Source organism: Mustela nivalis, assembly GCF_964662115.1.
Source record: "Mustela nivalis genome assembly, chromosome: 2".
In the NCBI taxonomy this organism is placed as follows: Eukaryota; Metazoa; Chordata; class Mammalia; order Carnivora; family Mustelidae; genus Mustela; species Mustela nivalis.
Window position 1 is genome coordinate 104,676,711 of NC_139021.1, and position 72,089 is coordinate 104,748,799.

A 72,089-nucleotide genomic window follows, 5' to 3' on the forward strand; every position below is an offset into this window, starting at 1 on the left:
GCATCGGTAGGCTGTGGTCACCTCAAATGCATGAACAGGAGCTGCAGAAAGGGTAGGGTTTTCGGAATCATCCAGGAAAATGCAATGGTGCTCAGTTGGCTTGGCTGGAGGAAATGTAGCCACACAGAGATTTTTCAAGACTCAGGGCAGTTTTGCAGGACAATCTCCCTCGTTAATGGCCCCTCATTAGCTAAAACAACAGCAGATAATCTCTGGAAGCCAAACGGCTCCGAGTGGCAACGCTGGTACCTACCGCAACATAATTGCCCAAACCTCTTGGCCTAATGCAACCACCATTCTCCTACAGTATCTCACAGTCACGTGGCTCGGGAATTCAGGAAGGGCTGGCCAGGCAATTCTCCTGGTCCACGTGGTCTCTCAGTGGAACTCACAGAGGGCCTGATCTGGAGAGGCCAGGATAGTTTCCACCTTTTGGTGCGGACAGCTGGAAAACTGGGCTCCTCTGGGATCATGGACCAAACTCTCAGTATGTAGGCTCTCCTGGAAGACACATTCAGGGTTGTGGGTCTTTTTATGTGACATCTCAGGACTCCCGAGAACATGCCACTCAAATCCGAGATAAAACAGGCTGAGTCCTTTAGGCAGGCTGAGGTTCGGGACTGGAGATTTATCCGGAAATGGGACCTCAAACCAAGGATAAGGTGAGAGTGGTGAACTGAACTGCTGAGCCAAGTAGACAGAAACGAGTGTGAGTTCTTTCCTACTGCAGTAAAATACACTTAGCCGAGAAATTGCCATTTTAACCATTTGCAAGGGTACAGTTAGTTCTGGGGCACGAAGGATATCCACATCACTGTGCAACGGTTCCCAATATCCGCCTCCAGAACTGCTTTATTTTTCTAAACATTTCAGGGTCAGAATGTATCCATTGAGCATTAACTCCCCATTCCCTCTTCCCCAGCCCCTGGCAACTACCATGCTACTTTGTTCTGTATCAATTTGATGACTCTGGATATCTCATAATAGTAGATTCGTACAATATTTACGCTTTTGTGACTGGCTTATTTCACTCAGCATTGTTTTCAGGGTTCATCCTATTATGGCATTGTCAGAATTCCCTTCCTTTGTGTGGGTTTTTTTTTTTTAAGATTTTATTTATTTGATAGAGAGAGAGAATGAGCAGGGGCAGGCAGGGGCAGAGGGACAAGCAGCCCCCCCACTGAGCAGGAACCACCCCACCACCACCGAGGTGGGGCTCGATCCCAAGACCCTGAGACCATGACCTGAGCTGAAGGCAGATGCTTAACCCAGGTGCCCCTTCCTTCCTTCTTAAGGCTGAATAGTAGTCACTGTACGGATGTGCACCACACTGGACACCGTCATTTATCCATTCATCCATCGATGGACGCCTGGGTTGCTCCCAACTTTTGGCTACTGTGAATAATGCTGTTATGAACATGGGTGTATAAGTATCCAGTGGAGTGCCTGCAGTCACCAGAAGTGATTGTTTTAAGGACTCAGAAAGTGAAAAATCACAGCTGAGAAACTGTAAAGCAAAGAGTTCCTAAAAATAAACAAACCCACACTGAGGTCTGCAGCTGCCTTCCAGGCATTCTGAGCCAGGGCTCCTGTGGGCAGATGACATTTGTGCAACAGGACCAGGAACAGCTCTGATCAGGAACCTGCTCTGATCCTTTAACACATCGGAAATATTTCTCCCAATTCCCTTTATGACCAAAGATAAACATTTAAGAGCCATCTGGCTGAGATGAGAGAGTGTAGCCTGTGGCTATAGCCTCAGACACACTAACTTGTTCAAGAAACATTTACTGAGTACCTTCTGTGTCCCAGACACAGTCCTTGGTGCTTGGAATATACCTGTGAACAAATCAAATCGAAGTCTGGCCTCATCCTGGTGAGGGCAGATGGACAGATATTTAAAGATATGCTTCATAATTAAGTGACTTATCTAATATTATATATTAGTGTCACTGAATTGATTCACTCATTCATTTATTTAATTACCTAACAAATATTCAGTGAATACCTTTTAATTCTTAAATAAAAAGGCATTAAAAAAAATACAGCTAGCGGGGGAGCCAAGGTGGCTCAGTCAGTAGAATGACCCAATCTTGATTTCGGCTCAGTCCTGATCTTGGCTCAGGTCATGATCTCAGAGTCCTGTGATCAAGCCCAAGTGGGGTTCCACACTCAGTGTGGAGTTGGCTTGAGATTTTCTCTCTCCCTTTGCCCTTCCTCCACTCATGCATGTGCTTGCGAGCACGCCCTCTCCCTCTCTCAAATAAGTCTTTCAAAAAAAAATAAAAATAAAGATAGAGCTGGGACAGAACTGTGCATTGGACGACATACTAATGGCTCTTCAGAGCGCAACTTACCAGCATGCTGTGTGTGAAATACTGTGCATTGTGTCCTCTTTTCTAGGACTGTATTTATATTAAGGAAGACATGAAACAAAGATTTGAACTAAAAAGAAGACCAGAGATTATGTTCAGTTGCTGGAGACTCAATTGTAAAATAAATTAGAATCTCTATGATAAGTTGTATTAATGGCATGAAAAATGAGGACGAAATAAACACGGCCTTACTTGAGGCAAGCTTCCATAATTTCAGACCTATTCTTCACTTCTGTTGTAATTAGAAAGCAACAAGCCAGACTTCCCACAAGCCTGGAAAAAATCTCGACCCTAAAAATGTTTATTTAGAAGCATATTTAGCTTCTCAATGGCAACAACTCTCTTTTAGCTTTTCACTTCAGACTATTAACTAATATCTGGTCAGAAAGCATAGCCATAAAATTACACTGAAAAGCTTATGGGTATCAGAACTGTGAGAAATATTCCATTGTGTACTGGTTCGATTTGACATTCTTTACAGAATGGCATGTCATTTCAGGGCTGCAAAAGCGAAAAGAACATTTAGAAACTATCAAGAAATTAAAAGGTAGAAGCGAAGACCCATCATCCAGTTTGGCTGAAAAACGAGTTTCTTCCTCCAGCGCGGGGGTCCGTGGTGGGTGGGAGGCTCTTCTTCGCAGTTCTGCCCGGAGGCAGGTGGGAGGTTGGAGCTCTGGCTGGAGCTCAGGCTGTCCCCAGGAGAGAGCGCAGCAGAGCCGGACCGCCAGGAGACCACCCGTTCACCTCTTCCCCACCCAAGCCCCTCTCCCGCTTCTATTTTCTCCATCAGCAAAAAATCCACCTTTGGTGCTGTGTGTTGGGACTCTTGGGGAACAAGCCTCTGCATCTTTTTGTATTTGATGAAGATGCGTGTAGTGAAAGCACGTGACATTAAGCTTTACAATTGTAATGTAGGTGCCCAACATTAGGCTTTTGCTCATCAAAACATTCCCTGCAAACACATCCATCTCCAACGAGCACATCACCAGCGGTAAGACACAGCTCTTGGCAAATCAGCCAGATAAGGGATCAGGCCACCCCAACCCAGGAAGTTCCCTCTTTCAGAAAGTCCTGGGTAAGCGATATAATGACAGTTTGAGTGACCTTGCTTCTCCCACCTGTTGCCTTAATTCCCACTCTTACACCTTAAATGAGCCAGTGACGAGTGGCCTCAAGAAACCCTATCAGACACCCTGCCCTCAGCCCTTAATAAAGGCAGAACTCCAGGTCCATCTTCGCTCCCTGCTTGGATCTGGCCGTACCAGGCGCCTGGCAGGACCTGTGAATAGCACATCTTGTTCTCATAGTTCCCTGATAGTTCTTGCTCAAGTGCATCCTATAACCAAAAAGAACCAGAGGGCTGGTCTAGCCCCAACTCTGGCTCTGGTTGGGTCATGCCGGCAGGGGCTTGCTATGACTAATGTGGGCCCAGGCACTCCTAGAGGATAGCATCACTGTCCACAGACCAACACAGCACAATGGCTCGATGGGGTTAAGGAGCCGCAGTCTCTCCCTGAAGGAAAGGGCTCCGGCCTCCTGTCCATATCACTGGTTGCTGAAACAATGTGGCTGGCGGAAAGAGCGAAAGAGCGAGGCTTTGAGGAGGAGTCATGCGAGGCACTAGTGAGCAGCCCAGTTCTGGCTGGGGTGGGAGACTACGGCAGGGTGGGGTCCACCAGATAGCAGCCATGAGCACTCACCCCCTTACCATGCGGGGCCAACCCTGCACCCCGGCAAGTGGCTGTGGCAGGAAGAACACCCCATTAGATGTGCTGGGGGTGTGGACTTTGCCTCAGTTTCCTTGTTTGTGAAGGAGGGGTGTGGGGGTGGTTAAAGGGCTACTAAGGGAAAGGATTCTGTGTGTGTCAGCTTCCATCCCAGGGATCATCAGGGCAGAGTTGGAGCCCCCGGTCCCCTGAACTTGTTCATCCGTCAAGTTCTCGTGGATTCTGAATGCCTGAACCAAGTGTCGCTGTGCAGTTGCTTTGAGGGGGCCGTCTCCAGACAGGGCCAGGACAAAGCTTCCCCGCGTCCTTCACAGGAGGAGGAATAGGAGGGCATGCTGGTGGGTCTCTGTGGAAAGTAGTTCACTGTCCTTTCCCTTATTGGGAAAGAATGTCCTTTGTTCCAGGATTATTCACTTCAGGGCTGCCCGAAGAATGTGGCTGTTCCCGCACCGGGACCTCCAGAGGGCTCCGTCCATGGCCACCGCAACGGCCGTGACAGCCTGGCCCGCTCATTTGTTGACATGAATGGTGGCCGGTTTTCTTGTCTTCCTTCCCCTTGTCCTCATCTCTCCTCTTCATCCTCTTCGGTTTGTCACCGGCAGTCAGAGGAAGAAGGGACACCGCGAGAACGTAGCTGCGGGGGCGCTGGGGCAGCTCCGCGGGTTGGGCGTCTGCCTTGGGCTCAGGAGCCTGCTCCTCCCTCGCCCTCTGCCCCCTCCCCCGGCGTGTGCTCTCTCTCTCTTTCTCTCTCTCAAATAAATAAATAAAAGTAAACAAACACACAAAAAGAATGTCGCTCCAGAGCCAGTGTTCACGTGGGAATCAAGGGCCAGCCCAGGCATAAAAGGTGGAAAGGGAGATGGGAACAGTTTATGTTCAAGGTTTCTAAACGGACAGAGCAAACCTAATAAACCATCCAAACAAAACTCACCAGGAAACCATAAGCATAAGAGAAAGAAAGGGGGGGGGGGGATATTAAGATACAGACCTATGTCTCCTTGGTCCTATCTAGACAAATACATCTGCAAGTCCCTGGTGGATAGCCAACGAACAAGAGAAAAATACGAAGATCTTGGGGCACCTGGGTGGCTCAGAGGGTTAAGCCTCTGCCTTCAACTCGTGTCATGATCTCAAGGTCCTGGGATCAAGCCCCGTATCCGGCTCTCTGGTCAGCAGGGAGCCTGCTTCCCCTCTCCTTTCTCTGCCTGCCTCTCCGACTACTTGTGATCTCTGTGTCAAAAAAACAAATAAAAAATCTTAATAAAAAAATGTGAAGATCTGCATTCTGAAGCAAGCCACCTAAACATTCACCTTACTATTTACTACGTCAGCTTTCCAATTTCTGTTCTTTAAAATTCCACACAATTTCTATTCTTAGAAGTGAGTGAACAGGGGGTCGGGGTAATATGGTCAAAAGATGATAAAGCAGGATTCTTAATGGGCAGTTAGTAGGGGCACTTACCGAGGGAGAACTTGGTAAATTTTCTCCGAAACTCCTTGTTCGAGAAAATGAGGGAATTGTATGAGATGATCTCTAAGGAGATCATTTTGAAATTCAATGTGCATTTTCCCACCTACACCTGGAAATGAAGCCAGGGCATTTAATACACTGAGGGCTTTAATTCGGCTGACCGCCCCCCTCCTTTTCCTGTGCTCAGATGCCACAGGTCATCTGACCTGTGGTTCCATAAGCTGTAACCATTTGGTCTTAATTCCAGAGCCTGGGACTCCCAGGGAAGTTACAAGCCAGGGTCATGTTTATTTCCCACCCACTGGACAACTATCTGATGGGCATCTCCTGTGTGCTTGGCTTGGGACAAGATCTCAGGAACCTGACAAAGAAGGCAGACTTCCTCCCTTGGAGCTTTTGGAATCTAGGGGTGGGGGAATTCAGCATGAGCAATTCCCAACACTGTGATATATGCTTTAAGAAAGTTGGAAGAGGGTGCTGTGGTCACCAACGCTGGTGTACCCTGCACCAACCAGGTCTCCCTAGCTCTCTAGAAAATGACTCACAGGACTTCCCTGATAAGAGAAACAGTCCTCTGGCACCAAACAGTGACACACACAGTATCTTCAGTGACAATTTGGGAAGGTCAAAAAATACCCTTGTGACAGAAGCCAGCTCTGCCTCACGGAAGGGAACTAATAGGGATTCAAGTCGCAAGGGTGCCATGCATTACTCGGAGGAAGCCACTGGCCATCCTGGGCTCCAATGACTCTCAGCTGAGAAATGACCACCGCCCTCTGGGCCCAGGGAGGGCAGAAGTGGCTTCATCCTGAGGAGGGCAGCTGCAACTAAATTATTTAACCCTTCCCCCTCACCCTGTCCTGCCCCTCCCCTGTCTCTCTGTCACCTTCCTCAGTTCCTCTCAGCCACGCTATCTCTGAGAAGACAGAAGGGATGGTGTTGTGTTCCCCACCCCCCTCCCCCCCAGACACCCGCTGGAACTCAGTGACCAGTATGTGAGGGAGCACCATTTATATCTGATGCTAGAAAGCATCCGAGGGTCCACGGCTCACTCTTCCCGGTGGGAGGAGGAATAGCTGCTCATGGAACATGAAACATTAATGAGGAGAAGATAAGAACCTGGCTTCCTTTCTCCTCAGGCCAAACCAAATCAATAAAAGTCCCAGCTCCTGCCGGCAAAGGGCAAAACAGAAGCTCACATTACCCATGGATGGCCAGATTGCCAACAGAACTACAGACTATTCAGAGCAGCAAGACTCTGGAAGCTTCCCACAACTGGACAGGAGGGGAAAACAGATGTCCGGAATTTTGGAGGTTTAGCCAAATTTTGGTGGCAGGGTCTTGGTTCAGACCCACCTCTGAACAGGCTTCGCTGACACAAGTCACAACCAGGAATTTCACTGGTGTCACAAAGTAATGGGGAGACAGGTCAAGGGGCAACATGTCAGAGGAACCCCAACTCCCTGTTTTCAAAAGGAACCCCCAGGTGGAAATGGAAAGAGAAAAAAGCATACTCAGATTTACCCACTGCCTTCACCCTGCCTGGCCCCCTGGGCACACTGGTTTCCTCTGTGCCTTGGGAGTAACGACAGAGATGACAAGAACTGGAATCCTGCTCAGTGTCCACCTGGTGTCTGGGGAGAGCCTGGGAGGAACCGGAGCCAGTGTGCTCCAGCCTGCACTAAACCCAGAGTCCCCACGCGTTCTGGGCAGCAAGGCACATCCTCGACCTCCCCAGGCTAATCGGCTTGCAAATGAGATAATAATAACAAAGCTCTTCTGAGCAAGTCTCATTTTCTAAGACAGAGTCAGATAACCCTATTCATCCCATAATTTAAACCTTTTTTAAAAAAAAATCCTGTGTTGGGAATTTATAGTGCTTTCATTTTTTTAAGACTGCATCTTTTTAGAGCAGTTGAGGTTCACCAAAAAATGGAAAGGGAGGGACAGACAGTCCCTGTCCCCACACATGCACAGCTTGCCCCATGAGGACTATCCCCACTGGAGTGGTACAGGTTACAATTAATGAACCTATATTGACACATCATTATTGCCCACAGTTTACTACATTAGAGTCTACTCTCAGTGTTGTATTTGGAGGTTTTTGAGACTTTTATTTAACTGGTAGTGTTTTCTTCCTTTCTTCCCAGCTGTGAGTCTGAGGAAAAGCCTGTCCTTGCACAAAGTGCTCTGGGGGCAAAAGGGCACCCCCAACATAAGAGAAAAACTACCACGCCTGACCCCATTCTCCTTCTTGGGGCATGTGAACTCACTGAGGGACACAGAATGTCAGCAACCCTCAGATTCATGGGGGAAATGAGGACACTGATCTATCAAAAGAGCCACAGCCAAGAAGGAGACAAAAGGCCACCCCACATAGGTGTTACCTCAACAGTCGAGTGGCAAGAAGTTATTCTTGGTCAGCTTTGCCAAAACTTGTGAGCATAGTCCTGTCAGCAAGCAGCAGGGGAGGGGAAGAGTGACAAGGGACATAGAGCAGGGTGACAGCCACAGGAGAGGCTGACCGGGCATGCCTGACTTGCACAGCTCTCTGCACCTCCATTCAAGGAAGTTGGACAAGAGAACATCTAACTAGTGTGACCGAATTGGTCAGGGCCAGAAAGACAATCATGGAGGACAGAAGGACACCAAGGGTCACAGATGGCTTTCTCAGCATCTGGAATTTTTATAATATTATACTCCAAACCTCTGCCTAGCAAAGGTCTTATCACCAATCATAATGAATAATGAGTACACCACCATGCCCCCTCACCACACACATTCATCAGAGCACCTCAAGGAAGTTGGTGTGGCTTTATATGTTCACTCCGGGGACGTCTCTGTCCCCTGAGAGTCCCCACCTCAGAACTCCAGTGGAGTGGCTGACCCCAGAACACCTGTCTGCTCTGGGGCTCTGGGGAGCTCCTCTTACAAGAGAGAATGTATAACATCCAAACAAACTGGGGTGTGGTGCAGATGTCTGCCTCACCTTCTAGAAAAAATGTCTGCAGAACTACTCCATCAAGCCCTTCCCTCTGCTCACCTCAGACACCACAAGAAGCTCAAACCTCCAGTTCAGCATGGCCCGCCTCCTATTGCTGCATTACTCATACCTCCCTCACATAAGCTGGTCCTCAGTTCTCCCCCGCCCAAGCCCTCCCACTGGGCCTTTGGAAAGAAATTGTGTTCTGTCCTCAAAACGCTCCTCCATAGCTTCAAACCCTTCTCTCAGTTATCCGTTTGCCTCTTGGCTCTGAGGACCCTGATTACTTTGCACTTTTGCAAATTGAGAGTGAGTTCACGACCTTAGAAAAGATGTGTTAGACCCATTATAAAAGGGTCTTACCACTCCCACCCCAGTCTCTATTTGTTACCCATTTTATTTTCTTCATAACACTCATTAGTTGAAATTGTCATGTTTGTATGTTTACCTGCGTATTTGTTTGTTTCACTCCCTAGAAGGCAAGCTCCATGACAGCTGTGTACTTTAGTTATTGCTGTTACCCTAGTGCCCTCAGGGGCCCATAGTTGGTGCTCAATAAATATTGACCGAATGGATGAATGAAAGAGCTACCTGCAGAGAGCACTCTGATGTCATGTAAGCACATATGAAGAATTCTGGAAGTAGGTGACTCAGAATGGCAGAGAAGGGTACAAAGGAGAAGGATCAGAGAAGGCTAAATGGGAGGACTAATGGAAGTTACCCAGGTAAAAAAAAGGTAGGTGGTTGGAGCCCTCTGCATAAAGATGGCAGCTTGGAGCTATACATTTACTTTTGTTCCTATCTAAAATGACAGTAAAAGAAAAATGTTTTAAAGGCAAAAATTCTCAGGAGAATAAGACAATGGCAGAAAACAGGTAGCTGGCAAGCTATTTGAAGTGATAACTAAATGCAAAATCCAAGAAAACTAAATCCTAAGCCAGTATTGGGGAAGGCCAAAACTTGATCTACTTTACATCACAGAATGGCCAAAGGCTCAGGAACTGGTGGGACTGGTTAGCTCTGGAAGTCAAGTATGTATGGTGCTAGGGGTGGGGGAGGTGTAATTATCATGAATCTGTTCTCCACCAAAACAATGAAATAAACCAAAAAAGAAAAAGAGTGTCACGGAACACAGGAAATACAGCAGGTTGATTGATAAGAGAAGCACAACCAAGTAGAATGGTGCTAACCTGTTTACAAAGAAGGGCCTGAGATCCATCCACTCCCTAACTTCCACCATACAAATGGCTGGATATCCCTTCCCATCCCAGTGAGAGAACAGAAGCTTATTCTGAAAAAAATCTCTACTCCAGTGACTGCAGGCCAGCTGGAGGTGAGAGTGCCATACTGATAGCAAGGGATTAAGTGAACATTTATTTACAGATGGCAAGATCCCTAGCCTCCTTCCCCAACTCTGCTCCCAGCATGCTGGGAAGTGGGAGATTAGAAGATACTTGGATAATTCTTCTGAAAGAAGAATTAACACTATTGACAGAGTTTTCCAATGCAACACCCAGCTATGTTCCCCACAGTCCCACAAGCCCCATCAAAAACTCAGAGTTTCCAATAGTCTTCTTAATTTCCTACACTGAAATATGAGCACACAACTAAGCATCACAAAACATTTGAGAAAAGCCCCTAAAAATAGGTGGAAGAATAATAGCCAAACTATAGAAAGAACCTAGATGTCAATCAACAGATGAATGGATAAAGAAGATGTGGTATATATACACAATGGAATACTATGCAGCCATCAAAAGAAATGAAATCTTCCCATTTGCGATGACGTGGATGGAACTAGAGGGTATTATGCTTAGCGAAATAAGTCAACCAGAGAAAGACAACTATCATATGATCGCCCTGATATGAGGAAGTGGAGATGCAACTTGGGGGGTTTGGGGGGTAGGAAAAGAATAAATGAAACAAGATGGATCGGGAGGGAGACAAACCATAAGAGACTCTTAATGTCACAAAACAAACTGAGGGTGGCAGGGGGGTAGGGGGTTAGGGAGAGGGTGGTGAGGTTATGGATATTGGGGAGGGTATGTGCTATGGTGAGTGCTGTGAAGTGTGTAAACCTGGCGACTCACAGACCTGTATCCCTGGGGCTAATAATACATTATATGTTTATTAACAAAATAAATAGTAATGCCCCTAACATGAAAGCATCCAATTATATATACCAATAACAAAATTAAAGAAACACATTGGTAATAATACAATAATAGTAGGGGAGCTTAACAACCCCCACCCTGTCACTGCAATGGACAGATCACCAAAGCAGAAGATCAACAAGGAGACAAGGGTTTTGAATGACACTCTGGACCAGAAGGACTTCACAGACATATTCAGAACATGCAACAGAATGCACATTCTTCTTAAGTGCACTTGGAACATTCTGCAAAATAGATCATGTACTGGGTCTCAACCCAAATTAGGTCTCAACTGGTACAATGATTAAGATCATTCCCTGCATATTTTCAGACCACAATGCTTTGAAACTTGAAGTCAAATCACAAAAGGAAATTTGGAGAGAATTAAAATACATTGAGGCTAAAGAGCATCCTACAGAAGAATGAATGGGCCAACCAGGAAATGAAAGAATTTTAAAACATCAGGAGAACGAATGAAAATGGAAACACAACTGTTCAAAACCTTTGGGATGCAGCAAAGGTAGAACTGAGAGAGAAGTATAGAGCATACAAGGCTTTCTCAAGAAACAAGAAAGTTCTCAAATACACAACCTAATCTTACACCTAAAGGAGCTGGAGAAAGAACAGCAAATAAAGCCTAAATCCAGCAGGACAAGAGAATTCATAAAAATTAGAGCATAAATCAATGAGCTAGAAACCAAAAAACAGTAGAACAGATCAATGAAACTAGGAAATTTTTGGAAAGAATTAATAAGATCAACAAAGCCCTGGCCAAACTTTCAAAAAGAAAAGAGAAAGGACACAAATAAATAAAACCATGAGTGAAAGAGGAGAGATCACAACCAACACCAAAGAAAATACAAACAATTATTAGAACACATTATGAGCAATGATATGCCAACAAATTAGGCAACCTGGAAGAAATGGATACATTCCTAAAGCTGTATAAATTACCAAACTTCCTGTGTTTTACCAGGAAAACACAGAAAACCTGAACAGACACATAACCAGCAAGGCACAAAGAAATGGAAAAACTTTTCATGCTCATAGATTAGAAAAACAAATATTGTTAAGATATCTATGCTACCTAGAGCAATCTCTACATTCAATGCACTCCCTATCAAAATATCATCAACTTTTTTCACAGGGCTAGAACAAAGAATTCTAAAATTTATATGGAACCATAAAAGGTCCCAAATAGCCAAAGAAATGTTGAAAAACAAAACAAAACTGGTGGCATCATAATTCCGAAGTTCAAGCTCTATTACAAAGCTGTCATCACCAAGACAGTATGGTACTGGCACAAAAACAGACACATAGATCAATGGAACAGAATACAGAGCCCAGAAATAGACCCTCAACTCTACAGTCAACTAATCTTCGACAAAGCAGGAAAGAAGATCTAATGGAAAAAAAGACCATCTCTTAAACAAATGGTGTTGGGAAAACTGGACAGCCACATGCAGAAGATTGAAACTGGACCATTTTCTTACACAATACACAAAAATAGATTCAAAATGGATGAAAGACCTAAGTGTGAAAGAGGAATCCAACAAAATCTTAGAGGAGAACACAGGCAGCAACCTCTGTGACCTCAGCCACAGCAAGGTGGATTTGCTTGCTAGACAAATCTCCAAGGGCAAGGGAAACAAAGGCAAAAATGTCCTATTGGGATCTTCATCAAGATAAAAAGCTTTTTCACAGCAAAGGAAACAATCAACAATACCAAAAGACAACCAACAGAGTGGGAAAAGATATTTACAAATGTTTTATCAGATAAAGACTACCCCCAAATCTACAAAGACCTTATCAAACTTAACACCCAAAGAACAAATAATCCAATCAAGTAGTGGGCAGAAGACACAAACAGACATTTCTCCAAAGAAGACATGCAAATAATCAATAGACACATGAAAAAATGTTCAACATCACTGGATATCAGAAAAATACAAATCAAGACCACAATGAAATAGCACCTCACACCAGTCAAAATGGCTAAAATTACAAGTCAGGAAATGACAGATGACAATTTTTTCTCAAAAAAATTGAAAACAGAGCTACCCCAGGACCCAGCAATTGCACTATTGGGTATCTACCCCAAAGATACAAATGTACTGATCCGAAGGGGTATGCGCACCCTAATGTTTATGGCAGCAATGTCCACAACAGCCAAACTATGGAAAGAACCCAGATGTCCATCAACAGATGAATGAATAAAAAAGATGTGGTATAGGGGCACCTGGGTGGCTCAGTGGGTTAAGCCTCTGCCTTCAGCTCAGGTCATGATCTCAGGGTCCTCGGATCAAGCCCAGCATCTGGCTCTCTGCTCAGTGGGGAGCCTGCTTCTCCTTCTCTCTCTGCCTGCCTCTCTGCCTACTTGTGTTCTCTCTCTCTCTGTCAAATAAATAAAATCTTTTTAAAAAAATGTGGTATACACACACACACACACACACACTGGAATACTACTCAGCCATCAACAAAATGAAATTTTGCCATTTGCAATCATGTGGATGGAACTAGAGGGTATTATGCTAAGAGAAACTTATTTCAATCAGAGAAAGACAAGTATCATATGATCTCACTCGTACGTGGAATTTAAGAAACAAAATGAGAATCATAGGAGAAGAGAGGAAAACATAAACCAAGATGAAATCAGAGAGGGAGACAAACCATAAGAGACTCTTAATCATAGGAAACTAAGGGTTTCTGGAAGGCAGGTTGGGTGGGGGAGTGGAGTAACTGGGTGATGGACATTAAGAAGTGCACAGGATATAATGAGCACTGGGTATTATATAAGACTGATGAATCACTGGCCTTTACCCCTGAAACTAATAATACATTACATGTTAATTAATTGGATTTAAGTTAAAAGATTTTTATTAAAAAAAAATAAAAAACATGAGAGAAAAATGATAAATTAAGCAGAAACAATGAAAAATAAAATTGAGGCATTTTCTCAGAAATTGAAACAGAAAGAGAGATGAATTATAGGAGAGAAATGATAAGACATTTGAAGTACCAATGCAGGCAGTCTAACACTCAGATAGTAACTCAGAGAGAAGATAGACAAGGAAAGAAATTATCAACAAAATAATATAATTTCTTAGAACCAAATGACATGAGATTCTGTTTGAAAGGGACCAGGAAGTGCCCAGGATAATGTCATAAAATTTCAGAATACCAATGATAAACAATAAAGCAAGAGTCAAAATGGCACCAGAAACTAAGGACAACATCAAACTGTGTTAAAGTTTTGAAGGAGCATTATTGACAATATAGAGCACTATATCCAATCAAATGATCACTCTGATAAAATAAAGGTAGGTTTAGATGTGCAAAGCATTATAAATTTACATGACAAAAACCTTAGAAACTGTAGTTACCTGCAGAAGCTATTCGAGTATATTCTCATCAAAACAATGAAATAAGCCAAAAAAGAAAAGTATGGCACAGGAAACGAGGAACCCAACAGGTTAACTGATGGAGAGGCAAGATTCAAGCAAGACCACTGAGGCACCAGGCATACAGCACAGCCAGTCAGTCCAGACTGAACCACGTCAGAAAGAAGATGAAATTGATAGACTACCTGTTGCATCTGAGGGTACTGAGAAGAAATTGAGACATTAACACAGAGTTTGGGGTTGAATTAATGATTGTTATTGGATTACTGATAGAAACTAAGCAAATAAGCAAATAATACACTGCTTTAGAGGAAGCAAAATATTTTTCAATGAAGTTAAAATAATTATAGTTTACTTTATGGCTTAGCTTTGAATAGTGTTTGAAAGGTCAAATTAAAGTAAACTCATAATATTGTTCTTACCAAAATTATGATATAAACAAATACTTTTGGAAATTGGTAGATGGAGACCAAACAGGTGGATGCAGTGGGGGAAAAGAGGAAAGAGAGACAAATACTCATTTTCCATAATAGACTATAAATTGCTATTACCTAAAGCTAAAAATTCTAGAAATAACCATCCAAAAGTTTAGCGTGTTTAACATGTTCCCTTCTGGGAAAGGGGCTCAACAGAGAGAGAAGGAGCAGGGGGTGTTGCCTTCATTAGCAAGCCTTTTAAAATATTTGCTATTAAACTGTATTGTTAGAAAAAAAAAGGAATAAAACAATAACAAAAATAAAAACAAAAGGTAAAGATAGAAGAAGACATTCTTGGCAGAGGAAATGGTAAGGCCTTGCATCAACATCCCAGAATGTTCTGCTTACATGAGGCTTGGAGAAGAGGCAGAGTTGCAAAGATGAGAAAGCAAAAGGAGATGAGTCGGGTAGTTCTCCTCTCACCTGTGTAATGGGAAGCTCCAGGAGAAGGTTGCTCCTATCCTAACAATGCGAAAAAGCAGGACAATTCACAGAATCCTAACTGACCTTGAACCCACCAGAGAGCTGAGGTTTCAGGACCATCAAGGGAGCTGAATTCCAATGAGTGACAAGCCCCTCCAAGGACAATGGGATATAGTAACTCTTTCAGTATTGGAAGAACATGGGAGGAAAAAGAAGCTGTGGTAGAAGTGAGTTAATATGAAATCAGCTAAAAAGTGAACCAACTCCTAAATGTCACATGTGGCTAGCCCATTAATTTAGAACTGGGAGTCCTGGCCACACAGAAAGTTTGGACTCATCCCAAGACTTTTCCAAGTACCTCTACCTGGTGCTCACAAGAAAGATTGGAGGTGGCAGGGCAGGGGACCTGAGAGAGCTCCTCTTATTGACACAGATGTGTGGGGGGTGAATGCCGCCCTTGGGGCCAGGCACAGAACATCAACTGCTACCCCACATGTTCTTTGCACATGAACCAAAAACCTGAAGCCATGGAAAGCATCAGCAAATCTTTCTTTCCTTAAGACTGCTGAGGAAGAGAAATGAAACCTGTTTTCTTCTAGGGGAGAGGTAGAAACTCCCCTTCTTGCCCCAGGAATGAGCCAAAGATTTACTGTGTCTGGAGGAAGGGTAGAATCCTCAAACTTCTATCCCTAGAGGAGGGGCAGGAAAACTTTCACTGACTGCAGGATCCTGCACAAATACACAGCAGTAATCTTGCTATTGTGGGAGAGGGGCAGGACTCTTTCCTTCCCAAGACTTTCTATTGATACAAGCAAAGTTTGCCTGTGATGCAAAAAGAGATAGGAATTCCAAGAAAGCTCACACTTAAGGCACACAAGTCCTGCCTAAAACTGCATCTGGACCAATAGGTCCACGAGAACCTGCCTATCCCTTCTTAATAAATTCAGCACTGAGCAATCAACAATAACAGTTTACCAATGCAGAAGAGGAAAGAGTATAGAGAGAGAACCCATGTCTGCTTAGATGTACAAAGATGGCTGAAAGCTGAAAGTGGAGTGAGTACACTGAGACAAACCCACTGGCAGTCCAACCCTGAAGGAATAGGAAGCCATATGTACTGAGGATAACAAACAGCAAGAAAACTCAACTTTGCTCAACTAGACTGACTCATTCCCACCACACACCCTAACAAACAAAGTAGAGTGTCTATTTCCAGATGTAAATACTGCTTACCTAAGTCTCTTCTGTTCTATGAATGATGCCATCATTCAGTAACAAATTACAGCACACATAGAAAAGCAAAAAAACAAAACAAAACAAAACAAAAAAAAACAAAAAACCAAACAACAACAACAAACAACAAAACAAAAACCCATCATCAAAAGATAAAGCAATAAGTAGAATCAGATTCAGAGATGACTCAGATATATAACTCTTAGACAAGACTGGAAAATAACTGTGTTTTATGGTATAGGATCTAGTAAAAAAGATGGACCAAAGTTTGAACTTAATTTAGGCAGAGAGATGGACACCATTTTTAAAAAGTCAAACAGAAATGCCATAAATGAAAGCATGATATCAGGTATGAATAATTTTTGGTGGGTTTATTAGACACAGTAGAAGGAGGAAAATCAGTACACCTGAATTTATATTTTTAAAAATGATGCAGAATAATACAGATATAAATACTGGGGATGTAATGCATGGTGACTAGTTAATATGGGTTGTATATTTGAGAGTTGCTAAGACAGATATTAAAAGTTCTCATCACAAGAAAAAAAATTGTAACTATGTGTTGTAATGGATGTTAATTAGACTTATCATGGTAGTCACTTCATTATATATGCAAATAACAAAATCATTTCATTCTGTACTTGAAGCTAATGTAATGTTAAATGTCAATTATGTCTCAGTAAAAAAGAAAATCAAGGAAAAATAAAATAAAGATTTTACTCTAAAAAAAAAACAGTTAAGGGAAAAACGGATAAACAATTTGAATAGATATTACCCCAAGGAAGAGATTTTTTAAAAGCCAATAATCATATGAAAACATACTCAATATCATTAGTCATTAGGGAAATGCAAATGCAAATCAAAACCCCAGTAAGATATCACTTCACACCCTCTAGGATGGCTAGAATTAAACAGACACTAGCAAGTGTTGGCACAACTTAGAGAAATTAGAGACCTCAGGACTGATCATAGGAACGTAAAACAGTACAGCCAGTTTGGTAAACAGTTGGAAGTTTCTCAGAAAGTTGAACATAGATTCAGCAATTCCGTTCCTATTTTAGGTATCTATCCAAGAGAATTGAAAACAAGTGTTCAGTCAAATATTTCTAGCAGCATCATTCTTATTAATCAAAAGATGGAAACAACCTAAATGTCCATCAACAAACACATGGATAAACAAGATGTGGTATATCTACACAACGGAATATTATTCATCCATAAAATAGAAACGAGGTCCTGAACTTGATTCTATTGCTATATAGAGGGATGCTACAACAGGGATGAACCTTGACAACATTATGTAAAGTAGAAGAAGCCACTCAAAAGGGCAACAGATCATATCAATGCATTTATATGAAATGTCCAGGATGGGCATAGAGACAGGAAGCAGCTGAGTGTTTGCCAGGAGCTGGGGAAAAGAAAGAAGGGAATGACTACTGAAGGGTTCATGGTTTCTTTTTGGGTTGATGAAAATGCTTTGGAATTGGACAGGGATGATGGTTCTACAACCTTGTGAATGTAGCAAAAACCGCTGAATTGTACACTTTAAGCAGGAAGATGTTGAGAAAGAGAGTATAGACAGGTCTTTTTTCATAAACTTGAAGGATGTTAAAAGGTAAAGTTTGAAGACAGAAGAGGGAAGAAAACAGATGGAGGAAGGGATGGAGAGGAGTTCCTGAAGAAGCTGATAGAACAGAACCTAGAGCAGCTTCGCAGAAACCAGCCACAGAAAGAACAAAGCTTTCCATCTGTGGGCATGAGAAAAAGAGGACAGCGGTGGGTACACAGCTAAGTGGGTATGTAGAAGGTCCTGAAGTGGAGAGCCCCGCCAAGACACTGTGGAGGCTAAACTGAATGGGGGCCTGAGGGGAAAGGAGGCATCAAGGGGAACCGATGGACGCCTCTTGAATTTGGACTGATTTGGGGAGGTGGAGGAAGTCTATTCTGAATGTGTTGACTTCAACACATTGGCAGGACATCTGGATAAAATGTTGAGCAAGCAGCTAGAAATTAAAAATTCCACAAAGTGGTCAGAGGTACAGATGGGTTGTGGAAGAGAGATACAAGAAGATAATAGCTGAAATTGTAGGAGTGGATATGCTCACCTATAGAGACAACAGAGAAAGGAGAGAAGGCGGCCAAGGGCTGAAGTCTGAGATAGGTCTGCTTCCACAGATAGGAGAACACAGAGGATCCCTGTCTCTTGACAGCAAGAGAGTGGCACAGAATAAGTAGCAAAATAGGAGGGGGAAAGCATCAGAAAGCCACAGGATGGGAGAGCTTCATGGACAAAAAAGGGTGTGATGATCTAACAGATTGTCATAGAGATGATAACTACTAAAAAGCTATCGAATGTTATGAAATCTGCAGTAACTCTGAAGGGGAACAGTTCTCTAAAAAGAGTGCAAGTACAAATGGGAACCAGAGTCCTCTCCATGATCAAAGTCTGAGAAAACTTAGTGCTGGGACTACAAGACAATTCACTGCTCTTGACTTCCCATAAGAACAAAGCCAGAGAGTCCCTTCTGGGCACATAATGCTCAACACAGTCTTTTTTTTTTTTTTTTTAACTTTCTTTTATTTTTTTAAATTTTTAAAAAATAAACATATAATGTATTATTAGCCCCAGGAGTAAGGTCTGTGAATCACCAGGTTTACACACTTCACAGCACTCACCTAGCACATACCCTCCCCAATGTCCATAACCCAACCAGCCTCTCCATACACCCCCCACCCCGCACCCTTAGTTTGTTTTGTGATATTAAGAGTCTCTTATGGTTTGTCTCCCTCCCGATCCCCTCTTGTTTCATTTATTCTTTTCTTACCCTCCAAACCCTCCACGTTGCATCTCCACTTCCTCATATCAGGGAGATCATATGATAGTTGTCTTTCTCCGATTGACTTATTTCACTCAGCATAACACCCTCTAGTTCCATCCACGTCGTCACAAATGGCAAGATTTCATTTCTTTTGATGGCTGCATGGTATTCCATTGCATGTATGTATATATATACACATACCACATCTTCTTTATCTATTCATCTGTTGATGGACATCTAGGTTCTTTCCATAGTTTGGCTATTGTGGACATTGCCGCTATAAACATTCGGGTGCACGTGCCCCTTTGGATCACTACGTTTGTATCTTTAGGGTAAATACCCAGTAGTGCAATTGCTGGGTCGTAAGTTAATTGCTAAACACAGTCTTACAGTATGACTTTCCACCACAAAACAGAGCGCTAGGCATGAATATTCCAGCCTGAAAGCCAGAGTCAGACCGAAAGGCTCTCTGGAACTCCATAAACTGGCATGGCGTGTCCTTGTTTAAGCAGGCTAGGTGCCATGTGGTCTCACCCTCTCAATTTTTAGATGAGGCGAATCCAAATTTTCCACATTGGACTAAATTAATTTTCCCTAGGAAATTCCTTTGGTTGGAAGAGCCAGTTCTATAACTAAGGATCACTGTCTTCTCTACTGCCATCTGTCTCCCTCCAAAATATCACTCACCTTTGTGAAATCACCTCCAGTGCTCCTCAGGAAGGGGCAGAGTAAGCAGCAGATACACAGAGCCTAGAAAAATCTGCTTCTTAGCCTCTCCTGTTGGAAATCTGCTCAGACTGTGTTGTAGTGGTCTTCTAGCTGCAAAAGCAGATGCCCGTTCATTTGTCGTTGATTTGGTAAATCTCGTAGAACATTCCCTTCTTTTCTTTCTTACGATGATTCTTGTTGCAGGGTGTCAACTGGGATGCCAGTGGGTGACAGCATTTCTCCCACAGGGACAGCAGTCACCCTTAACGTCAGCCACACAGAAGCCGCTTACTAAATACTATTTGATGGCCATAAGGGTGCAGCGGCTGTCCTCGGCACATATTCCCTTGTCACTTTTTCCTCGCTGCTTATAATCACTAAGAAGCATCGTATATCCACATGCACACGTATATTTTTAGCTTCCTGTCTCAAAGCATTTGGCAAGCTGAAAAGTCATGCACCGGGCACCTGCGAGGACCATCTTGCACTTACAGAAATGCAGCCTGCTCTGAGCCAGCATCTGCTCTGCGGTGCAGGGCGATGGCACGGGGGAGCTCAGGGCAGGGCCCGAAGACAAATGACAGCAAGTGCAGCAGCAGGTGGAATTCTAAGTGGCCGCAACATAAGGAGCAGATGGTCAACAGTGAGGAGCCCGAAAGGGCTTCTTTACCCAAAGTGCTCTAGATCCCTCATGACCTCAATGCTGAAACCTGGAACAGATGACTGTTGGGTCTAGAAAACAAGGGGGCAAAAAAAGATATCTGGAAAAAAAAAAAAATACACATCACAGCCAACCAATAGCAACAGCAAAGTCTACCTGAAGTCATCTGTGTCGAGAGGGCTAGGCGGCTGGAACCTAGGCAACAGATTCTCCTGAGAGCACAGTTTCCATACTTAGAATCAAACCAACTTCGGCTACAGGTCCTCACCAAATGCTTGCTGGCTTTACTGTTTTTCAGAGAATGTGTCTTTACTGGATTGCACTAGTCCACTGCGGAGGGGACAGCCTAAAGGTTCTTATGTGCCCAAACAAATCAGAATTTAAGTCAGAAGGACGTACTAGATCTTTCACCTGCTTGTCATTGGCCTGGGACCTCCAGAGAAGAGCATGAACAAAAGGGGGTCTTTCTAAAGCCAGAAGTAAACACAAACAACACCACTGTTCTCTCCCCCTCCCCCCCTCCTCTGCGCGTCCCTCCTCCCTTCCTTTTCCTTTCCTTCCCTCCTTCCTCAAGTGTTTATTATAGTTTCCCTTTGGCTTCTACACAATTGGACAAACACACTTCTTTTGAAATAGGAATAAATGCTAAAAATATCAGATCATTTCTGTCCCCGCTTAGATTTTATTTTTTTGCAATGTTGCATTAACAGCATGGGAACAATAGAGGAAAGAATTTGCCCGTAATCACATCACACCATCAGCTGTGTATTTTCCCTGGTTTCCTTCTGGTCCTTGTTCGCAGAATTGGTACAGGCATTGCACAGAAGTGGATTGTATTTACGAGATTTCTTTTCCGTATTCTCCCCTGAATTCCGAACCCTCATTCTTTCCCTGCCGCCTGTGTCCGTCTGTGCCATGTGTACCAGAATATCACTAGCACAGGCAAGGACTCGGTGGGCTGGGCTCACCGTTTTGGGGTCTAGCGTACTGGAGGCATCTGATACCTACTTTTTGAATAAATCTAATCTTTACAATGATACTTTTTAAAGGCTACGTGGATCCACTGAGTAGATCATATGGTTATTTCCGATTGTGGAGTGTTTGCTTCCAAATTTCCACTCGCCCATGTATAAAAGTGTATGTATGACCAAATACGTGCCCTCGGCGTATCTACAGTTTTTTCCCTCCCCTTCAGTTATTTGCTTAATACAATGGTCTCAAGAGGCAGTCCGTGGTTTAAGTGGACTTAACATTCTTACACTTCTTGATACGGATCTCCAAATTGTTCCTCCCGCGGAGACGGTCCTCCCCACCGCTGAGCGCGCTTCCTCCCAGAAACTTCCAGCAGCTTCCTAGGGGCGGAGCCCGGACCCCGGGAGATCGCGCTGCTTTCGGTCCTCAGTTTTAGAGAGTGACCCGATGCTTTCCTCCTCCCCTGTGCATGTCCCTCAGTGCTTCCTGAGAGCCATCGCCTCTACCTTTCTTGGTTTAAATCACTAAGAGTAGGCTCGGAGCTGGAGCCCCTCCAGGAGCAGACGCTGACAGCGAGCCGGAGCTCTTGGCTACCACGTGGGTTGAAGGCAGCCTTCACACATCTGCTCCTCGGCTGCGGGACCTCATCCTCTGCTCCAGCATCGCTTACTTTGCACAATATGTGTCTGGGTAAAAGTTTTGTTTCCCCGCCCACTCCTTCTCTGCAGGTGCCCCTACCCAAACAGCGCCCGTGGGGCTACGTCTGTTGGGAGCATGTGTGGCATCGGCTCCTAGACGAAATTCACACGGAACTTACGGTCCAGCCGCAGCCAGGCATTGGGGGTTACCCTGCCACGTGTCGGTTGAGAGGATAGTAGAAGACCCTGGACGCTAGTGTCGGAAGCCCTTGTTCTATTTCTAGAAGCTGCAAAATCATGGGTGAATCACTTACCACCTACAATCTTAGGTCCTCCCTCTCTGTGAAAGAGAGGATAACAGCCCTCCTGTCTCTCTGGCTGGGGAGAATCAGTGAAACAATGCAGGTGAACACTTTGCAAACTGTGAAGTGTGATTGAATGCGCGGAGCATTGTTTTTACCCCTGCGGCACTAACTACGAAGTACAGCGAGGGGGAGGGGGGGTGGTGGGGGGAGGGGAAGGGGGGGAGACGCCCTTGTTTACCTTGATAGCCGTTCCCTCCAAGGTCCTTACTCGCTGAACCTCAGCTGTGCTCAGGTGGCTGGTGGCTCTGTGGCTAGTGGGGCAGGCATGGATCACAATTGATCTACAGGAGTCGTGACTATCCCATGCCCTCTTTGCTGCTTTGAAGTAAGCATGTGATCTGATTCAGACTCGTGATACCTGCAGGAAAGCAAAGCAGTGAGGTGTGGCCGGGCTGGCCCAGCGGGAGAGACAGCCCTCCCTGACATAAGGAGAAAGCCATGTGAGAAGAACTCCTCCTCCTTCTTGGTGTTACCAAGAAGGTGACACCTTCCTCCTCCTCCTCCTCCTCCTCCTTGGTGTCACCAAGTGAGCCCTGAGGCTTGGTGCCACTGGCTCTGGGCACGGTAGCTGCACCCAGCAAGGGACAGCCAAGAGCAGCTCTGGTACTGATCCAGGGTCCCGACTTGGTTGAACCAGTACATCGACCCTTCCAGAACCACCAATCTCCGGATTCCTTGTTTTGTGCGATTTGCTAGGAAAACCAGTTATTCTTGGAAAGGCACAAAGGGGACACCTGTGGAGGTGATGCAGTGGTCAGACTGAGCACATTGTGGCGGGCTGCTTGATTCCTCCTTCCACCCACTCTGCTTTATTGTGGTTCACTCTTAAAATTACAGTCATTAGTAAACCTCTGAGGCAAAAGCAAAATCACCTATGAATTTAGGAGTGGAAATAAAATGAAAATATGGGAACTATGGATGAGGGGAACGGTGGGCACTGGGGACTGGCAATGGGCTGATAGGTCTACCCCCAAGGACACAGAGAGGCTAAGAGAGAGAGAACGGGGTGGGCCGTTGGGCAGTATGGGTATGGCTCTGGGTGCGGACTAAATACAGGGATTCTGGGGCTTGAGGAGAAACTCTGAGGAGGAGTATTTCCCTTGGAATACTGCCCCCTACCATCTGTCTGGCTTTCCCCAGACGCAGCTCTTAATCCCATGATTAGGCTTCCTGTTTTGCCTTTATTATCATAAAAGTTTTTGTTTAGGTTTTGTTTGTTCCTAAGTAGGCTCCATGCCCAGCACGGAGCCCAACACAGGGCTAGAACTCATAACCCTGAGATCAAGACCTGAGCCGAGATCAAGAGCCCGGCACTTAACCAACTGAGCTACACAGGCGTCCCCTAGTTTTGCACCTTAAGTGCATGGAACTTTACCAAGTGCAATCCTTGGCTCATGACCCATAATCCTCGCTGGGCCTTACATAACCCCTCTTTCTTTCATGATTTACTTTTATTACATAACAAACACTGCTAAGCCATCCTCACCCGAGACTTAAAAATTTCCCAATGACATACACCCACCTCTGTGCTCATCTACTATCCCACTTCCCCGCCTGCTTCCTGCAGCAAGTTAACACCTTGGATCTTGTGTTTATCATTCTTATCCTTTTTCCTCTTTTTGTGTGTTTTACCCTGTGTGTGTATGTCTGCCAATATATGGTTTGATTCTGCTTGCTATTTAACGAGTGCAGTTAAGATTCATCCAAGTTGTCTCACGTGGCTGGCGCGGATCTATTTTCACTGTGGTGTGGTAGTCCGTTGTGTGGATATACCACAGTGTATCTATTCTCTTGTCAAAGGGCATCAGACTGTTTTCAGTGTCTTACTGTATGGAATAAGAATTCATGAAAAGTCTTGCACATGTGTCTTAATGCACATGTGCTGAAGATTCTCTTGGGCATTTACCTAGAAGTGGAATTGCAAACATGCAAATGTTGAAATAGACATGATAATGCCAAGTTATTTCATAAAGTGGTCGCCACGTTATTTTCCCACTGGCAATACAGAGGAGATCCAATGACAATTTTCTCGCTAATACTTAGCGTTGTCAGATTTCTTAACTTTTATAATCACGTGGGTATAAAATAGGGTCTACTTGTGCACATGCTGTACAATCCCCCAAAGTTTACCATATTTTTATGTATTTATCGGCCACATGTGGTTTGTCTTAGATTGAATACACTTTTTATGGGGTTTTGCTCATTTTTCTATATGGGGTTATTTTCTTTTTCCTATTGATATGTAGGAATTCTCTCTTATTCTTGAGTAATCCTACTGGTTATTTTTGTAGTGCAAATATGCTCTCTCTCATCTCTTGCAAGGATAGATCAGACAGTTCTTCTCCGAAACAATATATTCTAAATTCACATTAAGAAAGATTTCCGTATTTGGTATTGTCAGCTCTTTGGAGTTTGGCCATTTTAGTAAGTGCGCAATAGTATCTTCTTTTAATCTGCAATTCCCTAATGACAAATAATGTTGAGCAGCTTTTCATATGCTTATTTGCCATCTGTGTATCTTCTTTGGTGAGGTATCCAGATATTTTGCCCAGTTTTTTTCAGTTGGGTTCTTATTATTGGGTTTTAAGATTTCTTTGTATATATTATGTACAAGTCATTTTTGCAAGTCTTTTCTCCCAGCCTGAGTTTTCTCTTTCCATTCCCTTAGCAGTAGCTCTTACAGAAAAGTGTTTTTTAATAATACTTACTTTATCTTCTGTGGATCATGTTTTTGGTGTATCTAAAAACTCATCACCAAACCCAAGGTCACTAGATTTTTCCCCTGTGTTTTCTTCTTGAACTTCTTTAGTTTTGCATTTTGTATTTAGGTCCAAGATGTGTTCTGAGTTCATTTGTATGGAAGTTGTACAGTCTGCGTCTAGACTTTTGTCCTTTGGAATGTGTGTGTGTGTGTGTGTGTGTGTGTGTGTGTCTTTCTGCATATGGTCATACATTTGTTTCAGCACTGGTTATTGAAAAGAATATCTTTTTTCATTGTTTGCCCTTGCTCCGACATCAAAGATAAGTTGACTCCATTTGTGTGTGTCTATTCTGGGTGCTCTATTCTGTTCCTCTAATCCAGTGGTCTATTCCTTCACCAGTACCACGTTGTCTGAATTACTGGGGCTTTATAGTATGCCTTGATGTCCAGAAGTCAGCCTCCATTTCATTTTCAGGAGTGCATTGATAGTTCAGGGTCTTTTGCCTTTTCACATAAACAGTAGAATCAATCTGTCAATATCTGCAAAAGAACTTGCTGGGATTTTGATTAAAACTGCATGGAGCCAAGGGAGAAGAAGTGACATCCTAACAATACTGTCTTCCTATCGGTGAACATAAAATATCCCTCTGGTTCATTTTTTTAGTATTTTATATTTTGTTTTTGTCTTAAATTAAAGGAATTGAGCAAGAAGTAGAATTAGCCAATAAGGGTGAGGGACAATCACTTAAGCGTCTGACTCTTGGTTTTGGTTCAGGTCCTGATCTCAAAATCCCGAGACTGAGCCCCATGTCGGGATCCGAGCTCAGTGGAGAGTCTGCTCAGGATTCCCTCTCCTCTCCCGCTCCCCTGCTCATGTGCTCTCTGTCAAATAAATATATAAAATCTTAAAAAAAAAAAAAAAAACGTAGCCACTAAAGAGGTGACTCAGGTGGAACATAAGAAAAACTTCTTCTTTTTAAATACAATTGAGAAAAAATACCTTCAAATTAGGGAAGAGGCAGACCTTGGGTCACATACACAACAAATAAGCAATGACCAGGAGCTCTGCCGATATTTAGACAAAGTGTAGAGTGTAGAAATAGGATTATTTCAGCCCTAAAACAAGCTCTCTGTTGAAACACTCCAGAGCACATTAACAGTTGTCTGTTTGCAGTACCTGAAGAGCTCTGAGTGTAAACCATCGTCTTAAATCTAAAAAATTGGTAAGTTGGACTCATTTTAAAAAGAAATTAAGTGGAAGCTTCCTTTACTTATCATTAGTTGGGCCAGTGATCCATGACTGCTTTGGGCCAAATCTAATTTATCTTAGCAAACTAGGGCGTGGCCGTCACTGGCAAAATGAGGAAGTAATTTGAAGCAGTTCTTGTTCTATTTGGGTCAAAATATAGTTTGATCTCAATTTTCTAGGTCATGTAAGTAAAAGTTGTCCCTGGGACTGGAAAAATCAGTAATTGCTTCATTTCTCTGTTTTCGACGGTAAGATGATTACACACTGGTTATTTTTCTGAAGAAAACATAAGCACAACCTGGATCCAGCTTAGTGGTGAGAGTGAATATATGTTAATTATTCATTCATTTATTTTAGTCAACAAGATTGTATTGAGCACGGCGTGCTGGGCTCTGTTCTAGGTCCAGAAGAGAGGCATCCTCTGAAGAAACGGAGAGCAAAGAAGGAAGACAGAGCTTGGAGGTCTGGTTTCCTATGGGGTCAGAGAGAGCTCCTCTTACAAGGTGACCCTGGAGCATGCAGACCTACAAGATGAAAGAAGGGGCACCACGTATTGACCTGGAGGCAAACCCTTCTGGGTAGAAAAAGACAAGTGCAAACCCACGAGCACCCCTGGGGTCTCTGAGGAGCAGCGAGACCAGAATGAGGAGACAATCAAGTCAGAGTGGATGCTGGGGCCAACAGGGCCATGCAGGGCCTTGTAGGTCTTGGTGAGGACCTCTGGAGGCCTTTGAGCAAGAGAGTGAAATGCCTTGGTTTCCATTTTTAATCTCTCTCTCTCTCTCTCTTTTTTTTTTTTTTTTTTTAGAGTGGGGGGTAGGAGCAGACGGAGAGGATGAGAAATCTTAAGCAGGCTCCATTCCCAGCACAGAACTGGAAGTGGAGCTCCATCTCATGACTCTGAGATCATGATCCAAGCCGAAATCAAGAGTCGGACACTCAACCAACTGAGCCACCTGGAGCCCCCTGATTTCCATTTTTAAAGGCTCACTCCTCCCGTTACTCTTTAATAGAAGCATTTTCTAACAACTAAAGCTAAAATAGGAGCTCAAAGCTCAGCTCTGTCACACGATCTTTTACAGGAGCAGGTCAGAGGCAGAGTTAGAGACAAAACCACAAAATGTTCTGGTATATTCCAGAACCTCAGCCATGGGACACTAATGAGTAATTTCCCAATAAATGTATTTCTCTATTAGTATTAGGCTTAACAGTATTATTTAGTTTTTCCATAAAAATATTTTCATACTCTCTTACTGATAGGGAAATGGATGCTCACAGAGCCAACACCATTTTCTAGAAGCTCTGTAGGAGTGGGCTTCTCCTCTCCTTGGTGATTTGGGGATTTGATAGTTTGCCCACAGGAGCTTGAACTCTCAGGACATAAAAGCAGTAAGTTCAGGGCTTCGGGGAGGATAGCAGATGAATTGTGTCCATATCACATCATTACAGGGCTTCCTAGGTCCTTACAGTCTACCAAGACAATAAGGAAAGTACTTGGATTGGTCAGTTATATGTTCTAAACAAAGCAATGGCTTTCACAGGAAAGCAGTCTTATTTATCTTGAGCCAAACACAGGCTATGGAATTACACAGACCTAAGTTCTGCATTATTAACTGGGGGACCTTGACTAAATTACCTGGTCTTGCTGAGTCTTAGTTTTCTCTTCTGTAAAATGGAAAATTTTGATGACGAACTGAGAACATGCCTATAAAGTGCTCAGCATAATGTATAGTAATAATTGAAAGTGCACACCTGGTGGGTGCTGTAAATATAATTACTGTGATCATTATTAGCTTCCTGCCTTCATTCCCATCCATCCATCCATCCATCCATCCATCCATCCATCCATCCAAGCATCCTAAGCAACTACTATCCATGCTTGCTTGTTTTCCACACCTTCAAGGACCCACAGGCCAATACACCACTGCTATCTCTTTTAGTTTTTCCATAACCCATCTTTTCCTGTCACTTCCTAGTTCATGTCTTTCTTGGTTGACCCCAGTAACCCCCAAAGGGCTCTAGGTTGTGCCTCTGTGGCCAGACAATAGTTAACCTGTTTAGGGGTCTGTTCTTTTGGGGGGATTAAACTGGGTGGAGGATGGAGACTGGGCTTGCAAGGAACATATCTAAGGTTGCAGAAAGATCTTTGAGACTGAGTGTCGGGAGAGAGTAGAGTGTGTTCTTGCCCGGAAGAGACCAGAGATGACAGGGTACCAAACACCCAGTCAGGAGCCCTCCTGGGAGGGCTCTGCACCCTAGCTTTGGAAAAAAACATGTGCTCTGGGGCAATGTTGCGTTTCAATAATATGAAAGCACACTGAAAATCAGAAATCAGGAGTCAGATGGATGCTTGACTGTGCCATTCCAGCTCCCCAGGGTATGCAAGGCTTTCCTGCCGAGCTACTGTGGGCATACCCATCAGGAGGGCACCTTCATTTCCTCTGAGCTCTGAAGTCTCAAAATAATCCCACAAGCACTTCCCTATCTAACCCAATATGGTCTAGAGAAAGTTCTAGGAGTTTAGATGCTTGAGATGTGATGCCAAGTGTGTGCAAACCTTCCTAACTTACTAATTTATTACCACCCTGCCCACACCCCTCCCCAGTGACCTTTTAAGCATGAATGCATTCCATACAGAATTTACAATCAGATTTATTTTTGTCGTTTTCTCCTCTTTTGGTATTCACTGGCCACTGACCACCAAACAGCCCGATTTTCAGCAGGCAGTCCTTGATGTCCCTAGTGATGAGGCCCTCCTGAATCTAGTATCACCTATATCTACTCTGCTGCGGATTCTCACCTCAGATATTTTTTCCTTAAAACGTCAAGTTAGCCTAGACCTAGAGCCAACTTTAGGCAGCAGACTTGTTAAACTCGGCTCAAAATCCCTTTCTCATTTTCATTCTTTTGAACCAAGGGGCAGCCTCCACCCCCACTTCTCCCGTCTGACTGGCTTTTTCGTGACTTAAAATCATCACTAATGTCTAAGTCCTTCTCCCTTCCTGGGGCTCTTCAGTAGACCCTACTCTGAGAGCAGAAATCTTACTGATTTTATACTCATTGACAAAGCTTTAACTCTTCCCTTACCAAGTGATATAAAAAATAATGACAACCTGAACTGCCATACTTTCCTCCCATAAGCACAAAGCTCTAAAAATTAATAGGGGACAAAGTTCCATGGCAGTGAGAGAATGGAGGGCACGATCCATATCAATGCACCCACCTTCCTTGTCTTTCTCAGGACCAGGAAAATGGTGGGTGGAGAAATTTACAGAGGAAGCAGAGAGCAAAAGCAGCCTCTTTACTTGGTTTGAAACCAACACCACTGACACATGACATGGTAGACTTCGCTGAGGATTCTGGGAGTTAGGGCAGCGGTTTACATCGTAAGCCGGTTCAGCAGATAATTTAGAGTGTATTAGACACCCTTGTCTTTTGGAGCTCCTCAGCTGTCCCTACCCGAGTGTCCCCTTCTCTCCTGGTGCCAGGATTCTGCATGGTTCTTGCTCCTTCTCTCCCCCCGTTCGCCCCCTATCTCCCTCCCACGGGCTCCCTGAAACCCTTGCTCAGGGACATTCAAATATCTTGCTGCTCCCTTAGCTTACTAAAAAGCCACATCTGACAGCTGTCATTTCACAGGCCAAAAGGTTTTTCATGCTGCTGTGCTGAAAAATATTTCCCCCCTGAAAGGAATTCTGCTCCCAGGTTTTGCATATTTTCTCATCACTTCATGTTGAGGAGAGATATTTTTATGTTTTTATATTTGTGGAACACAGGGTGTCCTTCTCTCAGCTTTTCACTGCCTCCCCCTCTTCTACCAGAAAGAGGGAGAAGAGAGCCCTAAATGTTTGTGATTGACAAAGCCCAGGAAAGCAAAGTATGCCACTGATGTAAGCTGTGAGATGGGGGAGGATACTAGAAAATGAAATTCTTCCTAGCGTCACCGTGGCCTCTCCTCACCAGTGTGCCACGGTGGGCCCTGTCTGCCAGTCCCAATCAAGGTGACGCAGCTAGACGGGCAACTGAGCTGGGCACTTGCTCGTGCTCACCCATAATGGCAGAGGGCAGAGAGAATCCCACTGAGTGCGAATCCCAGGAAGGAAGGAAGAAAGGAAGAAAGGAAGGAGGAAGGGAGGGAAAGGTATTCAGCATCCCAGGGAGGCATCGGGCACAGAAGAGAAGAGTGCACAGTAGAAGAACACCTCTACTTGGTGTTGGCGTGTTGGTGCCACCAACCAGAGAGTCCCGATGATTCACGATAAGAAGCGTTTCCTTTTCTGAAGCCTTGGCCTCTTGGGGCTGTAGGAAGAGAGTTCTGACAACAAAGTCCCTGCGTATGGCAGGTGAGGTATATGCTGCTGAGGGATGTGCCCCTTCCTGCTGGAAATTTGGGTAAAGGAAAAATCAGTGGGAGAAGGTAGTTTGGTTCTCTACCTACAAATTCTGACCTGGGCTTAGTGGGGTCCACCAGGGGAAAGCTGGCCTGAACACCAGCGGAGAGCATACGGGACTCCCTACTGCCCTCACAACTCCTCTGTGAACCCGAAATTATTGCAAAAATTCATTAAAAAAATCAAAAGTTATTATTTTACTGCTCAAAATCCCCACGGGAGTCACTTCACACCCAGGAAATACTTATCATGGCCTCCCGGGTCCCGCAGGATGTGGCCAATCTCTCTTTGGGATCTTGTCTCCTCCTTCTCTCTGTCTTTCTAACTCCTCCTGTTTAGACTGGCCTTCTTGCTGTTTCTCAAACCTCAGAGCCTCCACCCTGCAGGTTCCCTCCACCTGGCATAGTCACATTTTCACATGTCTTGTCCCAGTGCTGTATCCTAGGGTCATTCTATTTTTAATTATTTTGAGGACCTCCCTACTGTTTTCCACAGTGGCTGCACCAATTCACCTTCTCACCAGCAGTGCACAGGATTCCCTTTTTCCCACACCCTTCCCAACACTGGTCATCTTCTGTCTTCTGCTTTTCTTTTTTTCTTTCTTTCTTTTGAGAGAGAGAGAGTGAGCAGGGAGGGGAGGGGCAGAGGTAGAGAGAGAATCTCAAGCAGACTCCACACCCAGTGTGAAGCCCGACACAGGGCTCAATCTCATGACCCCGAGAGCACAACCTGAGCCAAAACTGAGAGTCGGACACCTAACCGACTGAGCCACCCAGGCGTCCCTACCTCCTGTCTTTTCAGGGTGATTGTGCTCACTGGTATACTGGTGATCACCTCACTGTGATTTTGAACCATGTTTCCCTGGTGATTACTGATGTTGAGCACCTTTGCACATACCTGTTGGCCATTTGTTGTATGTTTTCTTTTGAAAAACATCTATTCAGTTCCTCTGCTCATTTTTAAATTGGATTGTTTGGTTTTTTGGCAATTGGGTTGTATGGGACTTTGTATATATATATTTTTTTCTTTTTAAAGATTTGATTTATTTGACAGAGAGAGATCACAAGTAGGGGGACTTTGTATATTTTAAGTTTTAACCCCTGACTGGATTTGTGGTTTGCAGATATTTTCTCCCGTTGCATAGATGCCGTCCCACCGCATCTACAGGAAACAAACACACCTTCATAGTCACCCTGTGGGTTTCTCTTCCCCCATAAGACATTTAAACTCGGAAGAGTTAAAGGTTCACATCTGCTTTCTAGTTACATTTTCTTCCCTGGTAGTCTGGTTTATTCCAATTTCCTTAAAAGAGTTTATATCTTGATGAGTCGCAAGTTCTTATCTTCAGCCCCGACAACGCCTCTCATGCCAGATGTATCCATTCAATAGCTTGCTTTACCTCTCCATTTGGAGAGAAAGTGCGAAGCAGAACTCTGCTTCTCTGTCCTGCAAACCAGTTCCTCTCCTTGTCTTCTCCACCGCGAGAGGGGCATCTTGCTCAGGGTGGGTTCTCTCTTTCAACTCAGCTAGCTGCTGAAGCCAAGAATCTAGGTAACATTCTAGTCTCCTCTGTCCTCTCATTCTATCCACCCCAGCATCCCACCATTTGTATGTCCTGCCAATTCTACACCCAAAATATAACGAGACTCTACCCACTCCCGCCACCCCATGGCCACCACCTGGTCCTCGCCCCCATAATCTCCCGGTGATGCAGTAAGTTCCTCTTGCCACTCTGGCTCCTCAAAGTCCAAGTTTCTATATGTATCCAGACTGATCTTTTAAAAAATACAATCAGGGACGCCTGGGTGGCTCAGCCGTTAGGCATCTGCCTTCAGCTCAGGGTCCTGGAATCAAGTCCCACATCAGGCTTCCTGCTCAGCAGGGAGCCTGCTTCTCCCTCTGCCCTTCTCCCTGCCTTTATTCTGTCTCTTTCTATCAAATAAATAAATAAAATCTTTATAAAAAAATCAGTAAATAAAAGTACAATCAAACTGTGGCCACGCCTTCTTGGAAAGCTTCACTAGCTGCCCTTGGTGCTCAGAGTAAAGTTCAAGTCCCTAACCTAAGGGAGTTCAGCCCAGCCTCACAGCTCCCTTGTCTCTTTCCATCTTTTGCCACTCTGCCCTTTGCTCACCGCACTGCCAGACTTGCTGATAATGTGATAGCTTGTAGAACGTGTCACACTGTTCCCCCACTTTTCACCCCCACGTTCTTCCACCTGTGCTCAGCTGGCTCTGGCTCTTCCTTTGATCTTGGTGTCCTGAATGTCCCCGTCTCTGAGGTGCCTCCCTGACCACCCTCGGAAACTCCCGAGTGTCAACCTGTGTGGTTCCTTCATAGTCTTGTTGTTTGTTCATAATTGTCTGCCTTTCCCTCTAGAATGAAGGTTCTGTGATGACAGTAGGGCCACACCAGCTTGTCGGCAGCTGTGAGAAATGCCTTTATCCCTCCCTTCCCCCCCAAATCATCAAGGGTGTCAATGAATCGATATTTGGCGCCTGGACCCTTCACATGGGCTGACAGCAGGCTTCCAGATCTTGAGCTTGGGGAGCAGGAAGTTAGGCTCTCTCAAGAAAATCTGGCACTGATTAGTGATCTTGAGTAAATCATTTCATGTCTCTCATTGCTCACTTCTTCCCCATGAGACGCTTCTTACCTAACTCTGCTCAGACAGATGGGCCCTGTGCCAATGAAGCAGGTCAGGCGGGAAACAGAGCCTCATCCTCATGGATGCAAGACATTTGTTCACATGCAATGTTCCTGTGCAATGACTGTATTTATTCTAGAATCAGATTTAAGAATGCTCCCGGGGGGGCCCTCTGTTCCAGGGCCATCTGTGATCCTAACTGCCTGAGTTGAAGCTATGGGGCAGGAAAACAGCACCATTTCTGGGGTGCAGAGCTGTTGTTCTTGAAGATTTCTGCCACTGAATTCTCTCATCAAAGAGCCCTGGATTGAGCCACGTTCCTGGTATGACATGATCAGAACACTGCTCAGCTTGTTAACATGTCACAGGACACTGCAGAACAAGGGGACATGTCTTCTATGAAGGAAGGCTCCAGACAGTAAGTGAACTGGTACTTCCACAGAGGACAGCAGATTGCACACACAGCTGTATCTAGCACAGGTCATCAGCCAGAGAGGGGAGGAAAGAAACACTGAGCTGAGCCTGACCAGGCATGCTGTACCCCTTATATGGAATGGATTGAATTTCCTGCCCAAGACACATTTGCAAGCCCAGAAAATCTTCACTACGGATGAGAGGTGCCTGAAGGACACAGTATAAGATGCCATTAGAGAAAATGTTCATATAGAGAAAAGTATTTTCCTTCTCCCTTTTTCTTCTCTCTTCCAGAGATATCTCTTGGTGGAATAATCTTGCAGCTTTTTATTCCTACATTCAGACCAATCATATGACTGTAGAAAATTAAGATCCTCAAGCACAGAGAAGATGATCAGACCAGATAAGGTCTTTAATCTCCAAGTAGGACTTTGAATCATTGATATCAAGTTCCTATGAATGGAATGCTATGTGTGAGTCCCTTGCATTCATGGACACATGGTTTCCGGTTCTGAATGTCTTAGTTACCCACCTTCCCACGCCAAGGCCTGTCCCCATAAGCAGCAACTTCTGTTCCCTGAGTTTTGTGATGTGCTGGGCCACTTCCAAATAGTGAGAGACAACCTGAGACAATGGATCAGGGTTTTGTGCTGAGATGAGGCATTCTATTCCCTGGAATAGGTTTCCTGAGAAAAGAAAACTACTTTGAAATTCTGCTCAAAATTAGCTCCAAGATGTCACCTAGGGATAATACATTCAGTTAGGTAAACACATTCTCCCCAGAGGGAGTCAGGTATAGTAGACCTTTTTGTGAACTACTTTGCCTAGACACTCAGTCACACACATTTATTCAATGCATATCTATTACCTTCCAAGGCAGAGATCCATAAGTAAAAGGAATCCTAAAGCTCAGGGAATGCGAGGCATGGCTTGAGCTTCCTGGAAGGCCTGGATGTTGTGGGGGCTTTGGCTGGCTCACTGGATGGCCTGAAATCAACAGTCATGGAGAAGAGGAAGGAGGAAGAAGGAAAAGAAAAAAGGGGGGAGGGAAAGCATCCAGCCAACTGGCCATTTTGTGGGATCCCTAGCAACTATGTGTGCCAATGAATGGCATTTCCAAGTTTGTTCCTATTTGCTTTCCATATCTATATGCTCTGATGTAGGAAAACTGCCTGGCTTATGGATAAACCAAAAACTTAGGACGTTTGGTTAGTTTTCGGGTCTACAAGTAGGATCTCTGGATCATTTATTTCAAGTTCCTGTGAACAGACCACCCTCCATGAACCATTCTACAGTAATGACTGTGCCATGATGGTGGCAGGTGATGCTACAAACATATGAAGCACTGTGTCCACATCCCTCTGAATCTTCCTTAGGGAAGAACTATGTTGCCTTCCATGGCCTCCAGCACCCATAAAATCTGGCCCCTGCTACCTGGCTGGCCTTTTGCCATACCATTCTCCTCCTCACTCACCAATCCCCACCTACAATGCTTCTCTACTCCTTGAACATAGCCATATTTTGAACTCACTGCAAACAATCATTCTTGATATATCTCCCAGCCTTGGCACTCTTCCCCGGATCCCAATGATGCCAGCTCTTTCTCACTCAGGTCTCCGTCCAAATGTCACTTCCCGAATTTCCACTTCTGGAAGTGGTTCTCCCTGCTGAGAACAGCTAGGAAGACTGGTGTAGCTGTAATGACATCTGTTTGGAGGCATCAGAGAGCTACCAAAGCAGTGAGGAATTGAAGTTCTAAGAAAGAAAAGGAGGCCCAGAGGTGAGACTGATGCCTGGGACTGCTTGTCCTCAGAGGCATATGCAAATCCTGAATGTGGAAGCTGAGAGCCTGAAGAACTGAGCAGAGTTCTCTACACAGCAAGAGACCATGGGTTTCATCATGCCATTTATATGTGGAGTCTAAAAAGTGAACCAAATGAAAAATAAACAAAAAGCAGAATCTGACTTAGAAATACAGAGAAGAAGCTGATGGTTGCCTGAGGGAGGAGAGGTAGAGAATGGGGGATGGGAGGTGGTCAGGCAAAAAGGGTGAAAGGGAGTGGGAGATACAGGCTTCTGGTTATAGAATGAATAAATCATGGGAATAAAAGGTACAGCATAAGGAATATGGTCAATGATACTGTAATAGTGTTGTATAGTGACAGATGGTAGCTTCACTCTAATGAGCACAGCATAACCTATAGAGTTGTCAAATCACTATGTTGTACACCTGAAACTAGTGCAATATTGTGTGTCAACTATACTTCAATACAAAAGAGAGAGAGATAGAGAGAGACAGAGACACCATGGGTTTCAGAAACAGTGGAGGAGGGAAGACCAGGAAAATATCCGAGGCTAACAGTTGCCTTGGAGATAAGTGTGGACCAACAGACCAGCCCTCTCTGGGTCTGAAGCTCAATTTCAAATAATCTAAATCCTTGACTGAATTCAGGCAATCTGGAATTAGGAGTGTTTGTAGCCTAGATGCCTGCCAGAAGCAAAGTGGCCTTAGAAAAATATCTAGAAAAATCTCTAGAAAAATATCACAGCATTAAAAGCCTCAAATGATCTCTGCAGATGTTTGTACACAATACCTGTCACTCATTAAGACATAATGAGGCATGGAGAATATGAAACATGACCAAAAGTGAATACAAAAATAGACGATAGAAACAGATCCACAGCAGGTCCAGATAATAAAGCAGACACAAACTTTCAAAATAACCATGACAAACATGTTTAAGAAATAAAAGACAGGATGAAGGATTTCAATGGATGACTGGAAATTGCTTTAAAAACTATAAAACTTATAAAAGATGAGCCAAATGGAAATTCTGGTGTGGAAAAAAATCATGAGCGAAATGAAGACTACAATGGATAGGTTCAATATCAGATTAGATACAGCAGAAAAGAAAATACATAAACTGGAAGCTAGGCCAGAAAAAAATAGAGAGATAAAAGAGAGACCCAAAGATGGAGAAAGAAAACAAGAGACAAAAGATATTATGAAGAATTTTGATGTTCTTGAACCTGTGTCCGAGATTGGGGCAAAAATGATACTACTTGACTAACGCGAATTGATGGCTTCATGTGTGCACACGCCATGTCCTCATCATAATGCAGCAGCTTGGGGAGCAAGGCTGTACTGAACTCAAGATTTTATATGAAGGAACATGGTGGTGACATTACTTCCTTGCCAGATTTATACCCTCCTGGATATATTCAGGAATCCCCACCCAGTCCCTCCCCCAGCTCCTCTGATGTACATGATCCTGGTTACCACTCTCTGTGTCTTCCTCCATTCTTCTCTCACTCAGTGACACTTGCTGTGGTAATCATTAGGACTGGAAGTTAAGTGGGAGCTAACTGAAGTTAGCTGGTTGCCTTGCTAGTGACACATGACAGTTGCATCTGTTTTGAGTGGGAGCTTGAAGACCGGGTGCTCAATTGAAACTTAATATATGTTCTTGTCTTCTCACTGCTCACATGGGCCCAGTTCCCGGATGTTGACAAGAGGCCGAGCAACAGAATCTCAATTTCCCCTTAGTTTTTCTGTATCTATTCTCACTCCTCATTTATCTTGGATGAAGGTGGTGACCTTCTTTATCTCTGAGAACGCACCTTTTATCCCAACCACTACAGCTCCACACAGCAAGGGAAGTTTCTCAGCAAACGACTACACATCACATCCTAGGGAAAGAGCTACCTCCCTCACCTCTCTAACAGCCTGAGGCCCCCAACCTGACCTGAAGTTGGGCCATTCTGCCAGTGCAGCTCTGGTTCCCACTGCAGACAGATGGAGAAGCTTCCCCAGGTCTTGTCTGACCTAGGAATTCAGTAGGTGACTCCTACCGGCAAAGGCTGTATGTAGCTCTTTCCGGATTCTGGGCCATCCCCTAGCAGGCTGCCGGAGGGCTGCAAATCAAGCAAACAACAGACTTTGGATTATAGCTTGAGAGCTGCATGAAAACGAAAAAGAAAGCAATACTTACGATGGTGGGATGTGGTGAGCCTCGTTTCTGCCAACGACAGACAGCTCGGAGTAAAAGACTTCATCTATTTGATTGGTTGATTGATTGATTGACTGTAGTATACCATTTTATTTTTTAATTTTATTTATTTTTTAATGAATATATAATTTTTTTAAATGCACAAAATGAGCTGTGAGTGTTTATGTGTGTGTGTTTAGATACAAAAGAGCCCTCCTCTCAGATTAGCAAGGGATAAGGAAATCCCTCCTGATTTGCAAGATAAAATTATTTTTCATCTGTGGAGTATTTTGTTTCTAAAAGCTCCAACAGATTTCTGAATTCAAAGGCTGCTGTGGTGAAGGTGTTTGCGGACGCGTGCACGCACACGCACATGCACACGCACACGCACATACAGGCACATTTTCTCCAAGCGGAGTGATAAAGGTTTCTATCCCTCCCAGGCACAGAAGGATGAGTTGGAAATACCATTTGAAGAATCCCTGTCTCCTCAGGGGACAGATAGAGTTCTGACACTCTCATCTGAAGGACACTGGTCCCTGCTGGGCTCGGCTGGCTGTTTTCTGCCAACAATGTAGCCAGATTCTAACACTGAGTCTCTGAGTGACCTAAGGCAGGAGCCGGTCTCTTGCTTTTCTCTTGCTTCGCCCCCCAAACCACAGCATGTAATCTATCTCCCCCACTCACTGCCGCTGGAGCGGGTCTGGCTTAATGACTGGGAGAAGTGGTGGCTGGTTCAGGGCTGTGCCCTTCTGCTGAACACTTTGGAGTTCTTCCTTTTCAGACTCACATAATGCCTCTCCCTGTAGTACTCAACTGTTGGCAAGGCTGGCGGCTCAATTCTCCAGACAGGGCTGAAACAGCTGCTGTTCAAGGAACTATTTAAAAAATACTGGTGTTCCTTAGAGGCAGGGAGGTGAGAGTATGTTATTTCTTTGGAATCCAGGAAGAAAATGAAATGCAGTCCATCTACCCAGCGCCAGCCGTGTTTCATGGGCAGAGCAGGTGGCTGCCTATATGTTGGTCTGTGAAGGATGCCAAGAAAATTCCCAGCCAAAAATCCACCCCCCTACACCCAACTGGTCATGAGATGCTAGAATCTACCATCCTGCATCCAACCCTCCTTTCCTCTACAATTCTTCCTTCAGCATCCTCCTCAAGGGTGCAAGCAAGCAAGGGGGAGATCGTTGATCCTTAACTCCTTGTTACGGACTCCACTGTGTTTCCCAAAAGTCTTATGTTGAAGCTCTAATCCACGGAGGCCCAAAATGTGGCTATGTTTAGAGGATGGACTTTTAAAGAAGGAATTAAATTTCAGTGACATTTTATGTTGGATCCTAATCCAATCTGACTGGCATCTTCATGAGAAGATAGAGGATACCTGGACACCCAAGAGACACCAGGGGAGCATGAACACAGAGAAAAGACTGTGGGACATGCCATTTGCATGCCAGGGAGAGGGAGGGGTCTCAGAGGAAACCAGCCCCACCAGCACCTTGCTCTTGGATTTCCAGCCTCCAGAACTGTGATAAAATAAGGCGCTGTTGTTTAAGCAGCCCGGTCTGCAGTATTTTGTTATAGCAGCTCTAGTAGACTCATATACACCTTCATGTAAATTAGTTTATCTGATCCTCTGTTCTTTGTCAGTTAGAGGAGGTTTGGAGTAGAAATGAGAAATAGGTTCTTCCCCAAAAGGGAAAGATCTGGAGAAGATTCCCAAAGAATTATGGGTGCTGAGCACATGGAAGAATGGTGTGTTGGACTGGGAGGAAGAGCTTGGGAACGGGAAGGAGGAAGGTCATTATATCACTTCTATCTGCTATTTGTATAGGATTATATGATTCCAAAGTGCTTTCACGTTCTGCATTTTATCCTGACCACTGTGTAAGGGAGATACATTCTCCATGTCATGGATGAAGAACCAGAATCTCAGAAAAGATGTGTGAATTGCTCAAAGTCAGTAGCAGAACCCAGACTCAAACCTGATCCCCTTGAGACGAACTGAAGACAATGTCTTTGGCTTCCCAAGTTTGCTGTGGTCAGCCCTGTGCACTCACTCACTCCATCACCATGCAGCCTCCTCCAGCTGGTACGAGCTGGAATTCCCCAGGAACAAAGGGCCAAACCACCTCTTAGCCCCCCAATTTACACTGCAACCTCTCCCACAACTGGGAACCCCTTTGGGGCCAGAACTGTGTCTTAGTCCCCTTTGAAGCCCTCATCACACCTGAGGGAGAGACTTACCTGGGAGCAGAACATCTGCCGACTGAACCAGTATGAACCCTCTTTCTTTTTTGCAAAAGCTAAGTCTGGATTAATCCAAGGCACATACACGGACTTATTCCAAAGATCCTTCAAAACAGGGTAGAAGGCACTAACCTGAACACAGAGGGCCGCTTTGTCAAGCAGGGAGGCCAGTTGCCATCACTGAATCCAAGGGCAGTAGCAAACCTAAAATCACACCCCGGGCTGCTGTTGACACCCAGACCTGCCCTACCAAGCCTTTGGGAAGAGGTATAGGGCATGGCCAAGGGGTCTTGGTGCCACAGAAGAACAAAGGTCAGAAGCCAGAAAGTTCTGTCCATACACTACTATAAGGACCACTGGGAGCAGGGCTCAGATCCCATAGAGAAGCAGCAGGCAAAACATGGCCAAGGAGTTCAGTGACCCAACCCTCTAGACTGGGGTAAGGGGCCAGATCCCCACCCAGCTGGGAAATGGGCTGGAAGCTAGTAGCCAGAACTATCCCAGCAGATACAGAGGAAGGAAAGGAGGGAGGAGGGAAGCTGCTGTTCTCCCTCCCTGTGGCCTGGAGGGATCTGCTGACTGAGGACCTCCCCTCCTCGTGTCCCCTCTGGCTCCCAGGAGCAAAGGAGCTGAACCTGCTCTGATAGATGCATTAGAACGGCTGACAGCAGCGAAAGTCCAGCAACTAGAGCCTTACTACCAGGAGAGGTCTTCAAGCTAAATCTAGAATTTCCTTTCTTTCTTTTTCTTTCTCTTTCTTTTTCTTTCCTTCTTTCTTAAGATTTTACTTATTTCTATGACAGAGAGAGACACAGTGAGAAAGGGAGCACAAGCAGAGGAAATGTGAGTGGGGGGGAGCCCGATGTGGGGCTCGATCCCGGGACCCTGAGATCATGACCTGAGCCAAAGGCGGACGTTTAATGACTAAGTCACCCAGGCGCCCCTAAATCTGGAATTTTCCTCACCACAATCTCCATAGTTCTGGCGAGCTCTGCTCTGCTGCTACCGAGCAGCACATTTTTGTCTAAATCCTAGAATGTAAGAAGGCATGGCTCACCATCAATGTTTGTACTGCAGACTTGTTTCTGCTAGGGGAGTATAAGATCTCTCCTTCTCTCCAACGCTCCCACCCCCTCTCTCTCCCTCTCCTGCCCTAGATCTCCCCAGGAATAAACAGTCGCCTGAATGTTACTGAAAAGGCTCCCCATGACTCAGAAGGCCTGTGCCCCGCGGAGCCTCCCGTGCCTTCCACCACCACCCACCCTGAACGCTGCCCACCTGCTGCCTGGGCGGGACTCGCTGTTGCCTGATTTCTGTGTGTGTCACGCACTAACTCCTAGTGGGGAGGCTCCGCTCTGTGTAGGAAATACAAGTGGAAACACACACATTATACTCTGAATTCTTTCTGGAGGTGAGGGTAAATGACTTGCAAGATTCCTGTCCAAATCTACCACAAAGGAACCAAAGTCTAAGGGATGAAGATTCCACCTGAAATCATCGGAGCTCTGAAGCGGCCATCTCTGCGGATGCCGCAGACTTGCGATGAGTCCGACGCGAAGATGACCGTAGCTCACGCTTACGGAGCCCTGATTATTGCTCTGAGGAATGGCCCCTAATATCCCCCTGTTCCAGATGAAGAGATCGAGGTTCTCAGGCCTTGAATGGTGCCCAAGTCACACAGCAGGGAAGTAAGGGCACAAGAAAGCCCTGTCCGCGTCATACCCATGTGACCGCCTCGACAGGTTGGTGTTGCGAGGAAACCAGTCCCAGGGCCGAACCTGTTCCTAGGCCCTGGTTGTGGTTTCCCACGACAAGAACTGAGTTCAGTGTGGTGACTGGGCTGGGGCTGCTGAGCCCGTAGGTTTTCTCTGCTCCCGTTGTAGATTCTGACCATTTTTCACAGTGCCTTTCTCCTTACACTGGCTCACTGCTTCCTGGCTTCAACTGTGTGTTCGGATAGGATCTTTTCCCTGAATGCTTTGGTAATGTGCTGTTTGAGGTCAACAACTCTGGGATCAGAGGCAAGGGTCTTCACCTTCTAGAAGGGCTACCTGGTTAGCATGACCCTCTTGCTTTGTTCCTGTGTGTATCTACCTACCTTTACATACTGTCTCCATTACTCGATAACTGCAAGGCTGTATATGGTTGGATCCAATTCTGTTTAGTAAATCCGATGAACTACTACATTGTGGAGTCAGATCTCATGGCCCTAAAGCATATTTCAGTGAGTCATTGAATGAAGAACAGTGTCAGACCGGGACAGAGAAATGTGCATGTGTGTGTGTGTGTGTGTCTCATCTTCTCCATCACCCAGACCCCCAACAGCAGCCTTCAGTTTGCCCACCCACACCCCGGCTCCCCTACAAGCTTGCATCATTCCCCTAGTCCCATAGACACCTTGGGGTCTCCTCCTTTCCTCTGACACAGACAAACTCTACCAGCCTCCTGTGCTATCTGCCCCCATCACATTAACACCTGAATTCTCACCCTTCAGTGATTTCAGCCAGTCCTACAGGAGTGGTGCCCCCAACCTTACTGCCCATGGCATGTACCTTATGATTTATCCCACCAACCAGTATAGAACCAATATCCTTGAGCTTCTGCTTGGCCCAGGAACTCTGCCCCTGCTCAGGAATGTTGGTGGTGAACAGGATATGAGATCGTGGTCAGTCGGGAGCACCTGGAGCTTACCAGGCTCCCTCAAAGCTGGCTGCTCTGTTCCCTGGAAGACCTTAGTCTCTTGCCTATTAAAATCATTCTTACCTCCCAAGACAGGGGTCCACCTTCTGTAACAGTGACCCAAACCCTCCTTAGAATCCCAACCCAGAGCCTGAGCACCTGAATTTTAATCCTGGCTGGCTACTGACTAGTTGTGTGACCGTAGAGAATTTTCTTAATGTCCCCAGGTCTCAGTTTCCTCATCCTGGAAAGAGAGATAAAATACGTCCTGGAATAGCTGGGGAGAGGACTAAGCCAGATTTTGTACTGAAGACATTCAGAACAGGGGACGACATCATTTCCCACGTTTGCCTAAAGGGCCATTCATGCCTTCCCATTCTATCTGCTTGCTCTAGTCGATGTTTCGTCTCTCGCGGCCATTCGTCTCTCTTGCCTTCCACTGTCACCTAGCAGAGCATTTTAATCCCAGTAGATGTTGAATAGATGTTGGCTTAGTTGAGTTCAATGGCTACAGGATCATAGATACCTTGGGGAATTTTAAGGTCATTTTAGCCATTCCCTTTCCTTCCAGTAGGACTTCCCTAAATCTAGGTAGACGAGAGTCTGGCCGACTGACAACCTATTCCACTTTCTGACATTTCAAACAGACTGCCTTCCCAGACCTTACACATCATTTCAGGCAAGAATGGCAAACAGATGCCCTTTACTGTGCTCATCAATTAATCATTATGTAGCCAGTCGTGTTATCATTCATTAGCGATGCCTGCTCCTCCCATGAGTTGGGCGGCTGGTCACAGGCGGGTGGCGTATTTGCTGTTCTCGGATTAGTCCCTTGCTCTCGTTCGCACATAAGGAAACTGATGTCTAGGGAAGTTGAGTGACATCCTCAGGGCCACACAGATAGAAGCAGGTGTTCTGAATACTAGTTCCATGTTTTTTTTTTTTTTCTTTTAGAGAGAATGGAATTCAGAAAAGAAGAAGAAAGAGATCCAACTGAGTCTACACCTCACTTACCCATGGTTGTAAGTGTCCATGCTTGTCACTCTGTGGCCTGGGAATCGTCTCTCTGAAGAATAACACGTGAGCAGGAGTAATGTAGGGAAGAAGCGGCCCCTTCAAGCCACGGGCACGTCCTCCTCTCAGACAGCCCGTCCCAACCTGGGACTGCCTGACGGACCCTGCCCCAACCATGGGATAGCAAGGCTGAATCCTGGCTACTTCAGAAACAGAGACCTCTCAAACAAACTCCCTTGGATTTTAAACTCTTATAGAATAAGACGAGATGCCTGGTATTCCTCTCTCGGAGAAAAATACTCTCTACTTCATAATGCTGAATTTGTGATTTCAAATTAAAAACTGACAAGATTTTTGGGGAGGGAGGGAAATGATTCTGCAAGATCCAAAAAAAAAAAAAAAAAGGTGTAAACTTCAGAAGCTCCCAATAAGCTGAAAATTAATTTCTGAAGAATCCAAAATTCTAGTAGAATCTAGACTCTGGTTATGTACAGACTAAAGGAAGTTAGGGAGCGGAGGGGGCATCAATACACAAGAAAAGAGCACTAAGAAGCAAAATTCATGAAAAACCAGGCGTTTGCTCTCAGGAATGACTGACATCCCAGCTGTAAGCTATCCAGCCCCATGGCTGAGTCATGCCACATTGTAAATTGCCTAAACACAGCTTGACACCAAGTATAAAATGACACACCTTTTTGTACATCTTAGCAGGCAAACACTGGTGTGTAGAATCGTGGGGCATTACAGCTGAAAAGGAAATTAAGATCAAGGCCCAAACCCCTCACCTTACAGAGGTATGCACGCCCCCCCAAAAAAAGTGGCTTAGCTGAGACCACACTGCCAGTTACGGGCAAAGCTCGCCTACTAACCTGGCAGTCTCCATTCGTTCTCTCTGCTGTCCGGGGTACACATCCCATGGAAACACAGACCATTGCAAAGAAAGCATCCAAGGAAATTGTATTCATCCCCAAAGACCAGCATTTGTGTCACCTGAGTCAACAAGTCCATTTGTTATCTTTTGCTTTGAAACGGCCAAATAATGTTCATGGACCCCGCCCTGGGTCCCCGAGAGCCCTCCCTATTCTTGCCTCACACAAGTGGAGAAGCCAGTATTGGCTGATTGCTAATATGTGCCAGGGCCCACCCACGTTATCTCACTAGAGCCTCTCAATTTATGCTCAAGAACCTGATTCTTGGAGAGATTTGCTTACTTAAGACTTTTTAACAATTGGTAAATGATGGAGCATGGATCGAAAGCCAGGTCTGACAGTCTTCAAATCCCATGGACTTTGCACACCACCAAACTACCTCCTCAGAACGACAGGGTTAGAGGACATTTACGGTGTTATTTCAGAAAAGGCAGGGAGGAAGGGAGAGAAGGGGCAGAGCCGTGTGCCCTGCGTATTCGTGTCAGGGCCTGGGCTGTCCTTTTCCCACACGAGCAGGCCCATCTGTCAAGTGATGGTTCATTTTATGTATGGACCTGGCTAGGCCACAGCAGGCAGATACTGGGTCAAACCTGAGTCTAGATGTCAGTAGGAAGGTATCTTGTAGGTGAGGTTAACAGTGAAATGCGCGGAAGGTGGGCCATTCAATCAGTCCAAGAAGGCCTTAAGAGAAAAAGACAGGTTTTGCCTCCAGCCAGCCTTCAGCCTCAAGCTGCCACACGAACTCTTCCCTGGGTCTCCACACTGCAGATGGTGGACATCACCGCTCCAGAGTCATGTAGGCCAATTCCTTAAAGTCTCAGACTCTCTCTACCTCACCTCTGCATGTCCTCTTGCTTCTGTTCTCTGGAGAGCCCCAGCTAATGCACTTGGGGTGAGCCCCCTTGAGCCCCTTTTGGTCCAGAGCAGAAGCCTCCTCAGCAGCACCCAGGCCACTTTGTTCTGGACCCCACTCTGACCTCCATTTGGCTTTTCCTGGTTGGGCTGGGGGTGGGGGCTGGAGGGCTCCCTCCTCCCAAACCAGAGCCTGGCCCTCCCTGATCAGAGCACTGGCCTGAGAGCCCAGGACAGAGGCTGACCATCCCTCAGCTCCTCCAACCCGAAGTCCCACCTGTTGTACAGGGGTGGGGTAGGGAGGCGGGGGTAGAAGTGGGCCAGGGGTCCTGTGGTCGCAGATTCCATTTTATACCTAACACGGGATTGAGTTTTTGTTCCTGGGAGAGCAGAGAGTTGAGAAGTAGAAGGTCCCCTAGAGGCTAGAATGTGTATCAGCTTCTGGTGGGAAGGTTCAGCATCCATCCTGGACTCCTAGGGTGGGCATCCGGCACCAGAGGGGTTGCGCCAGTGAAGTCGCGGGTCCTGGCATCAGCCAGGCCAGGGCTCCAACCCAAGGCAGCCTCAACATCCCTGCTTCCTTGCCTGTGAAATACCCCTTCCCCCTCCATTGATCTGAACTCTATTCCATTGCTACTTTTTTCACGGGTACTTTTATAGAGTAAATAGGTATTGCTTTGGTTGAACTATGTGAATATTATGTGAATATCGCCAATATTAGGTCACTTCTTATTGACAGAAGGTGGTAATTCTGGGTGGCTCAACCAGCTTCCCGGACTGAGCTCTCCCAGGATCTTTAACACTCTTTTGATCTCCCTCACACGGACATGCAGGTACTTCACCTCTACACACCACATGGATGTTATCTGCAAATCAAGGCTGATATTTCTAATAGAAGAATGTTTTCTAAGCAAAAGTACATTTTACTTACCTTCCCTCACTATTACAGCTTGAATAATACTTCTTGCTGCCAGAGTCTCATTGCTGCTAACAGGAATACAACCTCTGGTCATTTTTCAGGCAAAACCTGTGGGGACAACCTTTCAAAGACCTTAGATGACTTCAAGTGTTTTTATTTTACTCCCACTATTAAGTAATTATTTGGCTTGATATAGAATTATGGTTTACATTCTTCCCCTCGGCACTTTGTAGATACTCCCCCCTCATGTTCTGACTTCCAGTGCTGGCTAAAGAAATATATGTAGCTTTTCCAAACATGTGCTTTGTCTTCATGGTTGCTAAGTAGCCTTTCTTCAAAGTTCTGTGTTCTCACTTCAGGATCCATAGCTTTATGGATGTAACACCTTCTTCATCTGAGAAGCTTAAGTTTGCTTTTTTTTTTTTTTAACTTTTTGTGAGAGCTTTATTGACGTATACTTTGGATTCCATAGAAATGTACTCATTATAATGGCACATGATAATTTTTAAAAAATTTATTATTGAAGTATGGCTGGCATACAATGTTATATTAGTTTTAGGTGTATAATATGGTGATTCAATAAGCCTAGACATTTTGCGGTGCTCAACACAGTAAGTGTGGTGACCATCTGTCACTATATGTTATACAATTATTGACTATATTCTGTATGCTATACTTTTAATCTCTGTTACTTAATTATTTTATCCCTGAACTTTGTTTTTTCCCACTCCCCCACCACCACCCCTCTGGCCACCACCAGCTTGTTCTTTGTATTCCAGAGTCTGTTTTGTTTTGTTTGCTTGTTCATTTTTTTGTTTTGTTTTTAGAGTCCACATATAAGTGAAATCATACAGTATTTGCCTTTCTCTGTCTGGCTTTTCTCACTTAGCATTACATGCTCTAGATCCATCTATGTCATTGCAAATGGCAAGATTTCATTCTTTTTCACAGCTGAGTAATATTCCATTGTATATCCATGCCATATCTTCTTTATCCATTCATCTGTCAATAGACACTTGGGCTGCTTCCATATCTTGGCTATTGTAGATAATGCTGCAGTGACCATCAGGATGCATATATCTTTTCAGATAGTACTACAATTATTCTTAATAAATGTATAGAGTTATGCAACATCACCACCATCTAGTTCTAGAATACTTCCATCACCTGAAAAAGTACTGTTGTGACCATTTGTATTCAATCTTCCCACCCCAGCCTGAGGTCATCATTGATAGGCTTTTTATCTCTATTTTTTCCTTTTCTTTTTTAGAAATCTCATATAGCATGTGGTCTTTCCTAGCTTTTTTTTTTCCCTCTTAGCATAGTGTTTTGAAGGTTTCTCTATGTGGCAGCATGTCTTAGTAGTTTGTTATTTCTATTGTTGAACTGTATTCCATTGTGCCTCATTGTTATCAAGGGCTTCCTATGTGCATTGTTCTAGGCCTATTTCAATATGGCTTACAATGTACACAGGGGATATGGCCATCCCCATCCAACCTGGAACCACTTCCAGAATAAGACATTGTTGCTTCCTTAATAGAGCCAAGCCCAGCCTCATTACCTATCACTTCAAGATGAACAACAGCATCCTCCTTCCACAGCTAATTAGAAAGCACGTATCATACTGTGAGTCCAAGCTCCTGCCTTCATCACTCGCTGGCCTCATGCTGGCTTCCAGGTTAAGTTAATCTTAACTGGTAAAGGCTGGGAGAGAGAGCGTGAGGAGCTGCTGGCACCCACCTCTGGGGAGGGGCCTGGAACATTCTCACGGCTCTTTATAGAGCGACATACCTTGTTCTAAAGTGTGCAGCACAGAGTTGGCTCTTCCCATAAAGAAAACTGTTCTGAGTTTTCTAATGCTTAAAAAAAGAAAAAGATAAAATAGAAAGTAAAGGAAGGAAGGGAGGGAGGGAAGGAGGGACGGAGGCAGGCAAAGAAGAGCCATTTCTATCTTCCGTCTCTTTCAAATCCATCTCTGGACACATTTGTTGGCAGCCCTGCCAGCTGTTGAAAGTATCTGAGAGTTGGCAGCAGGCTGCAGTGAGAAAACCAAACCTCTGTTCTTCCAGAGAACTCCATTAGAGAGATACTTGGACTGTGGCTTCGTCTGAAAGAGGAAAGACAGCAGCCCACAAGGAAACCTCCCGTCTCCTCAGAGAGCTCTGAGAAGCAGCTGGGTCCTGTTTCTCAGGCCTTGACAACACTACCTACTCCTTCCGCCCACAGAAATATTCTGGAAAAAGACATTAGTACACTAGCAGCACCACCCCTCCTCCCATGCCCCACCTCACACAGGCAGGATCCAGCTACATCCAGCTACTTGTCAGCGCTCCTGGTGGGCTAAGAATGTCCCTGGGACTGAAAGGGATCAGAGGTGCTGCAGAAATCCTGCCCTCAAGCATAATCCTGTAGCTCTCTAAGCTAAGAACACACTATTTGTCAGAAGACTGACAAATTTGGCATACGTGTACTCAGAAGCCTCGATTTATATAGTATGAGTGTAATTCAGAATAGCTCATCTTCAATTTCAAAACCAGCAACATGGTACAATTTTATCTGTGTGACAGTTTCTTTGGAAAACTCAGTATTCATTTTCCAATTAAATTAATTATTGGGGGCCACGGAAGTGTTTATAATGATTGACCCTGGAATCCCACTGCCAGGAACGTGTCCTAGCCCACCAGTTCAATATGGGGAAGCAGCCTAGATGTTCAAGGACTGTTCTTGTCATTAAACTGCAGAACTAGGTACTATCAAATTGTGCCACAAAGAAAATGGTTAAGTAAATTAGGAGAAATCAGTGTATTGTGACATTATGCAAATACCAGAAGTGATTATGATTTCAAATATGTTGTGTCATGGGATATCTTTGTGACATAATGAATCAGAAGATATATCTGGTATGTGGCCCGAGCTTACAGTTTCATGGAAACACTTATGTATATGGGTCTGCTAAGAGCATGTTACAGAAAAATGAAATTTGTTGTAGTAAAGTCAGAATAAAAGGGATACTAATAGGAGCAAAATTTTTCTTTTGATAGCACAATATCATATTTTTTTAAGATTTTATTTTTAAGTAATCTCCACACTCAACATGGGGCTCAGACATACAACCCTGAGATCAAGAGTCGCACACTTCAGCAACTGAGCCAGACTGGCATCCCCGATTGGTGCAATAACATCTTTTAAACAAAAATGGAAACCAAAAGCAACACAAATTTTAGTTAGCTCCAATGCATCAGATCCCTTTCAGTTCACATGCTATTAATCCAAGTACTAATTATTCCATCCTCGGTTGTAGGGCCTGCAGACAGGCGCTGCAGAAGGAAAAATAAAGAGAGAGAAGGGGTGGGAAGAAGAGAGTCGAGGAAGGAGAGGGAGGCAGAAGAGAAGATGGATCAGGCCTAACAACCACCTCTCTTCAATCTGTGTTTAACATTTTGTCTTAAGTTGAAATTACTTCTTGAGCTTCTGGAATCAATTCCTCCCCTGAATTACATTTTTTGTTTTCTGATTTCATGTCTTTTTCTTTCCAAACTGACACCAGATTCTCTCTTCAGTCAATATTATGGTAATTCAAGATCTATGGGTTTCAATAAATACTTGATTAAAAATCATCTTGGCAGAGGGGAGGAGTCAAGATGGCAGAGACATAGCAGGCTGAGAGTAATTCAGGTAGCAGGAGATCAGCTAGATAGCTTATCTAAAGATTGCAAACACCTACAAATCTAACGGCAGATCAAAGAGAAGAACAGCAATTCTAGAAACAGAAAATCAACCACTTTCTGAAAGGTAGGACTGGCGGAGAAGTGAATCCAAAGCGATGGGAAGATAGACCGCGGGGGGAGGGGCCGGCTCCTGGCAAGCGGTGGAGCAACGGAGCACAAAATCAGGAATTTTAAAAGTCTGTTCTGCTGAGGGACATCGCTCCAGAGACTAAACTGGGGTGAAGCCCATGCAGGGTCAGCGTGGCCTCAGGTCCTGCAGTGTCACAGAAGAATCGGGAGTGTCTGAGTGTCGCAGAGCTTACAGGTATTAGAACGGGGAAGCTGGCTACAGAGACAGAGCCGAGGAGTACACTCACAGCTTAAGGTTACCTTGAACCAGACGCAGTCTTGTTGCAGTCTCGGTGAGCTCAGAGCGCAGGAATAATTGGGCGCTATTCTCTGAGGGTGCACTGAGGAGTAGGGGCCCTGAGCTCTCGGCTCCTCCAGGCCAGAGACTGGGAGGCCGCCATTTTTATTCCCGTCCTCCAGAACTCTACGGAGGTGCTCAGGGAACAAAAGCTCCTGAAAGCAAACTCCAGCGGATTACTCAGCCCGGCCCTTGGTAAGGGCCGTGCAATTCCGCCTGGGGCAAAGACACTTGAGAATCACTACACCAGGCCCCTCCCCCAGAAGATCAACAAGAAATCCAGCCAAGACCAAGTTCACCTACCAAGGAGTGTAGTTTCAATACCAAGGAGAGCAGCGGAATTCCAGAGAAGGAGAAAGCAAAGCATGGAACTCATGGCTTTCTCCCCATGATTCTTTAGTCTTGCAGTTAATTTAATTTTTTTTCTTTTTCAATTTTTTTCTCTTCTTCTGCTAAATTTTTCTTAACTTTTACCCTTTTCTTTTTTAACGTTTTTGAACTAGTTTATCTAATATATATATATTTTTCTTTTTTATAGTTTTTCTTTGTTTTCTTTTTTTGTTTCTTTTCTTTCTTTTCTTTTTTTCTTTCTTTATGAACCTCTTTTTATCCCCTTTCTCCCCCCTCATGATTTGGGATCTCTTCTGATTTGGTTAAAGCATATTTTCCTGGGGTTGTTGACACCCTTTTAGTATTTTACTTGCTCCTTCATATACTTAGCTGGACAAAATGACAAGGTGGAAAAATTCACCACAAATAAAAGAACAAGAGGCATTGCCGAAGGCTAGGGACCTAATCAATACAGACATTGGTAATATGTCAGATCTAGAGTGCAGAATGACGATTCTCAAGGTCCTAGCCGGGCTCGAAAAAGGCATGGAAGATATTAGAGAAACCCTCTTGGGAGATATAAAAGCCCTTTCTGGAGAAATAAAAGAACTAAAATCTAACCAAGTTGAAATTTTAAAAGCTATTAATGAGGTGCAATAAAAAATGGAGGCTCTCACTGCTAGGATAAATGAGGCAGAAGAAAGAATTAGCGATATAGAAGACCAAATGACAGGGGCACCTGGGTGGCTCAGTGGGTTAAGCAGCTGCCTTCGGCTCAGGTCATGATCTCAGGGTCCTGGGATCGAGTCCCGCGTTGGGCTCTCTGCTCAGCGGGGAGCCTGCTTCCCTCTCTCTCTCTCTGCCTGCCTCTCCGTCTACTTGTGATTTCTCTTTGTCGAATAAATAAATAAAATCTTAAAAAAAAAAAAAAAGAAAGAAAGAAGACCAAATGACAGAGAATAAAGAAGCTGAGCAAAAGAGGGACAAAGAGCTACTGGACCACAAGGGGAGAATTCGAGAGATAAGTGACACCATAAGATGAAACAACATTAGAATAATTGGGATTCCAGAAGAAGAAGAAAGAGAGAGGGGAGCAGAAGGTATACTGGAGAGAATTTTTGGAGAGAATTTCCCTAACATGACAAAGGGAACAAGCATCAAAATCCAGGAGGTGCAGAGAAACCCCCTCAAAATCAATAATAATAAGTCCACACCCCGTCACCTAATAGTAATATTTACAAGTCTTAGTGACAAAGAGAAAATCCTGAAAGCAGCCCGGGAAAAGAAATCTGTAACATACAATGGTAAAAATATTAGATTGGCAGCAGACTTATCCACAGAGACCTGGCAGGCCAGAAAGAGCTGGCATGATATATTCAGAGCACTAAACAAGAAAAGCATGCAGCCAAGAATACTATATCCAGCTAGACTATCATTGAAAATAGAAGGAGAGAATAAAAACTTCCAGGACAAACAAAAACTGAAAGAATTTGCAAACACCAAACCAGCTCTACAGGAAATATTGAAAGGGGTCCTCTAAGGAAAGAGAGAGCCTAAAAGCAGTAGATCAGAAAGGAACAGAGACCATATACAGTAACAGTCACCTTATAGGCAATACAATGGCACTAAATTTATATCTCTCAATAGTTACCCTGAATGTTAATGGTCCAAATGCCCCAATCAAAAGACACAGGGTATCAGAATGAATAAAAAAACAAAACCCATCTATATGTTTCCTACAAGAAACTCATTTTAAACCCCAAGTCACCTCCAGATTTAAAGTGAGGGGGTGGAAAAGAATTTACCATGCTAATGGACATCAGAAGCAGGAGTGGCAATCCTTATATCTGATCAATTAGATTTTAAGCCAAATACTATAATAAGAGATGAGGAAGGACACTATATTATACTCAAAGGGTCTGTCCAACAAGAAGATCTAACAATTTTAAATATCTATGCCGCCATCGTGGGAGCAGCGAACTATATAAACCAATTAATAACAAAATCAAAGAAATACATCAACAATAATACAATAATAGTAGGGGACTTTAACACTTCCCTCACTGAAATGGACAGATCATCCAAGCAAAAGATCAACAAGGAAATAAACACCTTAAATGTCACACTGGACCAGATGGACATTACAGATATATTCAGAACATTTCATCCCAAAGCAATGGAATACACATTCTTCTCTAGTGCACATGGAACATTCTCCAGAAAAGGTAACATCCTCGGTCCTAAATCAGGTCGCAACCAGTATCAAAAGATTGGGATCATTCCCTGCATATTTTCAGACCACAATGCTCTGAAGGTAGAACCCAATCACCAGAGGAATTTGGAAAGAACCCAAATACATGGAGACTAAACGGCATCCTTCTAAAGAATGAATGGGTCAACCAGGGAATTAATGAAGAATTGAAAAAACTTATGGAAACAAATAATGAAAACACAATGGAGGAGAAAGAACAAGAAAGAAACCCTAAACCCAGCAGGAGAAGAGAAATCATAAAGATCAGAGCAGAAATCAATGAAATAGAAACCAATATAAACAATAGAACAAATCAATGAAACTAGGAGTTGGTTCTTTGAAAGAATTAATAAGATTGATAAACCCCTGGCCAGACTTATCAAAAAAAAATAGAGAGAGAAATGACCCAAATAAATAAAATCATGAATGAAAGAGGAGGGATCACAACTAACACCAAAGAAATACAGGCAATTATAAGAACATACTATGAGCAACTCTACGCCAACAAATTTGACAATCTGGAAGAAATGGATGCACAACTGAACCAGGAAGAAATAGAAAGCCTGAACAGACCCATAACCAGTAAGGAGATTAAAACAGCCATCAAAAATCTCCAAACAAACAAAAGCCCAGGGCCAGACGGCTTCCTGGGGGAATTCTACCAAACATTTAAAGAAGAACTAATTCCTATTCTCCTGAAACTGTTCCAAAAAATAGAAATGGAAGGAAAACTTCCAAACTCATTTTATAAGGCCGGCATCACCTTGATCCCAAAACCAGACAAGGATCCTATCAAAAAAGAGAACTAGAGACCAATATCCTTGATGAACACAGATGCGAAAATTCTCATCAAAATATTAGCCAATAGGATTCAACAGTACATTAAAAGGATCATTCACCACAACCGCCATGGGATTTATTCCAGGGCTGCAAGGTTAGTTCAACATCTGCAAATCAATCAATGTGATACAACACATCAATAAAAGAAAGAACAAGAACCATATGATACTCTCAATAGATGCTGAAAAAGCATTCGACAAAGTACAGCATCCCTTCCTGATCAAAACTCTTCAAAGTGTAGGGATAGAGGGCACATACCTCAATATTATCAAAGCCATCTATGAAAAACCCACCGGAAATATCATTCTCAATGGAGAAAAACTGAAAGCTTTTCTGCTAAGGTCAGGAACACGGCAGGGATGTCCATTATCACCACTGCTATTCAACATAGTACTAGAAGTCCTAGCCTCAGCAATCAGACAACAAAAGGAAATTAAAGGCATCCAAATTGGCAAAGAAGAAGTCAAACTATCACTCTTCGTAGATGATATGATACTATATGTGGAAAACCCAAAAGACTCCACTCCAAAACTGCTAGAACTTGTACAGGAATTCAGTAAAGTGTCAGGATATAAAATCAGTGCACAGAAATCAGTTGCATTTCTCTACACCAGCAACAAGATAGAAGAAAGAGAAGTTAAGGAGTCAATCTCATTTACAATTGCACCCAAAACCATAAAATACCTAGGAATAAACCTAACCAAAGGTGCAAAGAATCTATACTCAGAAAACTATAAAGTACTCATTAAAGAAATTGAGGAACACACAAAGAAATGGGAAAATGTTCCATGCTCCTGGATTGGAAGAATAAATATTGTGAAAATGTCTATGCTACCTAAAGCAATCTACACATTCAATGCAATCCCTATCAAAATCCCATCCATTTTTTTTCAAAAAAATGGAACAAAGAATCCTAAAATTTATATGGAACCAGAAAAGACCTCGAATAGCCAACGGAATATTGAAAAAGAAAGCCAAAGTTGGTGGCATCACAATTCCGAACTTCAAGCTCTATTACAAAGCTGTCATCATCAAGACAGCATGGTACTGGAACAAAAACAGATACACAGATCAATGGAACAGAGTAGAGATCCCAGAAATAGACCCTCGACTCTGTGGTCAACTAATCTTCGACAAAGCAGGAAAGAATGTCCAATGGAAAAAAGACAGCCTCTTCAATAAATGGTGTTGGGAAAATTGGACAGCCACATGCATAAAAATGAAATTGGACCATTTCCTTACACCACACATGAAAATAGACCCAAAATGGATGAAGGACCTCAATGTGAGAAAGGAATCTATCAAAATCCTTTAGGAGAACACGGGCAGAAACCTCTTCGACCTCAGCCGCAGCAACATCTTCCTAGGAACATTGCCAAAGGCAAGGGAAGCAAGGGCAAAAATGAACTATTGGGATTTTATCAAGATCAAAAGCTTTTGCACAGCAAAGATAACAGTTAACAAAATCAAAAGACAATTGACAGAATGGGAAAAGATATTTGCAAACGACATATCAGATAAAGGGCTAGTGTCCAAAATCTATAAAGAACTTAGCAAACTCAACACCCAAAGAACAAATAATCCAATCAAGAAATGGGCAGAAGACCTGAACAGACATTGCTGCAAAGAAGATATCCAAATGGCCAACAGACACATGAAAAAGTGCTCCATATCACTCGGCATCAGGGAGATACAAATCAAAACCACAATGAGATATCACCTCACACCAGTCAGAATGGCTAAAATTAATAAGTCAGGAAATGACAGATGCTGGCGAGGATGTGGAGAAAGGAGAACCCTCCTACACTGTTGGTGGGAATGCAAGCTGGTGCAACCACTCTGGAAAAATGTTGGAAATAGAACTACCCTATGCCCCAGCAATTGCACCACTGGGTATTTACCCTAAATATACAAACGTAGTGATCCAAAGGGGCACGTGCACCCGAATGTTTATAGTAGCAATGTCCACAATAGCCAAACTATGGAAAGAACCTAGATGTCCATCAACAGATGAATGGATCAAGAAGATGTGGTATATATACACAATGGAATACTATGCAGCCATCAAAAGAAATGAAATCTTCCCATTTGCGACGACATGGATGGAACTAGAGGGTATCATGCTTAGCAAAATAAGTCAAGCAGAAAAAGACAACTATCATATGATCTCCCTGATATGAGGAAGTTGAGATCCAACATGGGGGGTTAAGGGGGTAGGAGAAGAATAAATGAAACAAGACGGGATTGGGAGGGAGACAAACCACAAGTGACTCAATCTCACAAAACAAACTGGGGGTTGCTGGGGGAAGGGGGGTTGTGTGAAGGGGGGTGGGGTTATGGACATTGGGGAGAGTATGTGCTATGGTGAGTGCTGTGAAGTGTGTAAACCTGGCGATTCACAGACCTGTACCCCTGGGGATAAAAATATATGTTTATAAAAAATAAAATTTTTTTTTAAAAAAGAGAAAAAAAATCAGCTTGGCAAATGAGAGAGCAAGGTGTCTTCCTTCCAAAGGTTACTGGCTTCAGCCATCAATTTATTGTAATGGGGATAGTATTTTAAAACATAGGAATATTTGATTTTTTACTTTTCCCATTGCATGACCTTCTTCCCAGTTGGCCCAGAGCATGCATTTTCCTAGTGGCAGGTATAAATTGGGAGGAGGGGGTGTTTATGGAGAAGATTAAATGTGTCACAGAAAAAGTATAAAGATAAATACAATTAATATTCAGCTTTTGACATGTAAAGTAGGATTAACTACAAAGGCAATAATAGTCTTGCAATAAGGCTGCGGGTTTAATAAAAGATTAAACATCTTTCTTCCTCTGCTGGCATATTAACTATCAAGCCTGGATGATTCGGTTCATACAGTCATCCATATAACGAAGAAGATGCAACCCACTGGCCCATGACAACCACATCGTGGAGATAATTCCATGACCTGAGTTCCTCTACAGTAGAGCAGAATGTGACTGTGTGAGTTGAACTGTCTTCCCTCTCAAATTCATATGTTGAAGTCCTAAACCCCTAGTTCCTCAGAATATGACCTTATTTGAAGATAAGGGCTTTGCCATGGTAATTAAGTTAAAATGAATCCATTAGGTAGGCCCTAATTCAACATGACTGGCTTCCTTATGAAAAGGGGAAACTTGGACACAGCGATATGGGCAGAATGCCAAACGAACATAAAGATGGCCATTGACAAGCCAAGAAGAGAGGTCTGGGACAGAGTCTTCCCTCACTGCCCTCACAAGGAACCAAGCCTGCCGATACATGTGATCTCAGAGTCCAGGCTCCAAAACTGAGAGACAAAACATTTCTGTTCTTTAGGCTGCCAGTTTACAGTACTTTGTTATGCAGCCCAGGCAATTAACACAGTGACCAAGGGAAGACAAGAACCTGTCGTCCACTCTGAGGGGCTATCGGAAGAAGAGGAAAGGTGTGTCCTCCTCTCTCACATGTGGGTCTGAAAGAAAACCCCAGGAATAGGCTTCCCTGTACCAAACCAGGATGCTGCCATGTCAAGGTAAACTTGGCCACAGAGGATAGTCAGGTGAGCAGGCTTTGGGCACATCTTGACTGGGCTTTCCTCAGTTCAAGTGGGGAATACTGTGGGGGAGGAAAAAGAATTCTCCCTCTACCTTTCTAGGTTCTAGGCTGTGACACCATCACTGCCTCTGCTCCCCAAATAAAAAGGCAGATTAGCAGGAGAAAAACAAAGAGAAGTTTAATAGCATGTATACCTGAATAACTCTCCATAATGGCCCAAGCCACCACCTTATATACCATCTCCAGCTGAAGACAAAAGAAGTTGTTAGGGAAGAAGGCAGGCCAGTATGGGAGGTGACCAGGCAAAGCACGGTGAACAAGGGTATGGTTGTTACACAGATTTAAGTACCTTCTCCACTGATAAGAGTTCCCAAAGATTTAGTTATTCTCTTCTTCCTGACACAGAGAGAAAGACAACTTTATAAAGGAAGATTTCCTTTATAAATGCTAATATCTCTCACAAAACGTTAACTTCTACTCAATTTTCAGAGATTTTCCCATGTCTGCTGTTTCTTAAAAATAATAACCAATTCAAGATAGTTCTTATGCCAAAGAGGCATATTTGGGGGTTTATGTTTTGCTCCTCTTCTATATATAAGACCAAGTCTGCAGGGCAGGAGCTGACCAGAGGAGGTTGCAGTAACAGGGATGTAGCCTCTGAAGGGCTTCCATGGGGGTCCAGCCCAGTGGAAGTCACAATCCATCTTCAGAAAAGATAAGGTCCAGTCTGGGCCCTGGGCAGACAGAGACATCAGCTGAAGCCCTAGCAGGGTGAGTAGCTTCCGATGGACACAAGTCATCACCTCCAAGATCAAAGCACTGCTAAGCATCCCAACAACTTCCCACCACGCAAGGCATGTGTAAGCCTCACTCCATTCCATACACCATCTCAGGGAGGAAACCACCTGAGAGACTGAGCATTTTTAGTCAACAGAAGCTGGCCACAAGCAAATGATTAGATCAACTGAATTTCTAAACCAGGATGGATGTTATCTTTTCCCTCACTGTACCAAGTCATTTTGTGAGTTTACATTCTAAACATATACACAGAATGCTTCATTTATCACAGAATTTGGGGGCCAGGGGGAAGAAGCGGGACCATTCATCATCAATTTCTCCCCCAACCCACAAGACACGAGTCTCTTGATTCTCTGTTATCACTCATGTCAGTGTTAACAGGGAACAACAGCAAGCCATGAAGCTTCCTTCCATTTCCAAAACAAACCTTTAACTTAGGAATGAAAATGAAAGGATATTTTCTTCTAAACCAACAGTGTAGATGAGCTGGACTGTTTTGTAAAAATATCACACCCTCTCGACACTTCAGTGGCTGATTTGCATGGTGCCAGATGATTTCCTTTTTCCCTCTTTCAATCAGCTCAAGTAAACATACAACACTCAGCCAAATTACATCCTCTAGAGGGAGGAGAGGTTCTGAAATGTTTTCTTGTTAATTGTTCACCTTAATCCGTTTGTTCACAATTTCTGAGACAGGAACGACGGAACATCAGAACAAAGTTTCCACAAGGATTTTCAAGGGATGGGCTGCAGCTGGAGGTTTGTTATACAACTTCCGTTATATGGCTCTTTCCATTTTCAAGGTGCCTAGCAGATACAATTGACTTCTGCACTTGACCACTCCAGCTAGCTGCGACAAGCGTTTCACACTTGGTGCTGGAAAACACTCTCGTTGCTTCTTTGGTAATGCTGAGCTCTGATAATGAGAGCTCACTGTTGTCACTCCATGAATGCTGGAGTAAGTTAGTTCATGGTCCACAGATGAAGGGCTCCCCAGCTTCCACACATCCCTGATTCCCCCTGAACATGGCCAGTGACAGATATTTGCTGTGGTTCTGGTGGGTATGAGTCAAAGGGAGTTGTTCACACAAGTATTGTCCCCTTTGTGGGGTCAGGTGGGGTCCCAGAAGGAACCATGTGACTCCAAGGGGCACCTGGAAGATACCCATCCAAGCCAACTCTCATCCAAGGTCAGAATTCTCCTACTAGCGCTTGCTCCTCTGAGTTTAAGAGATCATCACCATAACTTTCTATTATTAATTAACCAACAATATTGTGCCAGATACTGTGTGGGCTTCCAGGATGCAGCTTAAATAAGACCTACTCTTTATCCACCAGGAGCTGACTGTCTTGTTAAGTTTTAATGACTTTCAAATTGGCCAAATAGAATTCATCATTTTTTTAAGTTTCATCTAATAGGCATTAATTTATTCAATAAAAATGTACTGACTAGAAATTACAGTCTGGTAGGGAGGGAATCCTAAATAAGTCATTGCAAGAGCCACATACAAGTTACAGGTGGCTTAATAAAGCACAGTTCACTTACTTGACCCTTCCTAAGGTGGATCAGGAAAGCTTTCAGAGGTGTTAAAGCAGAAAACCTATGGGCAATGAAGGCATGTAGGAGTGGACTTTGGAAGAAGGACGCTGCCAGAAAGATCACCTACCTTCTGATTCTGTTCAAGGGCAGCTCAGCCGTATGCCAACTGACTGACTCCAGGAGTCCTTGGACAACACCTAAAATCATTCTTACCCGCTAAGGTGGTGTGACTAATGAGAGGTCTTGTGGTCGTGGCTTAATGAGGTGAAACGATTAAACTGTAATTAGCACATTTATTACCTTAATATGAATCAATGCTTCTAAAGCTCCTAAAATGAATTTAATCTCCAAAATAAATTAAGCCCTTCCTACAAGTGCCTTCATACTATTAACATGCCGATTTTTTTCTTCTGGGTATAAATCACAAATTTCATCCCCCAGATAGTCTCAGTCATGCAAGCAGCCAGGCTGAAAGGTTAAGTTTGATTGTAAATTGTTCTGTGGGTTTTTCTGCAAGTCCCAATGAAAGGCGAGGACGAACAGACCTCCATCTAGGATTGAATCCTGATCAAAAACGATGAGGGCAAAACCAAAAATGGTGCTTTCCGGCCAGCGGGCCTGCCAGGAGTCGGCAGGCAGCCAGAGCCGGTCTTTCTGCAATCACTTGTTGCCTTCACGCATTCATCCATCAGGCTGAACACAGAATCAATAACTAGTTGCCAGGCTGGATTTTGTAAGGTTATTGCTTGCAATCCTTCATCTGATGGATGCTTCATGTCGATCATATTGCCTGAGAGTTGAAAAGTAGCCTTCTGATGCAGGTTTGATAAGTGCCCATTTTCTGCCAGATAAAGAAGTTTCTACAAAAGAAGAAAAATTTCTTTTCTGGACCCCGCTCTTGCTCTGCAGGAACAGAAATGTAGCTAAGAGGCCTAAAGTAGAAACACCAGACAATTCAGGCTTCACCAAGGATGACGGCGACTTTTGAGAGAAATTCCTCATGCTCCGCACATATATTAGTCAACACTTGGACAATGCAGAAGTTTGGGGTGCAGGACTCCTGCCCCTGTGCCGAGAACTTCTGACTCCCCAAAAAACTTTACCAATAGCCTACTGTTGGCCAGAAGACTTGCTGATAACACACGGTCAATGAGCACATATTCTGTATATGTATTACACACTGTATTCTTACATTAAAGTGAGCTAGAGAAAAGCAAATGTTAGGAAAACCATAGGGAAGAGGAAATACATTTATAGGACTGTACTGTGTTTATTGAAAAATGCAGGTATTAAAGTGGACCCATCCAGTTCACACCCCTGTCGTTCAAGGGTTAATTGCATTTTTATTTTTATTTATTAATTTTTAAAGATTTTATTTATTTATTTGACAGACAGAGATCACAAGTAGGCAGAGAGAGAGAGAGAGGGAAGCAGGCTCCCCGCTGAGCAGAGAGCCCGACGCGGCACTTGATCTCAGGACCCTGAGATCATGACCTGAGCCGAAGGCAGCGGCTTAACCCACTGAGCCACCCAGGCACCCTCAATTGCATTTTTAAAAACCACTGTATCCTTTTGCAAGGAAGAGGTTTGTTTGTTTGTTTTTAAACAGGAAATAATATTTAAAAGGAATTTCCTTTGGAAACTCCAAAGCAAAGCAAAATCTATTAGATATCTCAGATGTGGTCTTAGAATAATCCTAATTCCAAGTAACACATATCAAAAACCTGTAACTATCAAGTTACATTTATTTCCATTTATCCAAAATGTTTCCAAATACTGGGATATTTTTTATTTATATTTATTTTTTTAAAGATTTTATTTATTTATTTATTTGAGAGAGAGAAAGAGAGAGAAAGAGAGAATGAGTAGGGGGGAGAGGGAGAAGCAGGCTCCCTGCTAAGCAGGGAGCCCAACTTGGGGCTCAATCCCAGGACCCCATGATCACAACCTGAGCTGAAAGCAGATGCTTAACCTACTGAGCCACTTAATGACCCCTGGGATATTTTCTAAAATTCAGATTAGAAAAGACACACCAGAGTGAGGACTTTCCTCCTTTCCACATTTGTGACTGCTTTCTCCAGCAGGGAGAAAAATGCCTTCTATTAAAAGAAGTAGTTTTCTTTTGGCTTTTTTGGGGTATAAGAGACAGAGCTGCGATACATTAAAAGTACATGATCATTTGATAGACATATACACTGTCAAAAAATTCCCACAATCGTGTTCATTAACACATCTGTCACCTCAGATATTTGCCTTTTTTTTAAATGAGAACTATTAAGTTTTACTCTTACTAGATTTCAATTATATAATACACTATTATCAAATATAGTCACCATGTTGTAGATTAGATCCTCTGACCCTACTTGTGTTGTAACCAAGAGTTTGTACCCTTTTGGCAACCTCTCCCCATTTCCCCCACTCCCCACCATTTCACTCCGTGTTTCTAGGAGTTTGACTTTTTTTTTTAAGGCTTTTTAAAAGATTCCACATATAAGTGATACCATGCAGAATTTGTCTTTCTCAGAATTTGTCTTATTTCACCTAGCAATCTCACCAATATTTACAATCTCTTATCTTTTTGCTAACAGACATCCTCACAGGTCTGAAGAGATACCTTATTGTGGCTTTTAATCAGCGTTTCCCTGATGGTTAGTGTTACTAACTAGGTTTCATGAACCTCTTGACTATCTGTATGTTTTCTTTGGAAATTTGTCTATTTAGATCTGGTGCCCATTTTTAAAAATTGGGTTTAGTTTTTTGCTAGTGAGGTACATGAATTCCTTGTCTATTCTAGATATTTACCCCTATCAAATAGGTGGCCTGCAAATATTTTTTCCTATTCTGTTGGTTGTCTTTCCACTTTGTTGGCTTCCTTTGCTGAGAATAAAAATAGTTTTGGTTTTGTTAGCCCAGGGCACCTGGGCAGCTCAGTTGGTAAAGCATTTGCCTTCGGCCGAGGTTATGATCCCCGAGTCCTGGGATCAAGCCTGAAGTTGGGCTCCCTGCTCAGTGGAGTCTGCTTCTCCCTCTCCCCCTGCCCCTTCTCTCTCTCAGATAAATAAACAAAATCTTTAAAAAGTAAAGGAATTGTTAGACCCAACCACTGCAAAAAGCAAGCCTACTAAGTAGAGTTCAATATTTGTTAAATTTATTTTCCCTTGAGGTAAAATTTGCATGAAGTGCAATGCAGATTCTTAGACATACAATTTACTAAGGTTTGATAAACCTGTCCTCCAACCAGGATATAAGGAGTCATTGCTCCAACCAAGACCTAAAGAACACATGTGTTAACCAAGAAACTGCCCTTGTGGCCTCTTCCAGTCAATCCCAGCCCCCGTAGACACCTGCTCTCAAGCCTATGACCGAAGATTACTTCAGCCTATTCCTGAATGTCATCTAGATGGAATCATCAAACTATGTGCTCATCTATGCCTGGGTTCTTCTGCTCAACAGAATGTCCACTTTTGCCATCAAGATTAAGCTAGGGTCATAGAAACTACTGGGGAGTATTTATCTCTTACTATTTTCTAGAAGACTACCTCTAAGATTAGAGTTACCTGTCCTTGGAAAATTTGTTGGAATTCGTCTGTAAAAATTCTCTGATTCTGGAGTTTGCTTTGTGTGAAAATTTTAAACTATTATTTTGATTTCCTTTCCTTGTAGATATTGGGCCATGTGGCTTTCTGTCTCTGTTTTAAGATGATTTCAATAGGTCGTATTTTTCTATGAACTTGTCTAGTCTGTCTAAGCATCTGCATTTATCAGCATAAATATTAATATTCCATATTGCTTTTAATTTTGCTTGGATCTGTATTTATATCATTTTTGCTACTCTCAATATTACTATTTTTATTCAATCTCACTGGAGATGTAACTATTTTACTAGTGTCTTTTGAGGACAAAGTTTTGGCTTTATTGATGATTTCTAGGTATTTTTAAAAATTACTATTGATTTCTGCTCTTATTTTTTTTAAAAATTTTATTTATTTATTTGACAGACAGAGATGATAAGTAGGCAGAGAAGCAGGCAGAGAGAGAGGGGGAAGCAGGCTCCCTGCTGAGCAGAGAGCCCAAAACAGAGCTTGATCCCAGGACCCTGGGATCATGACCTGCGCTGAAGGCAGAGGCTTAACCCACTGAGCCACCCAGGCACCCCATCTGCTCTTATTTTGAATGTTCTGTTTCCCCATTCTTTGGATGTATTCTATTGTTTTATTTTCCTCAATTTCTTTATATTGACAATCTTTCTTCTGATTTTTTTAATTGTTTTTAAATGGCAGGGAGAACTTCAGCATTTAAAGATTTATTTATGAGAGAGAGAGCATGCGAGTGAGCGAGCGAGAGCCCGTGGGAGAGGGAGGGGGAAGCAGATGGAGAGGGAGTCCCAGGCAGACTCTACCCTAAGCATGAAGCCCAGCACTGGGCTTGATCTCACAACCCTGAGGATCACGACCAGAGTTGACACCAAAAGTCAGCTGCCTAAGTGAGCCACACGCTCAACCCCTTCTTCCTTTTTACAATAAGTGTTTAAGGCTATATATTTCATCCTAAGTATCGCTCAAATATTTTAACATTTATATCTTGCCTCATTTGAGAAAAGATTTATAAAGAGGCATATAGTACAAGATTTAAAAATAAGATTAGGAGGAGACACTTGAAAGCTGGTAATGGTGGTTGCTTAGGTTTGTTTTCTTTTGTTTAACCGAGTTTCTTTTTTTTTCTATTTTTAACTGAGTTGCTCCTTTACATTTATAGTGGGTTTCTTGTTGGCAGCTTGTAGTTGGGTATTGCTGTTTTATCAAAGCTGATAATCTCTGCATTAGAAGTGGCTATTTAGACAATTTACATTGAATGCGATTACTGATACGGTTTGACTTAAATCTTCCATATAGCTGTTGTATTCTGTACGTTCCATCTGTTCTTTGTTCTTTTTACTTTTTTTGTCTTTTTTTTGATTGATGGTTTTTTATTATTCAATGTTATCCCCTTTGTTGTCTTATTAGCTATAACTCCTTGTAGTGTTATTTTAGTCTTTATTTTAGGTTTAGAGCACACATCTTATTTTATCACAGCCTACCTTCAAGTGATATTGTATCACTTCGCAAATAACATAGAAAGCTTACAAGAGCATGCTTTAAGTTCCTTGGAGAAATGTTTACTCAAGTCCTTTGCCCATTTTTTAAAAAGGGTTGGTTTTTTTGCTATTGAGTTTTAGGTGTTTCTTTTTCTTTCTTTCTTTCTTTCTTTTCTTTTTTTTTTTTTTTTAATCTTATTTATTTGACAGAGCGGGAGAGATCACAAGTAGGTAGAGAGGCAGGCAGAGAGAGATGAAGGGGAAGCAGGCTCCCTGCTGAGCAGAGAGCCTGATGCGGGGCTCAATCCCAGGACCCTGAGATCATGACCTGAGCTGAAGGCCAAAGCTTAACCCACTGAGCCATCCAGGCACCCCAAGTTTTAGGTGTTTCTTATACATTTTGGAAATTAACCCTTTATCAGATATATGGTTTACAAATATTTTCTCCCATTCTGTAGATTGTCTTTTCATTTTGTTTATTGTTTCCTTTGCTGTGCACAAGCTTTTTAGTTTGATGTAGCCCCACTTGTCTAGTTTTGCTTTTGATGCCTCTGTATTTGGTGTCCTTCCCAAGAAATCATTAGCAAGACCAATGTCACAATTTTCTTCCATGCTTTCTTCTAGGAATTTTATAGTTTCAGTCTCACTTTATGTGTCTTTTTGAGCATAGCAATCCTAGTAGATATGAAGCAACATTTCTTTCTTTTTTTTTTAAGATTTATTTGAGAAAGAGAGAGCATGAGAGTGAGTGGGATGGAGGAGGAGTGGGAAAGGGAGAATCCCAAAGCAGATATCCCATGAAGCTCAAGGCCAACACAGGGCTTGATCTCATGATCATCATGACCTGAGCCAAAATCAAGAGTCAGATGCTTACCTGCCTAAGCCACACAGATGCCACATGAAGTAATATTTCATTGTGCTTTCAACTTGCATTTCTCTGATGGCTAATGATGTTGACAAACTTTTTATGTACTTGTTGTCCATTTGTATATCTTCTTTGGAGAACTGTCTATTCAAATATTTTTGCCAACTTTTAAATTGGTGTTTTTTTAAATTAGAGTTATAATTGTCTTTCTGTATCATACATACAAGTTCTTTATCAGATCTATGATTTGCAAAAAAAAAAAAAATGTATTTCCCATTCTGTGAATTGTTTTTTCATTCACTTGAAAGATACTTCTTTAAAGCAGAAAAGTTGTAAATGCTTATTTTCTTAAATTTACTTGTTTCTTTTTTTTCCTTTTGTGCTTGTTCTTTGATGTCATGTCTAAGTACCCATTGCCTAATCCAAGGTCAATAGGATTTATGCTGTTTTCTGCTAACACTTTCACATGGTCTTTTAAAAATAGTCTTTTGGGTGCCTGGGTGGCTCAGTTGGTTAAACGACTGCCTTTGGCTCAGGTCATGATCCTGGCATCAAGTCCCACATCCAGCTCCCAACTCCCTGGGGAGTCTGCTTTGCCCTCTGACCTCCCCTCACATGCTCTCTCACCCTATCTCTCTCTCTCTCACAAATAAATAAATAAAATCTTTTTTTTAAATAGTCTTTTGATACATCTTGACTTTATTTTTGTATATGGTGTGAGTTAGGGTTCAACTTCATTCTTTTATTTGGAGATATCCAGTCGTCCCAGTACCACATGCTAAAGAGACTATTCTTTCCCCCAATCAATTGTCTCTGCAACGTTGTTGAAAATCAGCTGGTTGTAAATATTAGGGTTTATTTCTGAACTCTCAATTCTATTCCTCTGATCTGTGTGTTTATAGTTGTGGCAGTGCCACATTATCTTGAAAACTACTGATTAATAGTAAGATATAATAACTATTAGTTTTATGTACAAAATATTTAACAATTCTCACAAAAGAGATCCAAGTAGAAAATGACAAAAATATAATAACAGGAGAATGTAATTACTTCCATCAGTCCAAGACCAATCAAATGGATAAAAAAAATCAGTAAAACTATAGAAGGTCTAAGCAACACAATCAATAAGATAGATTTTATAGAAATATATCAACTCTGAACTCTAATAATAAAGGATACACATCCATTTCAAGTCCTCATGGAATAGTCAAGAACACTAATCAGAGTTTAGGTCACAAGCAAAAAATGCTATTAATTTTTGGGTAAAAGATGAAACAAAATTAAATTGTAATTTTTTAAATAACAGTAATGAGAAAAGTATATATTAGAAACTGTGGGACAAAACTAAAGCAGTTTCCAGAGCATTAAATGTCACACCAATAAATATTTTAAAATAAAATGAGTTAAGCACCCAAGTAAAAATGGAAGAAAAACCAAAGAAGCAGAGGACAGAAGAAATCTACAAACAAAAAATTAATGATTTAGAACACAGAAAACAAGAGAAATAACAAATCAAAAAGCTGATTCAACAAAAGAATTGAAATAATAGCTAGCCTAATCAAGACAAAAAGTCATAGAGCATTAATATACAAAAGTATCTATAACAAATGGGGTAATCAACAAAGAGAAAAGGTAAGGAAAAACCTACGAGTCTGCTTTGCACAACTCTCTACAAATAATTTTAAGATCTTATTAAAAGATCTTAAATTGACATAGAGGGACAGTGAGAGAGAGGGAATACAAGCAGGGAAGTGGCAGAGAGAGAAGGGGGCTTCCTGCTGAGCAGGGAGCCTGATGAGCGGCTTGAACCCAAGGACTCTGGGATCGTGACCTGAGCCGAAGGCAGATGCTTAACAACTGAGCCACCCAAATAATTTTTTAAAAGATTTTATTTATCTGAGAGAGAGAGAGACATAGAGAGCTCATGAGCAGGAGGAAGGGTTAGGAAGGAGAAACAGACTCCCTACACCACGCAGGGGGCCGGACATGGGACTCGATCCCAGGACCCTAGGATCACTGCCTGAGTCAAAGACAGACGCTTAACTGAGTGAGCCACCCAAGTACCCTCTATAAATAATTTTAAAACCTAGATGAAAAGAATAATTTTTTAAGGTACAGCCTGAAAAACTGATCCCAGTAGATACAGAAAGTCTTAATAGACTACCTGCCACAGGAAAAATTAAAATGGTTAGTCACATGCCTACACACACAGTAAACAAACAAACCAAACCTAGGTGGATTCTCAGGGTACTTCCACTAAGCCTTCAAAGGTCAGATATATCCAATTAGACTTAGACAATTATGGAACAGGAAACCAAATTTGCTTTATGAAACAAGAATAACAGTGATACATACAAAATTCTGATAACGATTGTTGTAAGAAGAAAACTAAAGAACAATTTTACTTATGCATGTTGAGGAAATGATCTTAAAGAAAATCATTAAATAAATAGGAAAAGGTTCTCAACAGCAATGGTCATAAGGGACCAGAAAATACAAGTCACAATGTGACATCATCATACACAAAATGACTAAAATGTTCAAGGCCTGGCAGCACAAGATTGCCAAGGGTGTGAGACATCATATTTAAGTTCTCCCAAAGGCTGATGCTGAGACAAATTTTCAAGTGCAGGTAATTTATCTGGGATGTGATCCCCAGGTAGACAAGCACTGAAGAGAGACAGGGAATGAAAGGCAGAAAATAAAACATGCTTTACCAAACAAATTAGCAGCCGGGGTAAACTGAAGCTTAATCCCACGGGAACTCTGAGAGACGCTGTAGAACGCTTGTCTTAGAGTTATCGTACTTGGGGAGTGAGGGAACTAATGGGTTTTTATACCAAAATCTGTCATGTATTGGTTGAAAGTGACTCCTGTAGGCAGTAACCTTAGAGCATGTTCCAGGATGCCATCTGCATGGACAGTGCAGGCTCCAGCCTTCAGAGAAAGCCCTTGGGCAAAGAAAGATGCAGATCCTGGCAGGGGGTATGCCCAATAACCCAAAAAGACTACTAGACGGAATAACTGGAACTTACTAACTACTGATGGGAGTGCAAACTGGTACAACCACTTTGAAAAATGTTTTTGGAATCATCTGTTAAAGCTGAAAACAACCTCTTAACTACTCTTAGGAATATACCTGATGTAAATGATCATGTAGGTACCCCAGAAGACAGGCCCCAGCATGTTCATAGATCCTTCACTGTAAGAGTAAAAACTGGAAACCCTAGTCTGTCAATAATAGAAAGAATAAATTGTAGTATATTCAAACAATAGAATAAATACATCAATGAAAAATTAAAGACTACTATGATACACAACATGCTTTAATCTCAGAAATATAATGCAAGGCAAAAAATGCAAGACCCAAGAGTCCATATAACAGGATTCTATTTATATAATATACAAAAACCAATCTGTGGTGATAGAACTTAGAATGTTTAGATTTGGGAGTGACAGTAACTGGGAAGGAACAAAAGGGAGGCTCCTCAATGCTAGGAATGTACTGTGTCTTGATTTTAATGATAGTTACACTGATATTTACATTTGTAAAAATTCTCTAAGCTTCTCACTGATGATATGTACATTTTTTAAAAGTTTTATCTATTTATTTGACAGAGAGATCACAGGCAGGCAGAGAGGCAGGCAGAGAGAGAGAGAGAAGGAGAAGCAGGCTCCCTGCTGAGCAGAGAGAGAACTAGAGTCTCTCCTTAGCTCACCAGTGACTGGACTTTGCTGATGAATAATGTTGCTATTTGTTCTTTCACCATCTAGCATATATGCTTAGCCCAGCAATAAAAGTGACTTTGTTGACCTATATTGTGGCACAGGCTGAAATGTTTGAGGGAGGAAAACTGCATTTCTTCATGCTAGGTTCAGCCACTGCACTTAGGTACCAAAGTTCAAGTCCTTAGTTCTCAGCTTTTTTAGATAATTTATGCTGTCTCTTGCCAGGATGCTTCCAGAGAACTGAGCCAGGACAGTACCAACACATAATGGATTCAGAAGACCCAACTCACAAAGATGAAATAAGTTAAATACCCAAATTAGCTAAATGGGAGAGAGTGGTTAATATCCACATAGAGTTTAGACAGCTGACTTCCGTTTCTGGCAATATGGTAGATTATGGTAACTGAGAAACTTCCCACCTGGAAATCAAGCACAAAATATAGTAAACATCCTGTAAGTACATAACTAAACATGCAAAAAAGTAAGGGAAACCCCTAAGGACAAATCCAGAAACAAAATTAAAAAGCAATAGTTCAGATAGCCTTTAGGAATTTTGCTTTACTTGACAGCTGTTGCGGAGGAAAACTTTTTATCTACCCTTCAAGATTGTTCTGGCTGGTCTAAGGATTAAATTGGCATGACACCTATTAACAGGGAAAATGAAACCCCAGTTTAAGTGTGCATGGCAAACCAATGATGAAACTGACACCTAAAGACATGGCTGAGGCAGGCAGTTTTTATACCTTTTAGACAGACAAGAAATCTGTGAAGAATTGATATGACAAAACTTAGATTCAGGAGCTTTAATTAGTAAGAAATTCTAAACAAAATTTGGGCTGGGGTAGTAAGTAAAGTAACAAGAGTGGTTTATACAGCCATCTCCACTCTGGATTCCCTATCCCTAGTAATAAGGATATCTTTCTGCCTTCTGGTGTGAGGGAAAAGTACCTTTTACATGGAGATTTATTTCCTATTTTTGAAGAAAAAGGGGGTTCAGAATCCTTTTTGTACTAGCTGTTTCTTAAGTAACTCTTAAAGTCATCAATATGCCAAAAGGGCACACTTCAGAAGGCTACCCTTAGTTCCTCTATGGCCAAGAATTTATCATTTTAATAGCCATGTAAGGACCAAAACTATAGCCTTCGACCCATGGTAGGAAAATGGAGCAAAAGTTCTTAAGAAGGGGTGCCTGGGTGGCTCAGTCGGATGGGCATCTGCCTTCAGGTCAGGTCGTGATCCCAGAGCTCTGAGATCAAGGCCCACCTCAGGTTCCCTGCTCAGTGGGCTTCTCCTTATGACCCTTACCCTGCTCATGCCCTCTCTCCCTCTCTCTCTCTCAAATACATTTTTAAAATCTTTTTATTTTTATTTTTATTTTTTTTAAAGATTTTATTTACTTATTTGACAGAGAGAAATCACAAGTAGTTGGAGAGGCAGGCAGAGAGAGAGAGAGAGGGAAGCAGGCTCCCTGCTGAGCAGAGAGCCCGATGCGGGACTCGATCCCAGGACCCTGAGATCATGACCTGAGCCGAAGGCAGTGGCTTAACCCACTGAGCTACCCAGGCGCTCCACATTTTTAAAATCTTAAAAAAAGATAAAGTTCTCAACAAGAGTCAGGACCCTCAAGTCTGACACCCTCAGTAAAACTGTGAATTATGAATATCACCCATCAGCAAAGTGATATAACAAGATAGCTTTCTGGTTTCATCCTGTGCTTTCAGTTTAATTGTCGTTAAAATCAATACCACTCGGGAGTTTTACCCATGGACATTTTATCTCCTCTGTTTGCAGTTCACATTTGTACTACCTTTGTGTAGGGATTTCTACATTGAAAGATTCACATAAAAAAGTCATCTCAGGCTAAAAATACCCCTGGTATGCCTGAAAGAAAGAAATATCTAGAGGGACACACCTTTACTCAAGCCTATAGGACTCCAGCAGATAAAACTTCACCAAATGTGAGTTCACAACCCATAATTATATGGTACACTTAAGAAAATGTGAAAATTGAACCTGCTCATACATAACTGAACCATATGAAACCCAGATATTTTAATAACTTGCCAAAGTCACATGGTTTTTTAGTGGCTAGGCCAGACCAGAGCTCAGGTCTTATGAACTGCTTGCAAATTATACATTTTTTTTTCTTCAGAAATACACCCTTTTTTAAAATATGGAACTTCTCCCTTTTGAGAACCTAAGGGGAAAACCAGGTTTAATTGTCTTTAAATTCAACATTCCAACATTGAAAAATGAACCTTCTTCCCTTAGATAAACAAGTGGATCATGCCAGTATGATTCTTCAAGTTCACAGGTACTCTGATCTATATTCTAGAAATACTCTGCACCTGAAAAAATACATTTTAAAATGTGTTACTCAGCACTCTCATCATCTGCTGATCAGAACACCCTTTGGGAAAGTAATGTGGTTAAACACACCAACAGTTTTCAATGTAATGCTCCTTTGAGTAAATCATTCTTAGGACAATCTCGGAGATGTGAACAAAGGTTTAGTTTGTTCACTTATGCTCACACTTTTGTA